This window comes from Malus sylvestris, chromosome 1 (genome assembly GCF_916048215.2).
Source record: "Malus sylvestris chromosome 1, drMalSylv7.2, whole genome shotgun sequence".
Lineage (NCBI taxonomy): Eukaryota > Viridiplantae > Streptophyta > Magnoliopsida > Rosales > Rosaceae > Malus > Malus sylvestris.
In genome coordinates, this window is record NC_062260.1 from 3303564 (window position 1) to 3375652 (window position 72089).

General features: G+C 37.7%; 1 protein-coding gene, 1 long non-coding RNA gene, 1 other non-coding gene and 1 pseudogene across 5 annotated transcripts; 1 reads left to right on the top strand and 3 right to left on the bottom strand.

The window, feature by feature from the left end:
• Window positions 1–18897: 18897 nt before the first annotated feature.
• LOC126629377 (uncharacterized) lies at window positions 18898–19732 on the bottom strand (annotated as a pseudogene).
• A 3597-nt stretch (window positions 19733–23329) lies between these two features.
• On the top strand, window positions 23330–26146 carry LOC126587405 (uncharacterized). The gene is made up of 2 exons (XM_050252493.1): window positions 23330–23833; window positions 25603–26146. The coding sequence occupies exons 1-2, from the start codon at window positions 23513–23515 to the stop codon at window positions 25609–25611; spliced, it is 330 nt and encodes a 109-aa protein (XP_050108450.1). The 5' UTR covers window positions 23330–23512; the 3' UTR covers window positions 25612–26146.
• Window positions 26147–27059: 913 nt separating this feature from the next.
• Window positions 27060–31132, bottom strand: LOC126626670 (uncharacterized). Of its 3 annotated transcripts, none has more exons than XR_007624763.1 (4): window positions 30752–31132; window positions 30549–30634; window positions 30274–30380; window positions 27060–27287 (listed from the first exon to the last, which is right to left on the bottom strand). It is a non-coding gene; the product is annotated as an uncharacterized LOC126626670 (long non-coding RNA). The 3 variants fall into 3 exon arrangements; XR_007624764.1 differs by having other exon boundaries at window positions 30274–30385; XR_007624766.1 differs by lacking the exon at window positions 30549–30634 and having other exon boundaries at window positions 30274–30385.
• Window positions 27693–27797, bottom strand: LOC126634101 (small nucleolar RNA R71). The gene has a single exon (XR_007627205.1). It is a non-coding gene; the product is annotated as a small nucleolar RNA R71 (small nucleolar RNA).
• Window positions 31133–72089: the final 40957 nt, after the last annotated feature.

Below are 72089 nucleotides of genomic sequence, written 5' to 3' on the forward strand. Positions count from 1 at the left end.
CGTTTATACTACAATAACGTTGTGATTCTTGCAAGTAAAATAGGAGATTTAAGCCTGTTCACATGAGTAGTAAAAACCCTATCAAGAAAATGGCGTCGTTGCCGGGGATTATTTAAAATAATTCCTACTAATCAGGTTCTAAATTAGTTATTGCTGTTTATACATATAAGAAAAAAAAATTTAATTTTCGTTTTTGTTTTATTTTTCTCAGATTACAACAACTCTTAGTTAATTATTTTTGTATATATCTTTTTATTTAATTGCTGATTTTGTTTGGTAAGTTACAATTCGTTTCTTTTTTAGCAGTGCAACAATGGAATTTGTAGTTCCCCCTGAATTCAATCTAACACCCGGTGGACCACCTCTTTGGGTGTCATTAGCAGAAAAGGGTTATTATGGATTTAAGCCTACAGTTTGTGCTCTTTGTAATTCAAATACTCATGATATTTTGCAATGTCCTGAGAGAGAATATTTTCCAGATTATGTCAAGGAGTGTATAAATATGAGAAACGATTCAAAATGGAACTGGAACAATCCCCATTCAGAGTTCTACACTCAAAGTTTGAAAGAGCATCTTGGGCAGTATTTTGAGCAGTTTAATGTGCCACAAGAGCTATCAGTGGAGGACAAGCTCTCTAAATTGTTGGAATTAACTGACTTATACATTGAAATAACCAATGACGGATTTCTGATTCAAGCATTAAATTATGGGAAGAGCTTTAATGATTAAGAGGAGATTGGTGCAGGAATTGAAGAGCAATCTACCACCCAGTCATGCCTAAGGGAGGAAACACCACCTGCTGATCGTGAAACAATTTCCCCACAATCTTTTCCTCCCCAAGTTTATGTGCCACCAGAACCCTTCCCAACAGGGCTGCACGAATGCACAAGAATTGATATGTTAGAAGCTGTTCATTCAAAATCAGTACATCAGACATCACATGATCAGCTTTTGACTACTCTGACCATTTTGGATTCGGAGCAACATGCTACTGATCAGAAAATTTTGGTTGCTGAATTGGACACGCAAACGTCGCAATTCATCAAATTTAAAAAAAATTAAGATCAACCCCATGTGCCCATCTAGCTCTCTCTAGAAATTCTGAAAATACTTTTACTCTCTCCATTTCACAGCAAATCCTTCTTTCTCCCATTTTTTTTTTCATTTCTCTCGGACCCCAACGGCTCTCTCCCCTCTTAAATTCACACCGTGTCCTAGGGAAACAGAAATTTTTTTATTTTTTAGTTTCTATTTATTTTCCACACCTTGAGGACAAAGTGTGAAATAAGTTTGGGGGTGGGAAAGTCGATTTTAGTTTTTTTATTATTGTGTCAGTTTCAAAATTTTCATTCTTGTTAAGTTAATATCCATATATTATTTTAAACGTTAGAACAAATGGACATGGTGAAGGTTAATCCCACAGTAGAGTTTTTTCTATTTATCGTTGCTTAGACACTAATTCATGAATTATACTTTGAACTTTGCACATCACACCAACATGGTTTGTGGGGAGTGAGATTGAAACACTTGCTTTTAGTCTAAGTTTATTTTTAATTTTTAATTTTTGTTTTAAGTAAAGTCAGTTATTAGTGTGAAAAAAAGTAATAATTGTCTCACCCGAGATTTTGCCTAGTAACCAGGCCAGTCCTGCCTAATCAGCAATGATTCTCGCGTCAAACGGTAGAGTTTTGGCATGGGGCAGGGTGGTTAGTTGGTTTCGTAGCCTTTTCAGCTCGGGTTAATAAGTCCTTAGGGGTGTTCTACACCTAGTGCCCTAAAGCCCTAGTGGTTTGGGAGTCATTGACCTAAAGCTCGCTACATGGGTTGGATTGAAAGCTTAAGTGAACCGACATTGCACGATCACTACTGTTACTAAAAAAAAAAAAAAAAAAAAAAGGGGCAAAAGAAAAAGAAAAATAGTTATATTTAAATTTAGTATGTGTGAAAGTGTGAAATAAAGAATGACAAGAGGTAAGGGTTTTAGTCGAGTCTCCTTAATTATGTTGGTTCACTTTACACCAAAGGAAGTTTGTGAATTCTTTTCTAATTGATTCTAAATGGCTTAGACTCTGTGGTGGGATTGGTTGGAACTTTTGAAAAAAATGTTCTAGTTTTTAAAATTTGCTATGGATTGCAACTTTGAAGGTGAAAATTTTTGTTAGTTAATTTTAGCTAGTTGTCTAGTTTGTTAAGTTTTTATTTTCGTTTGAGTCTTATTATGCTTGAGGACAAGCAAAAAGCTAAGTTTGGGGGTATTTGATGAGTAGATTTTATATTATATATTTTACCCTAATCTTAGTATATTTTGGTTAATATATTAGAAGAATTTTGATACTTTGAATTGTATTTTCAATATAGGACTTTCGACTTCCTCTGGAGCAAAACAGAATCAAATGGATGAATTTTGGAGTAATTACAGTTGGAGGACGTTCGTGAGTCACTTAGCTTGATCGTATCAAAATTTGGGATTTTTCCACCAAGCGGTTATTTTTTGGCGATGAAATAAAGAAGCAGTGCGCAGTGCTGAAAAATGACGTTTTTGGGCTTAAATGACGTTTTTGGAGCCCAAGATGACCTCAGATGGGTTCGTGGCCTTCTGGAAAAGTGTTCAGAATATTCCAAACATTAAATCCAGCTATATTGGGCCAGTTTTGGAGCAGCTTATGGGTCAAAACGTGGCTGTTTAGATTTTGGACGAATTTTTACTATTTTAATTTAGGGTTATGTTTGTCTTTAGGGGGATTAGGGTTTGTGTGGTGGCTTAGCAAATATATTGCTTGGCCGTCTACAGTTTTAGGGTACGCTTTATTTTATGCAATATTGGAGACAGAGAGAAGTGCTAGGGTTTTGAAGATTTTCTACTTGAAGGTGTTTTCAATCCTTTTCTTAATAGATATTTCTATGATTTCAATTATGAATATGTGGAACTAATTTCTTTTGCTAGGGCGAAGCCTTGAGCCTTAGCATGAATATGTGATTTTTATTTAATTTCTTATGATTGATTGCATGCGTACTTTGAATTGTTAATCACCGGGATAAAAACTATCTAATTGTTTTAATGCCTGATCACCATTAGGATTTTTAGAAAAGTAATTTCATGCAATTTTGGTCGGAAGGTTCCCTGAAATTGACGCTGGCTTCTTGTGATTAATAATTGTAATTTCACTTAGGATGAATATCACGTCTTAAGGATTGCATGGTTTTTCAAAGGATTTTCATAAAGCATAATGAGTCTTTCATGTTCAGATTTGATCCGAACGTCCGGACGGGTTGCATGTTAGATATACGTTCTATGTTGGAGGTTCCAAGTAGAATATGAATTAGGAAAATCTAACCTTCAAAGTAGCATGTATAGATCATAAGTAATTGGTAAAAATTCATAGGATTGCTAGGTGATGGTGGAACCCTAGTACTTTCTTAATTTGATTCTCCCAAAACTGTTTTATTTTCTCTCTAGCTCTAATATTGCAGATTGTTTATTTTAATTCATTAATTTCGTTTTTATTTAAATTAGGTTATAAAATCAATCACTTCAATTTCTACTTTACAATAATTAAATGGAATCTGATTAGTTTTGAATTATTTAATAATCTCTGTGGAGATGACCTTGCGAGATCCGTTTATACTACAATAACCTTGTGATTCTTGCAAGTAAAATAGGAGATTTAAGTCTGTTCACATGAGTAGTAAAAATCCTATCAATATGATTAAGAATCTCTGGCCAGAGTATGAATGAGATTTAGGAAGTCATTCCAAATCACATTCAAGGTAATCATATAAGTAAATGAATCACATTGGATAGTAGACATGAATAAACTATCAATCCAAACAATGTGATCAAAAGTATTGTATTAGAGAAAGACCGTATTGCATTGTAATCCTAAACTGAATAGGTTCTCCACCTCTTCTGATTAGCTTGGGTAACCATGACATACTGCTAGGTGTCCCTCATGGTTTGTGGAAGCCCTAAACGTGTATAATCACTAAAGGGAGAATTGAAAGTAAGTTTCAATTCACAATCGATTTGAAAGAGTTTTAATCGCTCACTGCCTCGCTAAAAGGAACCTCATGGATCGTACACCGTGTAAGGTGGAGATTGAAGAAACAATAGAGATGAGTAAGAAAAATTAAATGGTTTAATTATTTATGGCAAGGATTAATTAATATGTTAATTAATCAAACGAATAAGTTCGTTAAAGACCTCGGGATAGTTTTGGACCTTAAGGCCTAATGGGCTTCGAACGTCAAGCCCATTGACTTAAGTTGTATGACAACTTAATGAATAATGATTCACAAAGGCCCAATTAGCCCAAAAATACCCTAAGGCCGGCCATTTAGAGATGGAGTGAGTTTTGGACTTATTTACAAGTTTGACACTCCAATGAATTAAGGTATAAATATGACTTTATAGCCAAAATTCATTTAGGGTTTTCTTTTGGGAAAGGATGAGAACATAAGCTCTCCTTTCTCTCTAAAGTGGCTGGCCTCCTTGGAGGGTTTAGCTAGCAATCCTACTACTCCAAGGTCACTCATTTCTTCTCCAATCTAACCTTGGTGAAGAGACTTAGAGGTTCTCAATTTTGGGAACTTGGAGAACCATTTCATCCATCCAAATCCATAGATCTAAGATGCAAGGAATGAAGGCCCTCTCTTTGGGTGAATAGCCTTTGCTTATGCAAAGAGGAATCTACAAAGGTATAATTTCTCAACTAACAAATATTGTTTTAAGTTGAGTCAAGGTTCACCAATCTACTAGGCTTTGAATTTAATGGGTAATGTTTTGTTTTGAGTGCATGCAAGCATGATTCTGCCTTTAATTTGTTAATTGCATGCTATAGATGTTGCTCAAATGAACATGTTTTTCACAAAATTTCCTTCAAATGGTATCAGAGCCTAGGTCTAGTAGTTGGTGAATCCTTTTGGGTTTTGTATTATCATAGTTTATGATTTGAATGTTGTAATTGTTACAAGCTTTATTCTTGCTTCTTTGAATGTAAATTTTGTTAGAAAATTTGCCATCTCAAATGTAGTAGATGTAGTTCATATGAGCATGAATATTGGAGTTAAAATTTGGTGCCATGTTTTTGGGAATTTTCGGCCAAATCCAAATGGTGGATTTTTGGGTTCTTGTTTGACTTGTTAAATGTGTTTTCAAGTAACTTTTGGAACCCCTATGTACCCTAGTTTGGTTATATGTTATTTCCCTTAAGTTTGAATGGTTTTGGGTGAAAAATGTTCATGGAAATTTTTTGAGTTTTTCAGGAGTGTTCTTCATTGTTCTTGACATTTTTGCCAAGAACAAAAAGTTTGGTGTTTTGATTCAAAGTTTTGATTTATTTCATAAAGTTTATGTTTTATATTTTTCAAATGTTTAAATGTGTTAGATATTTATTTAGAAAGGTGTAAGAAATATTGGTGGGCGTGTAAGGATTAATTCCCTTTCACACACACCACTTGCATGACATTTATGTCATGCACCACTTGCATGACTTTATGTCTAAAACTACAAATCAACACACATATCACTCCGTTCTCTCCAAAACCGGCCACCCTACAAGTGGGGTGTTTTTTGGGCTTTTATGCAATTACATAAAGTTTTGGTACTTTTGTGTAATTTGTAGTTTGACCCAAAAGTTTACTTGTTTACGTAAAGGCCCAAAATCATTAAACGACAAATTGTTTTGTTCCTTTAATGAAGTTTTTGAATTTGTTGAAATTTTTGGGTTCTAGTTGTAATTACATTAAGTAGTGGACTTTTGTGTTTTTACAAAGTGACCCCAAAAGTTTATGTTTTTGCAACATAGCCCAAAAAGTTGAGGTTATTGCATTTTGGCCCAAATTAGGTTGAGAACAAAATGGTTTTGTCTCTTTAAATGAGAATTGGATTTTCATTTCATTTAGCTCCATTTAAATCAATTTTATGGATACAAAAACCAAATGACAATGTTGCATTCAATTTAATTAGTTAAAGTGTTAATTAATTAAAGGGTGATTATGAACCTAAGCCTACGATAATTGAGCTATGTGAAAGGCCGTTTCAAATTTGTTTGAACCATGGGAATGTGTAGATTAGATTTTGGTTGTAATTTGATTTGATCAAATGTTGTAAAAGAGCATAAGCTCTTCTTTACTTTAAAGTAATTTGTATTATTCAAATGTTGTAAAGAGCATAAGCTCATCTTTACTTTGAAGTACTCCTTTCTTGTATTATTTGATATGCATGAAAATGGAGTAGAGGGTCCAACGCCCCTAAGACAACACGCCTTAATGTGATTAAACGCGTAACTAAAATCAATCACCATCCCTAGACCGAGATTCAACACAAGGCTCGTGTTGGATCTAATTAAAAGGTTCATAGTCATCCTAAGGCCCTAAGGCAACTATATAGTCCATCAAATGAATGCAAAGTTTATGTTAGTAGTATCATATACTCTTGCTTTAAAAACCGTTTTATAAGCATAGTGGGAGTATTATATACAACTAAATTCAATCAAATGGACCAATAGTTGTAATAGGACCAAAATTGTTTTAATAAGATTAAAATGTATGTTTATATATGATGAGACCTAAAACCCTCAACCAAACCATTATTAAGTTGATAAGCGAGAGATGCTTTAAACATCTCTTCGTAGGCCTTCCACCATGGTGGGCTTCAATCGTTTGTGACTCATACACCGTATTTGTCCAGTTCTGGGGTATGTAAAGTATGTGCTTACATTCAGGAGAAGCCTATAAACATATGATGAAGTGAAGGTAGGCAACGAGTATGGTCAATATGATATTCTTCTGAGGCCATTCTTGAACCCCTACTTGAACTAGCATGGTGGGAATGACTTAACTAAGTGCAATGGTGCCAATATGATATTCTTCTGAGGCATCATTTTCTAGAGGCCAAATTAGATGGGTAATTACAAAAGTTGTAAATGGCTAAAGCGTTATCCTCTCATCATTATTGTTGCTAGCCAATATGATATTCTTCTGAGGTGGGCTTGGTAATGGTGAGTCTCCCATACCCTACTAAGAGTTTCATCCAAAACTCTCAAATTCCAATGAGGGATATGGAATTTGCCAAAAATAGTGGGTGGTGCTATTTGATTTAAAGACCCGAATCAAATGGCTTAAAATCAATCAATTTATATTCGTTATGTATTTGTTTACCAATATCTTTGCAAACGCTATCCAAAACTTGACTAAGAAAAGCCGAATGCTTTAGTTTCCGGACTTGGTACAACAATCCCAAAGATTGTCTTAAATGGATTGTATATGTACCTAAGTAGTCTAATCCTCACAATCTTCCTATTGATAATGTATCATTGGAAGAACATGTTAGATAAGTCTATCATAAAGAGGACAACACTTTTAATGTCATAGTTCTTCACTTACAAATCGTTGTATGAAGAAATAAGAGTTGCTTTGAACAACACTTAGCTAATGCAAACACTAGTGCTTGTTTCTTTGTTAAATGAACAAAGAACTTGAGAAGAAAGCACAAGGGCATGGACACTTTATGTGCCATGATTCTTCACTTACAAATTGTTGTATGAAGAAATGAGAGTTGCCTTGAACAACTCTTGAAAGTTTGTAATTATGTTTAGAACATAATGGTTGTTTGACAAAAATAGTCCATCAACATGGACTTATGATGATTTTGAATCATTGAGTGTTGAAGTGTTAAACCACTTCTAGAAACGGAAACTATGCAAGGACTTCACCTTTGTGTCCCTATCCAAATGGTTCACTACGTTTATTGTAAACTATATAGTGAACAATAACCACACACTCTCCAAATCGTTTGATGTGTATAACACAATTGAAATAAGTTTCAAGAGAGATAGTGGGAGTTTAGGGACCATGACTATTGTAGTCAAAGGAGAAGTCAAATGAAGAAAGCAAAATTAACTCCAAGGGAACAAACTTTCTTTATGAAAGGATGGACATTGGAAGGGGTATATGCAAGAAATGTCTTGCAAGTGTCAAGAACACACTTTTCGAAGGTGTTGTAAATTGTTCTTGAAAAGTTCAAAACAGTTGGTTCTTCTACTTGAATGCTTGATTCCGTATTAGTAACTATGTTTTACAATCGTTGTAAAAGTGTGGCTAATAAGAAGTAGAAGATTAATGAGAGAAGAGAAAGTACTTCACATTCGGAAAGTGAATCAAATGTAGATCTTTGCGAAAGCAGATGGTACTTACTTCCTCATATGAACTACCAAAGAAATTGGAAAAACCAAAGATTGTCTTTACATTCCAATTTTAAGGAACTTAATTCCGTCACTATAGTAGAGATGGATGAATGTTTTGTTTGACAAAACATTGTTCTCTATTAATCAATGATTGGATTATAGTAATCTAATTGATTGTCTCTATAGTAGAGATGATATGGTGGTGTTAACCGTTTAGAATATAACGATGCTTAAAACCCAAAAGGTTGCAGGGTAGTGACTAATCCCAACTGAGTTGTGATACCTCAAAAACATAAAATACGAGTTGGTCATAGATGGATGCTTTGGATCGTTAGATCCGGATCCCATACCTTCTTATTAAAATTGTATAAAGGCGAAATGTTCGAATCTTTATTCTTTTGGAAAGAAGAAAGAATCACAAAGTTGTTAAGGTTAATTCACTTAGATGTTAGTGGCACTTGTCCACAACATAATACTACTCATGTTGTATGACATTCACCGAAGATCGCTCTCGGTTGGACTATAGTTTATTTTGAATAAACACAAGTCCAAATACTTTGTAAAATGTTCCAAAGAATTCAAGAAATGTAAGTTGATGAGTAAGACATCTAAAGTATTTACCTCCTTAGATTTGATCCAAGGAAAAGTAACACTTTAGATGAGTTTCCTTGAAAGATATCAAGGAAAATAGCATCATAAGATAATGAATTTCTCCATTAGGAGAAGAACGAACTCGAATAAGATTTAGTTCGTTAGATGTTTTCTATTACCCATATATAGGATATATACTTCTAAAAACAATATGATTGTCAATTAGAAGATCTTCCAAAATTTTCATGACTCCATAAGATGTAGTTGGAAAGAAAGACAAATCTCAAGCATGTTAAGATTTGGGGTTGTGTGCTAATAAGAAATATTTGTTTGATAATAATCTTGTGGGATATCCTTAAATTAACTTTTGGATATCGCTTCTATAAACCAACTAACAAATGTTGTTTTGTTGGGTAGTTCATTGTAATCTTACAATATGATTTGCCTAAGTGCAAATGAATGAGAGATAGAACTCAAAGAATGGGTTCTTTGAGAGACAAGATAATAATCAACAAATATAACAACCTAGTTCCTATACCAAAAGCTCCAAGGTAGTTGAGAAGAATTTATAAACCGTCTCAATTGAATGGTTTGAACTTTATGACTATGTCATAGAGTTGCACCTCTTAATTCGAAAGAAATAAGAATGAAAATCCTTATGACTACATTGAGTGTATATATGATATATACTCAAGGAAATGGTAAAGTACCATTTGACCCGAAATAATGAAACCTTTATAGCTAATTGGTAGCTTAAGGTGACTACAATCAAAGAGATTGGTTGACTTTGAAGAAACCATCTTTGACGTACTCTTGGTTTCAATTAATTCGAAGATTGCTAGCTACAACTAAATGGTGATTCAATGTTTGGACATTATATGGGTTTCCAAAACCATTATTAAGATAGTCTTGATAATATATATGTCTAAAACTATGAATCACAGGACATGCAAGTTGTAGAGATCCATCCATCATGGATCTTAGCAAGCTAGTGGGAGCTATAAGCGTCTTATGAAAGAAAGATCAAATCGTTTGATTTCTCATAAAGATGTGAATGAATCTTTAGTTTACTAGGTTTACAAAAGATTAGTGGGAGTTAATCATATTCCTAAATTTAAATATATATATGATATATTAATTTTGGAAATGAAAAGAATACTTCTTCGTTAAAGTTATGACTTTAAACATTCTATAACGATAGAATGTATATGGGAGACATAGTCTATAAACATGGGAAGTAAATCTATAATGATAGATTTCAAGATATAATTTGATTATATCAATCCCTAATAATAGACAATAGATGCTAGGAAGTTTCTTATATAATGATAAACTTCAATTAGAAGGACGACTCTAGTGAGACTAGCAAGTTGCCCTTCTCAAAGGGAACGTGCCCTTTGACTCCCAAAGAAATAATGCGTAAATAGAATCCTTTATGCATACGTAGAAAGGTGATTTATGTATTTCATATTGTATGAAAACATTGATATGAGTTGTACCTAGAAAGGTACAAGACGATATCAGTGCAAGCCCAGGATCAGAACCATGGCAACTGTCAAGTGAGTCCTTGAGTATTTAAGAAATACTAAAGGATAGATTCCTCAAAGAATGAGGAAGAATTAGAGTAACAAAATGGAAGCGTAAATGTATTAGATTATGAATCTAATCCATCATTGGATGTTTCTTCATTATGAATGAAGAGATAATCAGATATCTCTTTATTATGACTAAAAGAGATATTTGGATGGAAACATTAAAAGTAATGACTTTAAGTGTGTTCCATTGTGAATGCAAAATATATTGCCATATAGAAGCTTACAACAGTGTTGTTTGGATGGGAAAGTTCATTTATGAACTCTCTATTCGGTTCCAACCAGAAAGTGTCTCTAGTGTATTGACACTACGACACTAATGGGGCGATAGCTCAAGCCAGGGAATCAAGGTCTCATCACGATCTGAACTCAAATGAGAGACCGAACCACATGATTGAGAATCATGTATAATGGTGACGTCGTTATTCTCAAGGTTGCTTCTATGGATAACATATAGATATCCATTGTCTAGGCCTACTACTCAGCCATTTTTTAAATGACTACAGAAGAGGTATCATCAGTGATGACCAAGCTGATTGGCTCTAGTGCAAGTGGGAGATTGTTGGAAATGTGCCCTAAAACCAATCATGTGATGATACTTTACGGACATTTCACATGTTAAACTAATCTAGTTTAATATCAAGGGCAAAGATTATTGTTTTAAGCCGTCTCATATAAATGTTATATGCTTAAACGATAAGTCCAAGGAATATGTAATTAGGAGAATGTAATTTAAACAAGTTAGATTTATGAGACCATTCTCTTTCGTATACATATCCTAAACGTTCCTGATCATAGGATTGCCAATTGGGCATTGGCAATCCGTTAAGATCAGTACATGTTATGTCTCCTCTTAGGGAGAGTGACTAGTCTTGAGTCAATGGTGTGATTGACACCAAGACAAGCATGTAGGTGCTCAATAGCGAATGAGTTCACTGAACACGATCAACGAAAAGTTCTCATACTCATGTCACATGAGAACTCATGGTTAGGATAATGCAAAGTAGTCCTTTGACCTGAGGCATCATAGTTGTCTTATGGTTAGGTCTTTGATCTTTGATTATGTCAAAGTCACTCCATTCGCGGGTGTCCATGACACAGTTGGGGTTAAGCCACTTAGCCATGGAGGCAAGTGAATGCGCAATAAGGGATCTCTAACCTTCAAATCGTTTGAGGGAGAATACTCTATGATATGATTAAGAATCTCTGGCCAGAGTATGAATGAGATTTAGGAAGTCATTCCAAATCACATTCAAGGTAATCATATAAGTAAATGAATCACATTGGATAGTAGACATGAATAAACTATCAATCCAAACAATGTGATCAAGAGTATTGTATTAGAATACCGTATTGCATTGTAATCCTAAACTGAATAGGTTCTCCACCTCTTCTGATTAGCTTGGGTAACCATGACATACTGCTAGGTGTCACTCATGGTTTGTGGAAGCCCTAAACGTGTATAATCACTAAAGGGAGAATTGAAAGTAAGTTTCAATTCACAATCGATTTGAAAGAGTTTTAATCGACCACTGCCTCGCTAAAGGGAACCTAATGGATCGTACACCGTGTAAGGTGGAGATTGAAGAAACAATGGAGATGAGTAAGAATAATTAAATGGTTTCATTATTTATGGCAAGGATTAATTAATATGTTAATTAATCAAACGAATAAGTTCATTAAAGACCTCGGGATAGTTTTGGACCTTAAGGCCCAATGGCCTTCGAACGTCAAGCCCATTGACTTAAGTTGTATGACAACTTAATGAATAATGATTCACAAAGGCCCAATTAGCCCAAAAATACCCTAAGGCCGGCCATTTAGAGATGGAGTGAGTTTTGGACTTATTTACAAGTTTGCCACTCCAATGAATTAAGGTATAAATATGACTATATAGCCAAAATTCATTTAGGGTTTTCTTTTGGGGAAAGGATGAGAACATAAGCTCTCCTTTCTCTCTAAAGTGGCCGGCCTCCTTAGAGGGTTTATCTAGCAATCCTACTACTCCAAGGTCACTCATTTCTTCTCCAATGTAACCTTGGTGAAGAGACTTAGAGGTTCTCAATTTTGGGAACTTGGAGAACCATTTCATCCATCCAAATCCATAGATCTAAGATGCAAGGAATGAAGGTCCTCTATTTGGGTGATTAGCCTTTGCTTATGCAAAGAGGAATCTACAAAGGTATAATTTCTCAACTAACAAATATTGTTTTAAGTTGAGTCAAGGTTCACCAATCTACTAGGCTTTGAATTTAATGGGTAATGTTTTGTTTTGAGTGCATGCAAGCATGATTCCGCCTTTAATTTGTTAATTGCATGCTATAGATGTTGCTCAAATGAACATGTATTTCACAAAATTTCCTTCACATAAGCAATCACTCTACCATGCTCCATCAACACACATCCTACGCCATTCAAGGAAGCATCACTGTAAATCTCAAAGTTACCATTATTATCTGGCAGCTCCAAAATAGGTGTATGAGTGAGACAATACTTTGACTGTTGAAACTCTAGTCACAATTAGCGTCCCACTCAAATTTAGCATCCTTTCTAGTCAACCTTCAGTGGTAATGCAATGACTGAATTTTTTTTAACAAACCGTCTATAATAACCTGCTATGCCAAGAAAACTCCGTACCTCAGTGACGGTTCGTGGCTGCTCCCAATTCTCAATGGCCGCTACCTTCTAAGGGTCCACCTGAATACCTTGAGCCGATATAACATGCCCTAAAAATGCCACTTGATCTAGCCAAAATTGGCATTTGCTAAACTTAGCATATAATTGATGCTCCCTCAGTCTCTTCAGCACCAAAGTGAGATGTCGAACATGCTCAGCTTTAGACTTAGAGTACACCAGAATATCGTCAATAAAGACAATGAAAAACTTGTCTAAATATGGCTGGAATACTCGATTCATCAAGCCCATGAAAGCTGCAGGCGCATTAGTTAACCTGAATGGCATCACTGAAATCAGAAATAATGAAGGAGACAAGGGTGGTGCATGGCAATGAAGTGTAATGAGTGTAATGGTACATGAAATGAGTGCAAGAAATCTGGTGCATGAAGGGGACAAGGGTGATTATGCATGGCATGGGTGGAAAGGTGAGTAAGTGGTGAATCAATGAGTGCAAGGTGGTGAAAGGATATTTTGCACATGGTAGACAAAGGAAAGGAAGTGGAATGATGCAATAAATGAGTCAATGAAGGGAACATGGATGATGATGCACGGCATAGGAATCCAAAGGGAGTGCAATGGTGGTGCACGGCAATGATGGAAAGGTGAATGGTGGAGTGACACCCCTTTGTGGCTGAGCTCTTTGTCCTTTTTACACTAATTCTTCTTTATCTTTAACACATTCCTAGCCTCTTTAGTCTTCAATTTCGTCCATCCACCTTGCTCCATGCATGTACTATCCATTACAAGCCCAAAACTGCTCCAAAATGCATCTTATTGCTTTAAAAGGCCTATGGACCTACAAACACACGAAAATAGCTTAAAATACATAATTAACTAAGAAGTAACAACATAAATGCATGAGAACAAGCTAACTCAGTCTCATAAATATGCTCCTATCAGTTGTGTTAAAGCTGTATTGTTGACTTGGGGATGAATTGTGCGATGAAAGTTTGTTTAACTTTATGAATGAACTTAATTTTTCTAAATTCATGAAGCTTTGTTTACGGTTGATGTATGGTTATGAAAACTTGTTGAAGTGTTGTGTTTAGGTCATATGTTGTTCAATTGGGTTGAGTTGGAGTCATATCATTGACTTTGGTTCATTTGTGTTGACGAGAAATTGCTAAAATTTATGAATGCTTGTATAGTTATGTATATAGGGGAAGGGTGAACAACCTTTTTTAACCTTCTCATGTTTTAGGGCTTCTACGGCAAAGTTTAAATGATGCCCAGAAAGCTGCTTTTAGAGCTTCTTACTACAGGTAGTTTGAAAAGGTTGATAGAATGGCTTACAGTGGTAAGTTGCTCCATGAATTGTCACTCCGCAGAGTAAAAAATCAATGGGTGAAAGAATTGGAGGGACTTAGCTATTTAATTGGCTGTGAAGTTACGCAGTTCACCAAGAAGGACTTTTGCCTCATCAATAGGCTGGGGTGCGACGAACCCTACAAGATAGAGGTTGACCCTTTTGAGATTAGTTTACTGGAGAAGTATTTTCCTTAGAAGTTTGGTATGAAGGAGAGACCAAAAACAGTAAGAACGAGAAGGGCAATACTAAAGTGAAGAAGACCTCAAAGAAGGGGGGCAAGATGATTTCAATGACTTGTGCTGACCTAGAGGGGCCAAAGATCCCGATAGGGCTGCAAAGGATTTACGTATACTTTTCAGGTAATATTTGTTGGGTTAGTAGTTAATTGGTTATTTATTATTGTTGTTGAGTACCTATTTAGTATATGTGCAGGTGTGGGCATACGAAAAAAATCCACAATTAGATAAGTCCTTACATTATTGTAAGATGACTTATCCAGAAGCGACCCCGCGAATTTTTCAGTGGAAAACAATCAAGAAGCAGCCCACTTTTGAGCTACTCAAGATGTAGATTACTGAGGGTAGACAAGTATGACTGTCTGTGACTGTATATGACTATTTATGGATGATATGAATGTTTATGAATATGTATGACTGCCTATGAATGTCTATATGACTGTGGACTACTGTGTGTTAATGTTTAAGTATGATTATGAGTATAGTTTGATGACTGATATGTTAATTGAAAGCTTGTAGGCATTCTACACATTTTTACAATTGATGTAGAGAAGAAGCAAGCTACTGGATGTGGGGAGATGACAAGGATATTCTTACACACGACAACCTAACCCCCAACAGGAATGATGTTGGTGAGTTGAAATTGAAGATAAAGCAGTTAAAGATTTCTTTAGCGCGAATGGCACATGAGAAGGATCGAGGAGTTGTGGAGAAAGATTGAGGAGTTATCCGCTGTTATGGAAGAAGTAAGAAAGATAGGTAAGACAAAAGCGGTCGAGGAGTCTAGTTAGGAAGCAAGTGAGTAAGAAGGTGAGGAAGAAAGGGGTCATATTGCAAGTAAGGAATCAACGAGGGAGAAAGTGAGGAAGAATAAGAGGCATATGTAGAAAAAGAAAAAAGAGAGGCTAAACATACTGATGGGGACGAAAGTGAGAAAGTGAAAAGGGAAGATGGTAAGGATAAAGGGAAGGGAATTAGTTGGTGATTCTGGAAGTGGAGAAAAAGTAAAGGGTTTGAAGTTGGTGCTAAAGACTGTTGATTAGGACATTCCTAAAAAATATTTGTGCAAAGCTTGTAGAAGAAAATCACTACTGGAGCGGTATGGAGAAGTTGATGCTTCATATGATGATGATAACGAAATGGCATTCATTTCTTAGGGGGACCATTTGCGCACCAAAAGAAAGGTGTGTCTGATGAGGGCAACAAAAAAAGCAACAGCAAAGGGAAAAAGTAAAAAGAAGAAATACATGATGTGCCTAGATTCTACAACGATGGTATTTGACCTTACCAAATCCAGAAAGATGGAAGCCGATAAGCGTTGGAAGAGGTGGTGCATAAAGATGACCCCACCAAAAATCTTTGTGGAGCAAAAAATAATCTGAAAATTCCTGGAGCGGACAAGTGGATTTTTACTCTAAGAAGACAAGAATGCCCTTAGTAATTTGACAAAGCCTATGAAGATTTTCATGCGCAGTTCAGCATCCCTGAAGTTTTGAGCAGTTGACTACAACCTCATTAAGTTGTCCTGCCCATGGCAAGGACAAAATTCAAAGGCATTAAAGTTAGGATTAATAACTAAATCCTATCATTAATACTTTCCTAATCAAGGAGTTCCTTATACACGCACCAGAGTATGCAACACAGGGGACGAAGAGAAGCATAAGCATAGTCCCTCTCAAGTTTAACCAGCAGCCCACTCCAAGTGCAACCACGAGCAGCTCACTAGCCAGCCAGAGACAAATCATGTGCGCAGCACAGATAAGCAAGAAAGGAAGAAGAGCAGCGCAAACCTCCAGGTCACCACGGAGCCTCTGACTGCCCTTACAAAGCCAGATCCGAAAGGAAGTAGAAAGGCTCTTAGCTGAGTGATTGTGTGACTTCCAGTGCATTGAGACCACTGACAAGGTGCTTTAGAGGGACGCTGCCGACATAAGTAGGCCACCATTCACAAACGAGATTGAGCAAATGGAACTAGCGCGCTAATTCAACCTTCCACATTTCACCATTTTCAAGGGAGACGATAATTTAGAGAGACACCTAAAGTATTACCGCGTGATGATTTTCTACAAAAGTATCCTTATATGCAAGATTTTTGCCACAACTTTACAAAGCAAGGGACAAGATTGATTTTACACCTTGCCACCTCGGCCAATTCGAAACTTCAACAAGCTTTCTTTGGTTTTAACCAAGGAATATTCGCCTTAATACATCACACTCATGTGAAGAGATTTAAGGTGGAGAATTTTAAGATTGTCAGATGTGACAACACTATAGCCAATAGAGCTTTCAAGAAGTGACTCCTGGCAAACCACTATATGTTCGGAGAATTGATCATGGGAGAAGACTTGACCCTGGAAAACTCGTATGCTTTGGTAGAAAAGCATTCACTTTGGGATGAAGCTGAATGAGCCCAGAAAGCACCAGAGCAACCTCAGAAAGGCCAGGAGGCAACTCAGAAGAGACCAGATAAGAAGCAGTTTAATAACCAAAGCAAGCTAGGAAATAAGGGTAGGGACTGTTCCCCAGTGAAGTGATGCTCAATGCCCAAGGCGTACATGAAGTTCTCAATCCAATCAACCAATCCTCTGCAACCTCAAGAACGAACCATGGTTCAAACTACCACCAATATCGAAGGGAGACACTTCTAAGCTTGACCAAAAGAAGTATTGTGCATTCCACTGAGGTCCAGGACACATGATAGACACCTATTACAAGTGGAAGAACTACCTAGAAAAGTTGGTGAAGTAAGGCAAATGTGACAAGTACATCAACAAACCGATGTGAAAAGTCAAAGACATTAAAAATAAGATTAATTACCAAATTCTGTCTTTAATACTCTCCTAATTGAATAATAACTCTATCAACAATGCATTGTTGAAAACGTGGAGTTTTTCTATGACTTCAATAAGGATAAGGAGAAGGAAAACGAGTAATTTAGTCTTTAAAATTGCCGTTCCTGTTTATGCATGAATTTTAAGTGATTGTTATGAATGCATTTATCATGTGAATGTTTTTGTTAACAATGTTAGTCTGGTGGCTTCGTTAGCCAATAGCATGAATAGGGATACTGAATCCGTTAGCCAATAACATGACTAGGGATACTAAATTTTAGAGGCGCATCGTTAAGCTTGGAGCGATTGGCGAAGCTTGCTGTAAACTTCTTGTGAATATCTAATTAAGCATGGCATTTTAGTAGCACAATGATTTACAACTTTGGCTCTTAAGGAAGCATCAACATGAGCTTGAAACTGTTCACCACTGCCAAACGCAGAACAACCTACACCAAATCCTAAAGTGTTGTGGTACTTACTACGCAACTTACGGAATTGGAGAAAGCCAAGGTTAGCAGCCAAGTGGTTACGCGGACTTGTTTGCTTCTGTAAGTACAGCATCCGGCTGCCAAGTCTATGGCTAACAACTTTACAATGTTCTACACTAACACCTATGGTTGCGTAGGCTACGTAGGCCTGTCTGCTTATAGAAAAGCAGCACACTTACCGCTGGTCTATAAAGTCTAAAGGTTAGAGCATGAAAAAATGAAGCGAAGATGGAGAAAATCGAAGGGAGCTAGTTTAGTAAATTTTCTTGCAAAATTGATAAACAACTAGCAAAGACCGAAGAAGTTCAAACAAAGCAAAAAGCAACAAGGGAGAAAATCCTAAAGACTACCTAGAAGACTACTCTTCAATAGCTTGGGAACTCCATGACTACTCGGTCACCACACCTTCAGCAGTCGCAACATTCTCAATAGCGGTACCATCTGGTGCTTCACCCCCGGTTACTTCAGCCTGGGCACCAGCATCTCCGACTACTTTACCAATAGAAGACTCAAAAGTAAAGGTGAGTAAGTATTCCGAAGAAATAGAAAAGGTCTCGAAGTCTTTACCAAAAAGCTCAAAGTCAGACGGTCGCCCAAAAAGATGATCTACATAACCCAGCTTGTAGAAGTTAGCTTGACTTTGAGTAAGTGAAGCCTCGAACCCAGCTTTCTCACCCTTCAACTGCTCATTCTCCTCGAGCAAACAAGCACGAACTCGCTCTTTTCCACTTCTTTCTTCATATTGTCGTTGATCTTAAAAACATCTTGGAGTTCCAACACTTGAGGCTCAAGCCTATCAACAACCTTCTTAAAGTGGATCATTTGGTTGCAAGCAGTGATCAGTTCTTCATCCTTTACATAACCAGTGGAGCAGAATTTAGAGATGGCACACTCAAGATCTTGAATCTGAGGTATGTAACACTCGATCTCTTTCTCTACACTTTCATACTTTACTTGGATCGCGTCAAGCCTAGTCTTCAAATCCATGATCTATTGGAGAGCGGTTTCAAGTTGCAGAAAAGTGGGGCCAGAGATATTAGACCCCTTCAAAGCAGTAAGCTCATATTCCAATTTCTTGACTTTCTCAACAGAGGAGTAAGCTTCAGCTACCACAGTTCTTGCCATCTCCTTGGCAGCCTTGGTATCATCTTGATCAAGAAGCATAGACTCGATTGCCAGAATCGCCGTTTTCTGCATCATGGCTAGCAGAGCAGTCCTCCTATACTTGGCCGTATGCATCGTAAAGGAACTTGGGCCAACAACCCCTTTGACGCCATCAACAAACTTGGCACATACATCTATGTCTTCAAGCAGATCTGGTTTCAAAAGTGCACAAATCTCAGTAATTTCCACAGAAACAGACATGGTGGATTTCTCACGACTGCCTACACAAGCAATCTCCTTCTTCTCAGCAGACGAGTCGGTCTTAGCAGCAGAGGGAACAAGATTTTGCGCCACTTTAGCATGCAAGGGCACCTTGTCACACTTCATAGTAGCAAGCCTATCCAAAGGTGAAACTAGACTTAGCCCTAGACGGACACTTTGACATAAACTTTGGCACCGAAGGAATGGAGGAACTTCTATGATGGGTGATCCTATCAGCAATGGAACTAGTAGCCTTCGTAATGGCAAGCTCCATCGACATAGATCTAGCAGCCTTCTCTTTCTCACTCTTAGAGGAAGTCAAGTCAATCACAAGCTTAGGAACAACCGGTGAACGCTCGCGAGCAGCAGAATAAGTCTTCGGCTTCTTCTCAGCAGAAGTCTCTTGAGCAGGCAGGGATGACCTCTTTTTCCCACCTTCATTTTTAGCATGCTCCACCATAGTGATAGGACGAGCCAATGTCTCAGCCTTGATTCATTTTATCTCTTCTCTAGTGGGTAGCCCACCTTTTTCCCTACGAAAAAGACTAAGTAACCAACACCACTCATGGTATTTGGAGCGGATACCTAGAGCAACATGCAATTTCTTCATATCTGTAGAAGTCTTAGGAGTGGAGTCGAATTCAGAATCTACAAAAGCAACAGGAGACAATTAGAAAATTAAAGAGCAGCTTAGCACAAATACAAAACAGCCAAGAGATTAAGAAGCCTACTTACTGGATATGAAAACCATTGGAACACGTAGCTCGAGGGAAGAATCAGACTCCCATTCTCCACTTATCTCCAAAGTCTCCTTGGCCCAATCATGATGTCCCTTGCTCGAGTTATCAAAAAGCCTATGGCGAGATCGCAGCTGCCTAACTCCCTCAATGTGACCTATGTCAAAGAACTACCAAAATTCGTTAACGGTTAGATCTAAGTTCATGAATTGGCTTAGATTGTGGAATCCCACCATCACACGGACCGCATTCGGAAAACATTGGGCGGGGGTACATCTAATGGAGCAGAGCACTTCTTGGAAGAAACGCGGCATATGTAAAGTAAACCCCAACACAAAATAGTAAGGGTGGAACTTGATAGCTGTCCGAGCCCTATCACATGGTTCACCGCTGCTACCATCCTTAACACGCTTCACACATATTCCCGACGGAATGACATGCCAATATGCTTCGAGGAAGTCTCTAAACAAGTCATCGGAGCTAATCTTGTAGTGAGCATCCTTGAAGTAACCAACCTTGCTCAAAGACCCACCTTGACAATACAATGGCGGCACACCATCATTATTCTTGTGGCTTGAGGAAGACATGCTTGAAAAAATTCTACAAAGATACAAGAGGGATTCGTTAGATGGCTGCACCAATAAAAAAAAAAAAAGAGCAGCTCTCGGCACAAACAGGCCACAAGGCCCAAAAAAAAAAAAGGGAATGCCAGCTCTCGGCCCAAACTTCAAGCAGGCCAAACCCTTGGCCCTTAGTTTTTCCTCCTATACCAAGCTCGGGCCCAAGCCCAACCTCAAAAAAAAAAAAACAAAGACAAAAGAAGGGAATCAGGCCCCGCGGTCCAAATCAGCAAAGCAGGGAGCCAGCTTACTCTGGCTCCCTATTTTCCTCTCGGCCCAAAGGCCTTGCGGCCTAATCCAATCAACAGGGGGCCGACGCCCCTATGCCGCTTTTCTCTTCACGGCCTAGGCACAGAAGCCCAGACCGCAATGCCCAGACGCCATCCCAAAGTCAACCAACGGCAGCCATTGTGCTGTGGCTTTCAACAACTTTTTTCAAGCCTCCTCGACCCCCGTCGAGCCAAATTTCAAGCCCTAAGGCTACCAAAAAGTTTAGAAGACAAGGAAAATTAATTTTTTCTTACCTTGAAGCAACAAGAAGATGAAGCAAGTAATGAAAGACGATCCTTTGCACAGGCAAGATGTAGAAGATTGCTGGAGGAGGGGGAACGAATATCCTCTAAGCTTTCTCTCTCTTGTAGGGTAGAATAAATCGCTCTCCAAAGTTGATTTAATAATCCACTTAAGGTGGACTTAAATAAGCTTTGAGAGGAATTTATTTCCCTTTCCTAGAAGGATCTAAGGGCACGTTTACTAATCCGTAATCAAATTGAGAGGAATTGAATTGAGAAAGATTTGGATTGAGGAGGAATTGGAATGAGGTGGAATCAAAATTAGATTCGTCTTGAAGTTGTTTACCAAAATTGTTTGGAATTGGAGTAGAAATGACATTGATCTATATAAACTGCTTACTAATTCATATGAATCAGAATAAAATCTAATGTAATTACTAAAGTACCCTTGTTTAACTAATATATTTTATATGCTAATTATTTTTAGTAAAACTTTTACTCTTCCATTTTTTTTAATTTTTAGAGAGAATAATTTTTTTATTTTTTAGTAAAACTTTTAGCACAAATTTAATATGAAAGAATATTTTTTATTTGCTTCTACATGTTAGAGAAGAGTCTTAATCACCCTAAACTTTATTAAAAATATCAACATAAAGTAAACTAAATAAAATTTACGTCCTTGCCTCTCTCTCCCTCTCCTCAATCCTTCTTAGCAGCTGTGTTGACCAAAACCCTCAAATATCTCACCCACACCATCATCTCCAACACCCACCACCACCACCGTCTCTCCTCCTCCCCCTCCTCCCCCATCCTCTTCTCTCTCACCCTCCATTGCCTCAACTCACATCCACAAGATTCTCCTCATCGCCAACCATGTTCTGCTCCCCCTCTTACAATGCGAAGTAGATCAGCACAACCTGCAAGGACTACAAATCCATTCTTTGCCAACGGCAACCCATTCCACCAACTCAGTCTTCGAAGCCCATCCTGGCACAAAATCATCCAGAACCGTAATTGAGCTAGTGAATGTGCAAGGGAGTCGGCAGACTGAGCATAGAGAGTCACGTATATGAAGGGGAGGTAGAAGATACGAGGGTAGTTTGGGTATAAAAGTTGGAGTCCTAGAAGAGCCTTCTTCCCGAAATCCAAATACCACCTCCATCTAGGGGATCTGATTCCAGGAGATTTACGGATCCAATTCCTGATTTTAAGTGGACCCCATCTTGTTTTTTATTCCGGAAATGTAGTAAACGACTTGAATGCCTGGAAAAGAATGCAATTCCGTTTTTTTCCATCCCGTTCCGATTTCGTAAACATGCCATAATTTCCTATTAAAGAGGGAATCTACATCAAAATAGGAAACAATCCTATGTTTCCCAAAGCAAGAAGATCTCTACACCTGCTGCCCTTTCCTGCGAGCAGCCCAACAACTGTAGGGGCATTTGTGGAGCCAAAAATAATCGAGAAAAATATGAAGGCGACACGTGAATTCTAGGGTGAAAAGGATAAATTACCCTCAAGGAACATCGAAACTCCTACGTGCGAGCAGTGGACAATCATCCCTCAATCAAGTCAAAAGTGCCCAAAATAGGTATTTATTTATAACCTATTTCATTCATCCTCATCAAATCTTCTCCACAAGGGAACCCTCAAATCATTCCTTTTTATTATATTAATTGATTTATTATTCAATTAATTTGCTAATTAAACACAAATCATGAATTTTACCCACAAAACCATCCAAGTGGCTGATCCATCTCCACCCAAAGGGGCCGACCATAAATTTCAATTCTCTTGCTAAATTCTCTAACACTTTTGCCTCAAAATTCTAAATTTGACATCATAAGTTCTTCGGCCAAACCCCCCCCCTCATTCATCATGGGCGCATGAGGCTCTTGGCTTTAACCTAAGGTGTTATTTGTTTTGTATATGCAATTTTGTCAAAAAGCAAGGAGGAAAAAATTTGCATCCACACATGCCATCATGCAAGGACTCAATTTTTTTTCAGCTCTGTTTTGTTTATTTTTAGTTATGCACTACAAATGTAAAGTAAAGTAAATTAATAAATCCACGTCGGCGAATGACAGCTTCCACCCATCTTCATAGTAGTAACCCAGCAGCTTCTTTGTATCTCTCTCTCCTTTTCCTTTCCTCATACAACACGTACCCACAACGCCAAATCCATATAATCAACAATCAAAAGAAACCCAAAACATCCCAATACCAGAAAACCTTAGTAGGAGGATATCAAAAGCAAAAGAAAACGCAACAGCCAACAGGGTTTTGATTAGCTTAGCTATATAGCTCTACACATTATCCCTCTCTCTCTCATCGATCTTTGTGTTTCTTTTTCTTTGCACCAATTTGTTCAATGGTGAAATCACAATCTTCGCGAAATACTGATCATCCTGAGAAGGCGTTGACGGAGTCAGACTTGGCCGCTGTACAGCAGCTGATGCAGCTTAGTGATGAAGATAACACCAATAGCAGAAGCAGCGGCCACAACAAGAACAAGAAATTTCAGCAGGATGGTGATGAGGTGGTTAATCAAATCGAAGTGATCACTTGGCAAAAGATTGAAGAGATTTTTGGGAAAGAAGATATCGATCGGCCTAAGAAGTGGACGTACCGGTCTCTTGCTGATATTTATTTGACCACGAAACTAGTGAATGCAAGATCATATGGGAAGAAGGTGAGGGCTACTTTCTAAAATTAAATAATAGGAAAAACCCAAACGCACAGGCGGACCAGGATTTTAGCTAGTAAGCATAATATCTTAGTTGTTTAGTAATTAGTTGAGTAGATTAAGTTTCTGTTAATTCCTTTTTGTAGAGGTAGAGGTTGGGTTTTTTCCTTCCATAACAAAGACAATAATTTCTCTATATATAAATAGTGTTTTTCTTCACCATTTTTTGCTTTTTAAACATTTATTAGTTAATCCTAATTTGTTCTTAGTTAATTAGTTATTACAATATTAATCAGTGCCATTCTGGTCATACATACGAGTAAGATGTTGCTAGAATCCCAACTGATAAAGGTTATCGATCAAAATTTAGTAATGCATGGTTGCATTTCTTGTAACATAACTTGATAAAATAATTTTGCTTTTGTAAATATTGCATGTGGTCTATTGATCCTCGATCGACTTTCTTCATAAATTGATATGGTCATACAGTAGATGAGCGTAAATTGTAAGTTGTATACAGTAGATGAGCATAAATTGTAATTTATTTATGCTTCTTCTAGATCTTAGATAGCAGCAGATGTGTAATATCTAATTAAGGAACAGTACAATGAGGAGTTGTTTGTGTATGACAAAAATAAGAATCAGTTAACTAGCATAAGACTGATTTGTATACCTAATAAGGATTGAACGAAGATGATTTCCAGACACAAGAAGTGAATCGTAATGAACATAATACTCTTTCAATACATGAAGAAAACTCAGTGCAAGCCCAGAGAGAGGTCAAGCAATCTGCACAAAGTGGTACAGTTGAAAATGACCTTCTTTTGTGTTCTTAATCATGAAATCTTACTCCGAAGAGGACTTTTTAGACCATTTCCAAGACATTTTGCAAGGAATATTAGTAACCAAGAATCGATCCCACCAATCCTGATTTGGCCTTATATTTGATCAATCGCAAGTTTCACAACTCCTGAATTGAAAAAAGAGGAATCGAGAACGATGAAGGGATGTGGTAGGAGAGAAGATAGAGAATAAAAATGATTATACACTCCTCTTTGCTTTCACTTCTTTCACTCTTCTTCATTGCTCCTTTCTCCTACATATTTTTTCTCTATTTTTACAACAAAGAAAAATGCTAATCCCAGGACAACGCTAGAGTGAAAAACTAAGAAAAAACCTTATGTCCTCTCTTCCCTCTTTTCCTCTATCAAATTCTCGTATCTTCTAACCATATTCATCTGTTCGTTGTTTTGCTCTGTCAAAGTGAGCCTTCATTGTTGTGGTCTCACTTTTCCTCTGTCAAAGAGTTCTTTGCGTTTCTATTTTGTTCGTGGAGAAAAAGAGAGAGCTTGTGTTCTCTCATCTTTCCTCAAAGAAACCCTAATGTGGTTAAGGTTATAAACTTGCCTTTATACCTCTTTCTAAGTGAGTGCCAAACTTGTAATAAGTCCACCATCACACTCCCTCTCTAAGGCTCGGTTTTGGTAGTTATATTTTGGTTAATTCCCATTTTGTTTTAGTTGTCATACAACTTAATTAAACTCAATGGGTCTTGTGGACCAAAACCTATTTGGGCCCCGAAACTAACTTAAAGCCCGATACAAACTTTTCATAAGATTAATTAACATATAAATTAATCCTTGTCATATAAATTTAAACTATTTAATTGTCCTTTGATGAGTAGATTTTATATTATATATTTTACCCTAATCTTAGTACATTATGGTTAATATTTTGGAAGAATTTTGATGTTTTGAATTGTATTTTCAATATAGGACTTTTGACTTCCTCTGGAGCAAAACAGGATCAAATTGATGAATTTTGGAGTAATTCCAGTTGGATAACGTTCGTGAGTCACTTAGCTTGATCGTTTCAAAATCTGGAATTTTTCCACCAAGCGGTTATTTTCTGGCTATAAAATAAATGAGCGATGCGCAGTGCTGGAAAATGACATTTTTGGGCTTAAATTGCGTTTTTGGAGCCCAAGATGACATTGGATTGGTTCGTGGCCTTCTAGGGAAGTGTTCAGAATATTCCAAACATTAAATCCAGCTATATTGGGCCAGTTTTAGAGCAGCTTATGGGTCCAAAACATGGCTGTTCAGATTTTAGACGAATTTTACCATTTAATTTAGGGTTATGTTTCCTATTTTATTGGATTATTAAATTTAGTTTCCTAGGGGGAATAAAGGACCTGTTTTTAGGGTTTGTGTGGGGGCTTAGCAGATATATTGCTTGGCCGTCTACCATATTTCACTACGCTTTATTTTATGCAACTTTGGAGACAGAGAGAATTGCTAGGGTTTTGGAGATTTTCTACTTGAAGGTGTTTTCAATCCTTGTCTTAATAATATTTTCTAGGATTTCAATTATGAATATGCATAACTAATTTCTTTTGCTAGGGCGAAGCCTTGAGCCTTAGCATGAATATGTGATTTTTATTTAATTGCTTATGATTGTTTGCATGCATACTTTGAATTGTTAATCACCGGGATAAAAACTATCTAATTGTCTTAATGCTTGATCACCATTAGGATCTTTAGAAAAGTAATTTGATGCAATTTTGGTCGGAAGGTTTCCTGGAATTGACGTTGGCTTCTTGTCATTAATAATTGTAATTTCACTTAGGATGAATACCACGTCTTAAGGGTTGCATGGTTTTTCAAAGTATTTTCATAAAGGATAATGAGTCTTTCATGTTCAGATTTGATCCGAACGTCCGGACGGGTTGCATGTTAGATATACGTTCTATGTTGGAGGTTCCAAGTAGAATATGAATTAGGAAAATTTAACCTTCAAAGTGGCATGTGTAGATCATAAGTAATTGGTAAAAGTTCATAGGATTGTAAGGTGATGGTGGAACCCTAGTGCTTTCTTAATTTGATTTCTCTCAAAACTTATTTCTTTTTCCCCCAGTTTTAATATTGCAGATTGTCTTATCTTTAATAGTTAATTTCGTTTTTGATTTCTCTCAATTTCTACTTTACAATAATTAATTGGAATTTGGTTAGTTTAGAATTATTTAATAATCCCTGTGGAGAACGACCTTGAGAGATCTGCTTATACTACAACAACCTTGTGATTCTTGCAAGTATAATAGGAGTTTTTAGCTCGTTCACATGAGTAGTAAAATCCCTATCAAGAAAATGGCGCCATTGCCAGGAATTATTTAAAATAATTCCTACTAATCAGATTTTCAATTAGTTATTGCTGTTTATATATATATATAAAGAAAAAAAAATTATTTAATTTTCCTTTTTATTTTATTTTTCACAGATTACAGCAATACAGTGCAGATTACAAAGATAATCTGTGCATGGTCAGCACCCGTTCAATAGTACAGAAACTGCTTCCTTTTGATCCATAACTCGAGCAGACTTTAAGGAGACGCGGGGAGAAAAATTTGCAGTGGGTTCCTTCTTTGCAGGGGACTTTTTTGCAGTCTTCAATTTCTGGGAATCTGCATAGTAAAGGAAAAATGGCATTCATTATTCCAGAGGCAGGTCAGCCTTTGGGTGATTCTTTAACAGCTCATACCACTAATATACCAAGTTGCATTACTTATCCAGCAGTGAAGGAAGGGTCTACATTTGAAATAAAGCAGCACGTGTTGAATATTCTACCTACATTTCATGGGTTATCAACTGACGATCCAAACATGCATATTGCAGAATTTTGAATGGGTTGCAAAAATATTTTGGTGAGGGGATTTTCAGCCGAATCTATTAAGCTCCATTTGTTTCCTTACACTCTAAAAGATCAAGCAAGGAGATGGCTCCTCACACTCCCATCTGGAAGCATTAGTACTTGGGCCCAACTCAGTGAAAAAATTTTAAACAAGTATTATCCGGCTTCTAAGACTCTTGATATGAGAACTCATATTTTATCTTTTGCCCAAAAACCTAATGAAGAGTTTCATGAGGCATGGGAGCAGTTCAAGAAGTTGATTATAAAATGTCCACATTCGGGTATTAACACTACGGATCAAATGCATATATTTTTCAGAGGGTTAAATATGACTACAAAAACTCTTGTCAATGCTTCATGCGGAGGTTCGTACAAAGATAAAACTGCACAAGAGGCTTGTTTGTTATTTGAAAAAATGGCAGCAGATACACAACAATGGGCAGTTGAGCAGCCACAATCTAGATCCGTTTTTGAGATGTCTAACGGTTCTCCATATATTACAGCACAAATTGAAAAAATGGAGAAAATGCTTGATGCAAAATTTGACATGTTATTACAAAGAATCCCAGGTTCACATGTTGTTGTACAGCAGCCTTTACAAGCTGCCTGCAGCGTTTCCAGCATGACAAATCATGATTTTTTGAGCTGTCCACCTAAAAATGCTTATTCGAAGTTTACAGCAGAGCAGGCTAATTCATTTAACAATTTCCAGCGTCCCAGATATGACCCGTATTCAAACTTTTACAACCCAGGTTGGAAAGATCATTCTAATTTAAAGTGGGACAAAGATCAGCACTCTAGGCCTCAATTTCAATAGCAGGTACAGCAACCTGCTGCACCTAAGGCTTATTGGGAGATAGCAATTGAAAAATTAGCTAATACTATCAGTCAAGAAATCCAAAATCTGCACGCATCAATGAAAAATATGGAAAAACAAATTGAGCAGATTGCGTTGCAAGTTTCAGAAAAAGCACCGGGTACATTTCCTAGTCAAACAGTACCTAATCCAAGAGGACGAGAAGAATGCAATGCTATACGGACTTTACAGTCTGGCAAAAATTATGACAACAGACATGAAAATTCTGCTGGAAATTCACAGGCAGCAGAACTGCCCCAAACTAAATCTGATACTTTTGCAGATTCTGGGTAGCCCCAAGACAGATCCAAAAATACTGCAAAGCTACCACAAAAACTGCAAAGTGTGTTTATGAGCCACCTATGCCTTATCCCAAAAGGTTGAAGCCTAAAGTTAAAGATCAACAGTTAACAAATTTTATGAAGACTTTGTCTAAAGTTCAGATTAATCTACCGTTAATTAATGCAATCAAGAACATTTCATATTATGCCAAGTTTTTTAAGGACGTTTGCACAAAGAAAAAGAAGCTCATCGATTTTGAAAAAGTGATTCTAACAGAACAGTGCAGTGCGGTCTTATTGCATAAATTACCTCCAAAGAAAAAAGATCCAAGGAGTTTTACTATCTCTTGCACCATTGGAAATTGTGATCTTAATAATGCTTTAATTGATTTAGGTGCTAGTGTAAACTTAATGCCTTATTCTATTTTTAAACGTTTAGGTGAAGGAGAGCTGAAGTCGACCTCCAACATTATTCAATTGGCTGACCATTCAATTACCTATCCTAGAGGAGTCATTGAAGATGTTATTGTGAAAGTTGACAATTTATATTTACTGGCTGATTTTATGGTGTTGGACATAGATGAGGATTTGACAACACCCATCATTTTGGGCCGCCCATTCTTGGCAACAGCCTGAACTCTTATTGATGTGGAAGTCGGAACATTAACATTCCGAGTTGAAGATCAAACGGTTGTTTTCAAGTTGTTTGAAGCAAGCATACATTCAGGTGACAAACAAGAATCCATGCGTGTTGATGTATTAAATGGTTTACCTCATGCCAATTTTGTGACCAGATCATCTATTGGCAAGCTGCCCATAAAGACTCAAAATGTGATTTGCCACCAGATTGACCAAAACATTTGAATGTCAAGGGCAATAAAAAATTGCAAAGCAGTCCAAGTTGTGCAAAAATACAGCCTGGTAAAAAAGTGTGGTTGTTAAGTTCCTATTTCAAATCATCTCCAGGGAAACAAGAGTCTCGATGGAAAGGTCATTTTCTAGTTACTAACGTTTTTCAGAATGGTAATGTGGACATCACGGTTGAGGGTAAAGATTTCCCATTTAAGGTTACCAAACATCAACTTAAACCATGCATAGGGAAATTTGGTGCAAGCGAGTTTTTGACTCTGAAGGAACCAGTGATCTAGCCAACGGACTTTTACAACATCTAGCTACAGACTTAAAATAAAGCGCTTGTTGGAAGGCAACCCAATTTTTCTAAACTCTTTCCTTATTTTATTTTTCATTTGATTTTTTTATTATTAGTTAAATTTCTAGATGCATTTACATACCTAAGTTTAAATAAATAAATAAAATACAAATTATAAAATAAAAAAAAAATAAAAACGTGAAAAATTCTAAAATATTTTGCTTTCTTTATTTACGCAGTTGATTTTAGCTCCGTTTTTAATATTTGCATATATTGGTTAATTGCAGGTTGCACGCATGGAAACCAAGGGAAAATAGAGACAACTTATCTTATACTGGAGTCATGCACCCAGCAGCAAGTTTGCATTAACATCAACCACATCTACACTATGCTAAAATTTAAAGCAATTAATATGAGCTCATTTAGCGATGCAAGTTTAGGGGTGGGAAATTGCAAGGATATGAAATTTTACCTCCTAGATGCTCCGATCTGGGCTCTTGGAAGCTTGTGCCGTTTTTGTCCATTGAAGCTAATGTTTGTCCATCCACTTTCCTTCCCACGGATCTATTAGTGATCCACCTTTACTACACAAAGCACACCAACATGAGACCATGTAGAGCCATAAAACATCATCTTTACAAAACAGGACCTAAATACAACCTCGGCTCAATTTTAGCTTCGTTGTGCATCACTTACAACACCCGATATTGTGAAAATCATGATTTCTACAGGGATGAGTGCTTATACCTTCCAAATCGATAGAGCATGGCCTTTATGATGCGTCCTGCCTTTCCTCCAATGGATCTCCAGTTTGAGCATTCTTTCTCTCGGATCTGTCATGGATCCGAGTGTTTTTGCACAAAGACCACACCATTATAATTACATGCAACGGTAATGCAGCCACTGTTTCACATATTGGGGATCATCACTGACAGCGAACAAGATTTTACCTTTGAAATACCCGGATCTGCACAATATTCGTTGTTTTCTCCTTTCCTTTGCCATGTTCAGCTTCTAGTTCATAGAGGAATCAGACATGCATGTTTCGCTCCACCATGGATGGGGTCGAGAGACACGGGGTATGTATGTTGTTTGGCTTTTTGTATGAAGAGGGGTGCCAAACTGAGGAGACAACAGGAGGTCTGAAATGATGAGATGGCTGCGAGGATTGAGAAAAATGAGAAAGAATGAAAGCCAATTTTCATTTTAAAAAGATATGGGGTCTGAGAGCAAAATAGAGAGTGGGTTAAGGAAAATGGGAGACTTATTTCTGATATGGATGTACGTTTGGGTTTTTAGTGAGAGAGGGCTGGAGTTTGTTGAAACGAAAAACAAAATTAGAAGGGAGAGAAATGGGTGCATCTGAGCCTTTCTTTTAGAATCCTAAGGAATTCATCATATGGATGCATGACATGTGGCCTGTCATGTCTGTTGGGATAGGGACATTTTCAAAATGGGAGACAGAGAGCCGTTTGGTGGCTCAGGGATCGAGGCTAGTGAAAAGGGAATCCTATGCGTGTTCAATAATAGGTAGGTTTTTTTTTAAATGACACATGCAGCTGCTACACCGCTTTCTATACCAGTTGTTGCGCAAGTCGACACAAGTGTTGCACTATCCGTGGTGGTCTGCGCGTCTTCACACAGCCCCAGGTCCTAAGTTCGAATCCAGGTGTTTCTTTTCCTTCTTTTCTGTTTGTTCTATTATTTGTTTATTTTAATTTCTTTGTTTCTTCTCTGTTTTCCTTTTTCTTTTAGTTTATTTAGTCTAGGCTTTTGTTTTGTCTTTTCCAGTTTTACTTTTTGTTTTTTTTAGTTTCCATTTATTTTCCACACCTTGACGACAAAGTGTGACATAAGTTTGGGGGTGGGAAAGTAAAATTTTAGGATTTTAATTTTTGATTTTTGTGTCAGTTTAAAAATTTTCATTCTTTTTAAGTTAATATCCATAGATTATTTTAAACGTTAGAACAAAGGGACATGATGAAGATTAATCCCATAGTAGAGTCTTTTCTATTTATCATTGCTTAGACACTAATTCATGAATTATACTTTGAACTTTGCACATCACACCAACATGGTTTGTGGGGAGTGAGATTGAAACACTTACTTTTAGTCTAAGTTTATTTTTAATTTTTATTTTAAGTAAAGTCAGTTATTATTGTGAATAAAGTAATAGTTGTCTCACCCGAGGTTTTGCCTAGTACTGGGCCAGTCCTGCCTAATCAGCAGTGATTCTCGCGTCAAACGGTAGAGTTTTGGCATGGGGCAGAGTGGTTAGTTGGTTTCGTAGCCTTTTTAACTCGAGTTAATAAGTCCTTAGGGGTGTTCTACACCTAGTGCCCTAAAGCCCTAGTGGTTTGGTAGTCATTGACCTAAACTCGCTACATGGGTTGGATCGAAAGCTTAAGTGAACCGACATTGCACGACCACTATTGTTACTGAAAAAAAAATGTTATAAATGAGAAAAAAAAAAGAAAAAAAAAGAAAAAAAATTGAAAAAGCAAAAGAAAAATAGTTATATTTAAAGTTATTATGTGTGAAATAAAGAAGGACGAGAGGTAAGAGTTTTAGTCGAGTCTCCTTAACTATGTTGGTTCACTTTACACCAAAGGAAGTTTGTGAATTCTTTTCTAATTGATTCTAAATGGTTTAGACTCTGTGGTGGGATTGGTTGGAACTTTTAAAAAGATGTTATAGTTTTTAAAATTTGCTATGGATTGCAACTTTGAAGGAGAAAATTTTTGTTAGTTAATTTTAGCTAGTTGTTTAGTTTGTTAGTTTTTATTTTTGTTTTCTAGTTTTTTTTTTCTTGAGGACAAGCAAAAATATAAGTTTGGGGGTATTTTGATGAGCAGATTTTATATTATATATTTTACCCTAATCTTAGTACATTTTGGTTAATATTTTGGAAGAATTTTGATGCTTTGAATTGTATTTTCAATATAGCACTTTTGATTTCCTTTGGACCAAAACTGGATAAAGTGGACGAATTTTGGAGTAATTCCAGTTGGAGAACGTTCGTGAGTCACTTAGCTTGATTGTATCAAAATCTGGGATTTTTCCACCAAGCGGTTATTTTCTGGTGATAAAATAAATGAGCGATGCGCAGTGCTGAAAAATGAAGCTTTTGGGCTTAAATTGCGTTTTTTTAGCCCAAGATCACCTCGAATGGGTTCGTGGCCTTATGGAGAAGTGTTCAGAATATTCCAAACATTAAATCCTGCTATATTGGGCCAGTTTTGGAGCAGCTTATGGATCCAAAACGTGGCTGTTCAGATTTTAGACAAATTTTACCATTTAATTTAGGGTTATGTTTCCTATTTTATTGGATTATTAATTTTAGTTTCCTAGGGGGAATAAAGGACCTGTTTTTAAGGTTTGTGTGGGGGCTTAGCAGATATATTGCTTGGCCGTCTACCATATTTCACTACGCTTTATTTATTGCAACTTTGGAGACAGAGAGAATTGCTAGGGTTTTGGAGATTTTCTACTTGAAGGTGTTTTCAATCCTTTTCTTAATAATATTTTCTATGATTTCAATTGTCTTAATGCCTGATCACCATTAGGATCTTTAGAAAGTAATTTGATGCAATTTTGGTCGGAAGGTTCCTTGAAATTGACGTTGGCTTCTTGTGATTAATAATTGTAATTTCACTTAGGATGAATACCACGTCTTAAGGGTTGCATGGTTTTTCAAAGGATTTTCATAAAGGATAATGAGTCTTTCATGTTCAGATTTGATCCGAACGTTCGGACGGGTTGCATGTTAGATATACGTTCTATGTTGGAGGTTCCAAGTAGAATATGAATTAGGAAAATCTAACCTTCAAAGTGGCATGTGTTGATCATAAGTAATTGGTAAAAGTTCATAGGATTGCTAGGTGATGGTGGAACTCTAGTGCTTTCTTAATTTGATTTCTCCCAAAACTGATTTCTTTTTCCCCCAGTTTTAATATTGCAGATTGTCTTATCTTTAATAGTTAATGTCGCTTTTAATTTAAGTAGGTTATAAAATCAATCATCTCAATTTCTACTTTACAATAATTAATTGGAATTTGGTTAGTTTAGAATTATTTAATAATCCTTGTGGAGAACGACCTTGCGAGATCCGTTTATACTACAACAACCTTGTGATTGTTGCAAGTATAATAGGAGTTTTTAGCTCGTTCACATGAGTTGTAAAATCCGTATCATCCTTACTCATCTTTGTTATATCCTTCAATCATTACATTACATTACACGGTGTGCAATCCATTAGGTTCCTTTTAGTGAGGCAGTGGGCCATTAGAACTCTTAATAATCGATTGTGAATTGAAAGTTACTTCAATTCTCCCTTTAGTGATTATTCATCTTCAGGGCTTTTACAAACCATGAGTGCCACCTAGTAGTATGTCATGGTTACCCAAGCTAATCACAAGAGGTTGGAGAACCTAATTAGTTTGGGATTGCAATGCCATACGACCCTTCTCTACATCAATACTCTTGATCACACTGTTTGGTTGATAGTTTATGCATGTCTACTATCCAATGTGATTCTCTTATCCATATGATTACCTTGAATGTGATTTAGTACAACTAATAGGAGCATATTTATGCGACTTAGTTAGCTTGTTCTTGTGCAGTTGTGTTGTTATTTCTTAGTTAATTATGTATTTTAAGCTATTTTCATGTGTTTGTAGGTCATAATAACAAAGTTGGCAAGAAAGTGCATTTTGGAGCATTTTAGAACATTTTTTAGCTAAGATTGGATAGTGCAAGCATGGAGACATGAGGATGGACGTTTTTTAAGATTTGAAGGCTAGAAATCAGCATGTGTGTGTGCAAGTGTGTTAACCTACAACTCCAAACATCCATCCACTACACTCATTACATCCACTCATTACCAAACACTCATCCACTCATTACCAAACATCCACCCACTACACCTATTACATCCACTCATTACCACAACCCACTACACCCATTACATCCACTCATTACCACAACATACACTATCCTCTCCCTAGCCTATAAATACATCCACCATTCCCCTTCCTAAAGGATTCCATCTCCATCCAAAGACACTACATTTTCACATCTCACAACTCCATACACTTACAATTTCATCCCTTGCCGTGACCTCCATTTAGCCACTCCCCTTTCTTGTGCCGCAACAAGGTGGTGAAAAAGAAGGTCCTTGGCGTTTCAAGCTTGAAGATTGGAGCGTTTTAGGTGTACTTCGTTCTTGCTTTCAATGTCTACTTTGTTATTTTCTAATTTTGTTGCAATTATGAGTGGCTAAACCCCTATTTAGTTAGGGGGAAGTTTGAAGCCATGAACATGCTTGAGATTTGAATTGATTTCTTCCAATTGTGATTTGATAAGTTGTGATTGCAATTCAATTATCTATTTTATTCATAACTGATTCTTGTATGTTATTAAGGATGCATACTTAGTTTTCATGCATGAATTAGATGCTAGAATATAAATGAGTTTCACCTAATCGTTACAAGTTTATATTCATGAGTAGTGAAGGTATCACAATCGCGTTAATTGAATCCTTGGCAATTGTATCATGCATTCATAGTTATAATTGCCTCGTCAACACTTATGATTTTCATTGAACGTAATGATCTCTGATTGTATCTCTATTGTGCATTCATATAGGGGACTTTTAGAAAATGATTTGGGTTGTCGTATGCATTCATCCAATTCAATGAGTAAAGGAAAATCTGAGGGTTAATTTGTGCATCACAGTTAATCTGGGGTGCTCAGCATCATAGTTTATTGAAAAGCAATTGGAAATCGATTCATGTACAAGTGTGTCATGTGTGAAGAACGGACCTCTAACTAATCCATCCATCATCGTATTCCTCAAATTTGTCTTACAATCTGCCTAGTTTTATAACTTGTTTGTTTGTTTGATGAAACTTGTTTGTTTGTTTCAAATTCATCAAACCCAAAATCCCCATTTTACTTTCTTGTTTCAAAGTGTTAAATTTCGGTTTTGTTTGTGTTTTTGAGTGTTTTCATTCAAACCAAAACACTAAATTCGTCCAAAATTGTGTTAGAGTCAAATCTGCCCAGTTTTGAGTGTTTTTAGGTAGTTTTGAGTCTTTAGAATCTGTTTTGAGTCCCTTGAGTCTATTCAAACGTTTTTAACTTTGTTTTTATGTTTTTGAGTAAGTTTAGAGGTTTTAGCAAGCCCTCCTAATCCCCGGTTTAGAACGATCCCTACTTGCATTTATACTACAATTTGACAACAAGAGGGTTTAATTTGAGTGCTTAAATTTCATCGCATCAAATTTTGGCGCCGTTGCCGGGGATTAGCAATTTTGCTAATCCCTTGTTATTTCTTTTTGTTTATTTTCATGTTTTTTGTTTTAGTTACTGACTTTGTTTCTATTTGTGTCTCTTATTTTTACTTATGATATTTGATTTAGTTTTGTTTCCTTGATTTCAAGTACTAGAGAAGTACAACATGGATTTTGCTACTATTCAAGCTCAATTGTCGAAACTTACTTCTCAATTGTCACAATATGCCGAAAGGACCACAATGCAAAGTGTCCCTACAGATGGTGTGTTCTATGGGCAAAGATATCCAACTCATCAATGTTCTCAATTCGCTGCGAATGAAGATGCTTGGGGTTATCAAAGCCATAGCCAATCAAGGGACAACATGTTTTCCAACGCTTACAATTCGGATTGGAGAGATTATTCAGATTACATGTGTGGAGAACCGCAACAATTCCAACAAGATGAATATTGGCAGTAAGAAGATGAGTTCTATCACTGGCCATATGAACCATCACAGCCACCACAACAATCTGCCCAATTCAATTCAGGTACATCTTTGAATAATGATATGTTTAATAAGTTACTCACCTCTTTGAACCAGGATGTAGAAAACCGAAACAAAGAGGTGCAAAATCAAGCCAAGAAGATGGGCGAATTGGAAAAGCAATTTGGGCAAATTATGGAGTTCACGGCACAAATTCAAGAGTAAAGTGAATTCTCCAACTCAACTGTTGAAAATTTGAAGGAAGATTTTGAAATCCATGATGCTATCACTTTGGGAAGCGCTATGGAGGTTGGAGGTGAACCGAAGACATCCAAACCAAGCCAAAACATGGATGAACAGCTGTTGCTCGAAGAAGAGGAGAATAACAAGGCCATGGCAAGGGAAGAACCACCTTTGCCGCAACCCCATATGCCTTCTATGCCGTCCACTACAACCAAGGTAAGCCTAAATTCAATTTGTCCTTACCGCGTTTCACAAAATGTCCTTATTCCTTGCAGGATCATGCAATCCAAGGAAGAAGAAGGTGAGAAAGGCATCTTCGAAACCTTTCCAACGAATCAAGAGCAAGAAGTGGATGGGGAATGTCTAGAATTCATCAAAGAAGATACATTTGAGACGAAAATTCCCAAAGAAGTTGGATTTTATGACACGGGACAAGTCATAACTCTCAAAACACCAAATTTGGCCAAGTCCCATATCCCTGCAACCTTCAAAGATGTGGTGTTCGTAATTGAGTTTGTGTTGGAGCAAGCAAGTAAGCTATCTTCTCCAACTTCGATTTTATTATATACTAACTTGCTGATTTTGATGATTCAGGCACCTATACTAGAATTTAAACCATTGCCAGATCACGTCAAGTATCACTTTCCATTCAAGGATCAATTCCATGATATGGGCCCTATCCAAGTTTAGAAGGAAGTTTCGTTCGACTGGAAGACATTAAAGCAAACGCTTCTTGGGAGGCAACCCATGTATTCAAATAAGGAAGATTTTTGAATTGCTCCACGATTGGTTTTGCATTCCTAAAAACCTTCCCTTTTCTGTAGTTTTATTTTGCCATGATTGTCATTTTTATTTGTTGCTGGTTTAATTGTTTTTTGTGTGGGTTTATTTTTAAAACACTGACAGTTATGCAAGGTATTTTCACATTCATTTTCATAAAAAAAAGGGGAACATTAAGCAGAAAAAAGCTACAAGAGGCAGCCTTCACAAAGGCTGCTTAGGAGAAGTCTCAGTAGTCGGCGGAGCCTCAGCAGTCGGCAGAGCCCCAAAAGGAGGAAGCATCGGAGGTTGATCATTTGGAGCTTCATTACGCGATACAGCCCCAGAAGACGAAGGCAAATGCTGTTGGAACAAATCCACAAACCTTTGATGATCAAGTAAAATCTGACCATCAGATTCCTGCATCTGGTCAATCTTCCTTTTCATGTTTGTAGCATAGTTATGTGCGAGCCTGTGCAACTGTTCATTCTCATGCTTAAGCCCTCTAATCTCCTACTTGAGACTCATCACTTCAGCCGCCAATGATTCAACTTGACGAGTTCGGGCAAATAGGCGTTGGGCATATTGGATACGGAACCTGCGCACTGCACACTGAGAGCCAGAGAATCCTTAATAGCCAACTCATTAGACCGTTTGGCAAGTAGTCTGTTATCTTTAGGAGTGACAAGGTTCTTGGCCACCACCGCAGCTGTCATATCATTCTTCATCACCGAATCCCCAACGGTAAGGGGACCAGTAGGGGATATGAAGGATGGGCGCCATATGTTGTCTGGAGAAGGCGGGACTGCCTCTTCATCAAGGTTCAAGTCAAAACGACTGTCGGAGGGGCCAGACATTTTCAAAGGTGTTAAAGAAAGAAAAGGTCGGACAAGTCAAGATCGTAAGAAGTGCAAGAAGGGAGTTTTTACAGGCAGAAATTTAAGTGTGCTTTGAACGTCTTGTGTACCTTTATAAAAATCAGCACACGATGGGATTTCAGAGATCGAAGAGGCGAGCTCAGAAATCGAAGAGGCCAACTCAAAAATCAAAGAGGCGCTAGCTTTCTCAAAAGCTGGGCTTACTCAGAAACCACGACCAATCTTCTTTTCCAGATTTGTCTGCACTTGTCACATTCAACCTCTGCACTCGATGGGATTTCAGAGATCGAAGAGGCAAACTCAGAAATCGGAGAGGCATCTGCTTTTCCAGATGTGTCAGCATTTGTGACATGCAGAGTCAGCTTTGCGAAAATCACGGGCAGTTTGTCGAAGCGTCGATTCCAGATATCGGAGAAGCATCTGTTTTTCCAGACATGTCAGCGCCTGTCACATGCAGAGTCAGCTTTGCGGAAATCACGGGCAGTTTGTCGAAGCGTCGATTCCAGATATTGAAGAGGCACTTGCTTTTCCAGATGTGTCAGCGCCTGTCACATGCACACTCAGCCTTGTGAAAATCACGGGCAATCTGTCGAAGATCTCTTGTGAAGTAGAAAGCACGTGAAGTTCACTATTAAATCATTTAACGGTTGCTGACAAGAGTGAAAGAATAGCACCGGTTATTAATTCCTATAAATGTCACCCTTCACCCTCCATTGCAAGGCAAACATACATAACCCTTCTTCTTCTCCGAGAATGCCTTTCCAACAAACCCTCTCGAGTCACTCAGTGTTCTTTATTCCTTGCGGTACCTCTGCAAACAACTCATCCAAAGCAAAAGTATTTCATATCATGAAGGTTGAAAGCAAGAGTATCTCATATCATGCTTTCTCCCTGTCCTTCTCCTTGTCGTTGTTTTGGGACAAGGAGAAAGAGAGCAATCAGCCATCACTTGGTATCAATCTTCCGACCTATAACCGACTGCCTGGAACCCCTTCCTGATTGCTTACCTAGTCTTGCTCTCGAGTACTCATCTTCATCATCTTATGCTTCCTCTTCGTCTACAACATCTGCCTGGGGAACAGGTAAGGGAAGTGAAAATGATACCTCGAAGCATGTGGAGACAATTTGCCAATTCATCCTCAGCTAGGGACAAGGAGAAAGAAAGCAAGAGGTGGGCACTTGGAAAGATTGAAGAAAGAAAAAGACCAACACCTCTACCTCGTGCCTACCTGCCGTGCAGGAGAAACAAGCAGAGAAGAATGCAGACTGCACAATCAAATCAACCCAGTAGAAGGAGTCTAATTTGAAACATAGGAACTCTGATATTCCTCGCTCAGAATTCCAAACCAGTTTGAGATCGAAGCTGTGGAAAGTCAACAAGATCATCTATCTCCAAAACCAGATTTGCGTTCTTAAACTCTACTCTATCTGTTTTTTTTTTACTTTGCTACACTTGTCATTTTTATTCGTTGTTTGTTTATTTGCTTGTTTTTGTGTGAGTTTATGCTTGAAACATTGAGGACAATGTTTGATTTAAGTGTGGGGGGGGGTAACCATTGTTTTGCATGAAATTCGTAGGAGTTTATCACCATTACTTCTAGTGTTGTTCTTTGCTGTTTTAAGTGTTTTTAAGCTGTTTTGGAGTGTTTCAGTGTGTTTTGACATAAAAATCCGAAAATCTCATAAAAAATTTGAAAAATTATTTTGAAAAACCCAAAAAGAGTTGTTTTTGTATGTTTATTTGTGTCTTAGGGTACTTTCCAACACAATGATGAGGATTTGGTTTTTAATTACATGACTGTTAAAGAGAGTTATAAACATGGATGAAAATTTGATTTACTCTTTGGTGTATGCTTGGTTGTGGTTATAATTTATGAATTCACATGCAATCATGAAGGAAAAATCAGTTTTGTAACATGTTTGAAAGAAGGAACTCAAATGTATGCTACAACCTTGTGAGACTTGAGCCTAAACGTTTATTTGGAGAGTTAATAATCTGTGCATCATTGTTTTCTAAAGTCGTTGCATGATCTCATTATTCTTTGCTTGGTTGCAACTTACAAGGCGTTTCATCATTTAGTTCCAAATGCTAGAACTCATGCCTATTTCATTCAAAGCATGTTATTGATTTGCATAACACATATTCAAGATGACGTTGTTTAGTGAGCCAAGAGCCAAAAAGCCTATCCCGTTCATTATGTGTTTAAGTTTAACCCCGTTGAGCCTTATGTTGCCTATGTTCTTTGTTACCCACACTATCCTCACCTAGCCTAGATTAGGACCATCCATACCCTTGTTCTTGAAGCATAGTAAAGCATAATTTAGAAGGAATTCCTTTTGTTGAACTCTTGCAGAAAAACAAGTGTGGGGGAAATGATTCTTGTGTGTGTGTGTGTGACAAAGTCCTTCATAAGGCACGGGTAGAAAAGGAAAAGAAAAAGAAAAATTCGTGGAAAATAGAATGAAAAGAAGAAAAGTTGTGGAAAGAGTTGAAAAATTTATGAGAAAGAGCTCTAAAGTGTTGTTTGTTGAAGAAAGGGTCCAAAGCATTGAATTCGACCCTAAGTGTTGCATGAATCTTCCCTTTGTGTTTAAAAGTTGATTTTTGCATTCTAAAGTAAATTCCAAGTGTCGATTCCATTACTTTGCTTGCTATCGCTTTAAGAACGTTTGTTATTCCTATCATTTCTTTATTAGCCATTACCCCCAAGCCCTGTTACGACCCTTGACCCCAAGCCCTGTTACGACCCTTGACTTCAATCTTGACTTCAATCTTTAGTTAGGGGGAAGTTTGAAGCCATGAACATGCTTGAGATTTGAATTGATTTCTTCCAATTGTGATTTGATAAGTTGTGATTGCAATTCAATTATCTATTTTATTCATAACTGATTCTTGTATGTTTATTAAAGATGCATACTTAGTTTTCATGCATGAATTAGATGCTAGAATATAAATGAGTTTCACCTAATCGTTACAAGTTTATATTCATGAGTAATGAATGTTGTTTATCACAATTGCGTTAATTGAATTCTTGGCAATTGTATCATGCATTCATAGTTATAATTGCCTCGTCAACACTTATGATTTTCATTGAACGTAATGATGTCTGATTGTATCTCTATTGTGCATTCATATAGGGGACTTTTAGAAAATGATTTGGGTTGTCGCATGCATTCATCCAATTCAATGAGTAAAGGAAAATCTGAGGGTTAATTTGTGCATCACGGTTAATCTGGGGTGTTGAGCATCATAGTTTATTGGAAAGCAATTGGAAATCGATTCATGTACAAGTGTGTCATGTGTGAAGAACGGACCCCTAACTAATCCATCCATCATCGTATTCCTCAAATTTGTCATACAATCTGCCTAGTTTTATAACTTGTTTGTTTGTTTCAAATTCATCAAAACCAAAATCCCCATTTTACTTTCTTATTTCAAAGTGTTAAATTTCGGTTTTGTTTGTGTTTTTGAGTGTTTTGATTCAAACCAAAACACTAAATTCGTCCAAAATTGTGTTAGAGTTAAATCTGCCCAGTTTTGAGTGTTTTTAGGTAGTTTTGAGTCTTTAGAATCGGTTTTGAGTCCCTTGAGTCTATTCAAACGTTTTTAACTTTGTTTTTATGTTTTTGAGTAAGTTTAGAGGTTTTAGCAAGCCCTCCTAATCCCCGGTTTAGAACGATTCCTACTTGCATTTACACTACAATTTGACAACAAGAGGGTATAATTTGAGTGTTTAACTTTCATCGCATCAACAACTGCCTAGATTTCATTCAATTCATACTCTTGCCAAAGATTCTTAATCATATCATAGAGTATTCTCTCTCAATAGGGTGAAGGTCAGAAATTCACGTGCCCATTGTAGACATGTAAATTTCTTTGCATACAAATGATGCATCATAAAGGTCCACGTGGCATATGACTCATCACAAATGGACAAGTCATCAAAGACATGTGGCACAAATCAAGCAAAGGAAGTACAAAACCTTCCCAAAAGTTGGCAAAAGGGAGAAAATCCCTCTTAAAATCGGTAAGGGGTCCAAATTGCTCCCAAAAGTGGAAAGAAAGCTAAAGCATCTTCACAAAACAAGCAAGAATTGAAGATTGCTCACAAAATAGGTAACAAGCCCTATAATTCGGCCAAGGTGAGGGAAAGTGGCTGAAATTAAGACACAAAACATACCTAAATTCTCCCCTGTATGAAGACTAAGAATCTTTGGCAATGTGATTCGTGTATCACCTTTACTCTTTCTCGATAGAACTTTAAGCATTGATGAAGGGTGGACGGCACTACTCCATTCTCGTAGATCCAAGGCCTTCCTAAAAGTAAGTTGTAGGAAGTTTTTGTATCAATCACATAGAATAACGTGCTTGATTTGACTTCACCAATGGTCATCTCCACTCGGATCATGCCCATTGTTCTTTTTCCTCCTTGGTTAAAACCTTAGATTAGGTGGCGGCTTCAGGACAGTTCATCCACCTTGATGGTGATTGTGGTCATTGTTGACTTTGGCATGATGTTTATGTTGGAAATGTGCCCTAAAACCAATCATATGATGATACTTTACGGACATTTCACAAAGTTAAACTAATGTAGTTTAAATATAAAGGGCAAAGATTATTGTTTGAGCCGTCTCATATAAATGTTATATACTTAAACGATAAGTCCAAGGAATATGTGATTGGGAGAATGCAATCTAAAGAAGTTAGATTCATGAGACCATTCTTTCGTAAACACATCCTAAACGTTCCTGATCATAGGATTGCCAATTGGGCATTGACAGTCCGTTAAGATCAGTACGTGCTGTGTCTTCTCTCAGGGAGAGTGACTAGTCTCGAGTCATTGGTGTGTGTGACATCAAGACAAGTATGTAGGTGCTCAATAGAGAATGAGTTCACTGAAAACGATCAACGAAGACTCTGTGATATGATTAAGAATCTTTAGGTATGTTTTATGTCTTAATCATATCATAGAGTATTCTCTCAGGGAGAGTGACTAGTCTCGAGTCATTGATAGTTTATTCATGTCTATTATCCAATGTGATTCGTGTGCTTATATGATTACCTTGAATGCGATTTGGAACGACTTCCTAAATCTCATTCATACTCTGATCAGAGATTCTTAATCATATCATAGAGTATTCTCCTTCAAACGGTTTGAAGGTTAGAGATCCCTTGTTGCGCATTCACTTGCCTCCATAGCTAAGTGGCTTAACCCCAACTATGCCGTGGACACCCTCCTGATGGAGTGACTTTGACATAATCAAAGATCAATGACTTAACCATAAGACAACTATGATGCCTCAGGTCAAAGGACTACTTTGCATTATCCTAACCATGAGTTCTCATGTGACATGAATATGAGAACTCTTCGTTGATCGTGTTCAGTGAACTCATTCTCTATTAAGCACCTACGTACTTGTCTTGATGTCACACACACCAATGACTCGAGACTAGTCACTCTCCCTGAGAGAAGACACAGCACGTACTGATCTTAACGGACTGTTAATGCCCAATTGGCAATCTTATGATCAGGAACGTTTAGGATGTGTTTACGATAGAATGGTCTCATGAATCTAACTTCTTTAGATTGCATTCTCCCAATCACATATTCCTTGGACTTATCGTTTAAGCATATAACATTTATATGAAACAGCTCAAACAATAATCTTTGCCCTTTATATTTAAACTACATTAGTTTAACTTTGTGAAATGTCCGTAAAGTATCATCATATGATTGGTTTTAGGGCACATTTCCAACATAAACATCATGCCAAAGTCAACAATGACCACAATCACCATCAAGGTGGATGAACTGTCCTGAAGCCGCCACCTAATCCAAGGTTTTAACCAAGGAGGAAAAAGAACAATGGGCATGATCCGAGTGGAGATGACCATTGGTGAAGTCAAATCAAGCACGTTATTCTATGTGATTGATACAAAAACTTCCTACAACTTACTTTTAGGAAGGCCTTGGATCTACGAGAATGGAGTAGTGCGGTCCACCCTTCATCAATGCTTAAAGTTCTATCGAAAAAGAGTAAAGGTGATACAAGGCGACACCAAACCATTCACCGAAGCCAAATCACACTTTGCGAATGCCAAGTTCTACGTGGATTAAGACATGGTGCCCAAAGCTTTTCCAAAATAAATCAAATTCACAAGCAAAACAGTACCTAAGAAACAAAAGTGGCAAGTTGTGCCCAAGGAACAAGAAGGGGAATCCGTGCCATCTTCAAGCAAAAATGACGATAAGTCGGTTAAACCTACAATAACCAAAGGGAGAGTGGGACGCCTTTAAAAGGACCAAACACACCCATCTTCCGATACATCCTAATGTCGAGAAGAAAGAATGGGCAATCCCCAATTGGAACAAGCAAAGCTGATACACAGCTTCACAAGGACGATGTAAAGCTGCTCAAGACAAACGTTGTTTTACCTTTGACACAGCTAGGTGACGCTCTGCCAAAGGCAGTGGAACTGAGCACTCTTCCAACCAAGAGGACCGAAGAAGGTTTCGACCCAAACGCCTACAAACTCATGTCAAAGTCTGGGTATGATTTCGCCTCCTCTTCAAATCTTGGAAAGAAGAATGCAAACACTGTCAACAACAAAGAATGTAACCTCATTGAGACTCAAAAGAAGTTAAAGGAGCATGGTTACCGAGTTGACAACAATAAAGCTGGACTTGGCTTCACACCAAATACACCTGTGAAGATTTCAAGAAAAGAGAAAAATGCTAGTGCTTAACATATCAGCATAAGTGTTGAACAAGATCAAAAGGAGCCTAAACCTGCCCCTCGAATGTCAATCTTCGACAACCTGAATCAATCAAAACCCAGAGTTTCGGCGCTTGATTGGTAACTAAACTTCCATCTTCAAATGGCTTAACTCCCAACACCCCAAAGCTCTGTTTTCAAAATGTTGTCAAAACCTAAGAAACAAAGAAACACGTCTAGCTCTCCTCCACGATGGTCGGCCTTGGAAAGACTTGAAGAAACGTTCGAAGCTCGATTCCTTCAAGGATGAAGCGCCAAGCAACCTTAGAAGTTGACACAAAAGGACAACTGAAGGTAAAGAGGCGAACCATCATCCACACTGGCCAATCTTCACGCCAACAAGCCCAAGAGGATGACACTGAAAAGGAAGTCCAAGAAGTCTTCCACATCACAATCCAAGAAGACAAAAAAGATGAAATCCCCGAGGAAGACGTCACTGTTGCACCACCATAGCTCAAGGATAAGGGGCAAGCCATGATTGATGATCTCAAAGAGCTCAACTTAGGCACAACTAAGTGTGAATGAGATTGAGGAGTACTAAGTGCGGATGAGATCAAGGAGTACTACTAACTTTTAATAGAGTACAAAGATGTCTTTGCTTGGACCTACAAAGAAATGTTTGACCTTGACCCTACCATCACCGTCCATCGTCTTACAGTCAAGCCTGGAACACAACCGATAAAGCAAACCCAAAGACGCTATCGATCCGAACTCTTCCCATAAATTGAGGTCGAGATTGACAAGCTAATCGAAGAAGGCTTCATTCGAGAGGTGCAAAACCCTAAAATGATCTCCAACATCATCATTGTCCTTAAGAAACTTGGACAAATACGTGTTTGTGTAGATTTCTGCGACCTCAACGATGCTTGCCCGAAGGTTGACTCTCCCTTACCAATCATCCAAATTGTGTTGGACGCGACCACTGGCCACGAGGCACTATCATTCATGGATGACTCCTTTGGGTACAATCAAAATCAAATCCACATGGCTCCCGAAGACTAGGAACCAACAGTGTTTTGCACTCCAACAGGTATCTACTGCTACAAGGTAATGCCCTTTGGCTTGAAAAATGCTACGGCTACATATCAATGTTCAATACAGAAGATCTACAATGACATTTTACATAAAAATGTAGAATGTTACGTAGACGACTGTAAACACAAAAATTCTGTATCGAATGAAACAAGAACACGTGTACAAAGCAAATTTGTATTGATTTGAATTTGTAGGTTACAATCTCTATTTACGACTTTTCCTCTGATTCAGTCTTCAAATATGATGTAGATGAGTGATTATTCATCCAAGGGTCGTGATGACTTGACCTTCGACGAGCGGTTGAACTATTGCTTCAAGTTTTGAACTTGAAAAATAACGTGTGGACGATTTTCACGTCAAAGGTGCGGCAAAGGTGGTGTTTGAAGCGGGATTTCATTGCGTTGAAGGTCTTGGCGACTTGATCTTGAAACGAATGTTGTTAAAAGTTTAGAAGCTTGCAACAAAGTCTTGAAGGAATCGGCACTAGCACTTGGTTATTCTTCAAGGAAGTGCTTCGGCTTTGGTCGAGAGGAAGCTTCAGCTTTGGTTGAATGTTCTTCGAAGAGAGCTTTGGCAGCATATTAGTCTTCAAAGGTTTGGTAGAGGTTCTTCTGTGTAGAGATTTTTAGACCCCTATGCTTGTGGGAAGACCTTGTATTTATAGGCTTCTCAAGGCTTGCCTTTGGGTGGATTTGGCCTTTATTTGTGTCTTGATTCATTCATGGTAGAATTTAGGAATGTTTTGTGTCTTAATTTCAGCCACTTCACTCCTTTAGCTCAAATTTTGAGGCCTTGTTGCCTATTTTGTGACCAATCTTCAATTTTTGCTTATTTTATGAAGATACATTTTCTTTCTAATTTTGAGAGCAATTTGGGACCTTCTGCCGAATTTAAGGGAGTTTTCTCCCTTTAGCCAAATTTTGGGAATATTTATACTTCCCTTGCTTGATTTGAGCCACCTGTCTTTGATGACTTGTCCATTTATGATGAGTCATATGCCACGTGGAGCTTTGCGATGCATCCTTTGTATGCAACAAAATTTACATGTCTACAAATGCCCCTACTTCAAGGCACGTTGTAGGCATGTGCTTGTCGCATGTAGGAAACGTGTTTTGAAGTCCTGCAATGTGAATGTTCTAACTCAAGGGTCATTGAGACTTGATTTTGAATTAGTTTGCTTCTTGAAGGGCCGTTGAGGCGTGTTTCTTGAACGAATCTTTTCTTCAAGGGCCGTTGAGGCTTGATCTTGAAAGAAATGACATTTTTCTTCAAGGGCCATTTGAGGCTTGATCTTGAAAGAAATAATATTTTTTCTTCAATGGCCATAGAGGCTTGATCTTGAAATAAATGACATTGTTTCTTGAAGGCCGTAGAGGCTTGATCTTGAAAGAAATTTTTGAAAATGGACAAATTGGCACACACTTCTTGTGCGTGTTGATTTTCCATAATTGTGACAAAATACATGTAGTGCATTTTGATTTTATTTTCCTGTGGTTGTAGGAAAAAATGTTTTCCTCCCTTCGATAGGAATCCCCTTCAATTTTGGTAACGAAGGTGACTTCCTTCAAAGTGTTGGAAAGCTTTTGTGATTTCATTCAAGGTTTTGGAAATATGTAATGCTTATCCTTGGGTGAGTAGGATGTGCATTTTTCACTTTCTCCATTTTCTTTTCTTCCCTATGCAAGGAGGACAATTTTTCTTCCTTTCCCTTTTGATCCCCAAGGCAAGGGGAAAATTTTTCTTTCCTCTTTTCTTTCCCCACGGCAAGGAAGGGGATTTTGTTTCTTGATTTGAATTTCCCACGGCAAGGAGTACTTTGTGCTTCGTCTTGTGATTTCCCACGGCAAGGGAGGGAATGATTTTATTTCTTTTTGTTTCTTATTTTGATTTCCATAGCAAAAAAGGATTTTTCTTTCCCTTTTTTGATTTCTTACAGCAAGGAGGAGTATTTTTCTTACCCCTTTTGACTCTCCACGACAAAGAGGTATTTCTCCTTTCCTTTTTTTGTTTTGGGAAACATGTCATCTGAATTGCACGCCCAGTTTGAGGTTGATTTCTCTTCTGGAAATTTCTGTAAAAATATGGGAAACATAGCTTTATCCCTTATCTTTCCAGGCATATATCGTATGTGACTAGGAAAAATCGGGAACGCCTTCAACTTTGCATTTTCCTACAGCTGCGCAATCCTGATGGGAAAGCAACTTCTGCGGGAATGATTTTGAAAACTGGAACATTTGGCTTTAGGGAAAATTATGACATTTGGATACAATGATCTCCGCCACTTAGCTTCCTTCTCCAATTGGCCTTGCATCAAAACTCTTCCGGAAAGTTAAATTATTACCAAAAATGTCCTGCCTGCACAGATTGGCTGAAACTTGCCATTATTTTTTTTTTCTTGGAATTTGCTTCCTTCTTTTGGTGGGAATGTGCTTCATTGTTTTGACTTTCCTTTTTCTATTTGGGTATTTCCCTCATAGCGTTAAGAACAATTGACCCCTATTTCTAGGACAATTGGGTGTGCATTTTTTTTCACACACACAATTGCTTGCCGTGGACTACCTTGAAGCCTTTGCCGTGGGTTTGCTGCTGTTGGTGTGCCCTATAGCTGCTGCTGCCGTGCCCTTCTTGCCGGTTGGAGCTTGTTGCAGTGCGTCACTTTTACCGTGTGGGGTTGTGCAAAAGACTGCAGCATTTTTACTTTGTGTAGTGCCTTTTGGTCACAACTTTCCTCGGTGGTGACGTTGTTGTTGGATGTATGCCCACAAAGCCACTCATTTGATGTAATAGCTTTTGGAATACTTATTGTGTTAAACTATTATATGTTTAACGAAGGGAAAAGCTTATTGTTAATCACTATTTATTGTAATATGTGTTTAAGCAATAAGGGAATCCAAGGAATGTATTTAATCTAAGAGAGAAGTGATCTAAGTAACTTAGATTAATGAGACCTGTCTCTTATGTTCATTCCTAAAACGTTCCTAGCCATAGGATTGCCATATGGTCATTGACAATCCGCTAAGGTTAGTATGTGTTATGTTAACTCAAGCGCGAGTATGACTAGTCTCAAGTCATTTAGTGTTGGACACTAAGACAAACACATAGGTGCTCAAAATGGTAATCGAGTACACTGAACTACAATAAAAAAACAGTTCGAACATACATGTCATGTAAGAACTCTTAAATTGCAATATACAAAGTAGTCATTTGACTTGAGGCTTCATAGATGTCTAATGGTTAGGTCCTTGATCGTTGATCATGTCAAAGGCATTCCATCGAGAGTGTCCACGACATTGTTGGGGTCAAGCTATCTAGTCATGTAGGCATATGAATGCACAACAAGGGATCTCTAACCTTCCATGGTGGAGGGAGAATACTCTGAGATATGATTTGGGAGTCTTTGGCCAAAGTATACGAGTATGACTTAGGACATTTGCTTTATCAGTCGCGTTCCAGGCTTTAAGTTTGCTTTGAGTCTACAAGATGATGCACGACGATGGTAAGGTCAGGGCCAGACATTTCTTTGTAGGTCCAAGCAAAGATGTCTTTGTATTCCAAAAGTAGTTTGATTACTCCTCGATTTGGTCTGCACTTAGTGATGCACTTACGAAGTTAAGCTTTAGTTCCTCGCTTGTGCCTAAGTTGAGCTCATTACGATCATCAACCATAGCTTGCCCCTATCCTCGAGCTGTGGTGGTGCAGCAGTGATGTCCTCCTTGGGATTTTCGTCTTCATTGTCTTCTTGGATTGTGATGTGGAAGATGTCTTTGAGGTATTGGTGTATTAAGCCTTTTGAAGGTGGAGGTTCGGTCTTGATCACCAATGTTATTAAGTGCCAAAATTCTAGGTTTTAAACGGTTCATCCTGTACAAGATGATGTTTGAGGGGAGGGTTTAGGCTCCTTTTCACTTTGCTCAACGCTTACGCTGATGCGTTGAGCGCTAGCGTTTTTCAATTTTTTGGAAATCTTCACGGGCATATTTGGTGTGAAGCCAAGTCTAGCTTTGTTGTTGTCAACTCCGTAACCATGCTCATTCAACTTCTTCTGAGTCTCGGTGAGGTCACATTCTTTGTCATTAATGATGTTTGAAACCTCTCTTCCAAGATTTGAAGGGGAGGCGAAACCGTACCTAGCCTTTGACATGAGTTTGTAGGCATTTGGGTCAAAACCTTATTTGGTCTTCTTGGTTGGAACATCACTCAGTTCTACCCCCTTTGGTAGGGGTATTACAAAGCCTAGCAGTGGTTTTGAAATTTTAGCATCACCTAGTTGCGTCAGAGGTAAAGCAGTGTTTGTCTTGAGTAGCTTTACATCATCTTTGTGCAGTTGTGTGTTAGCTTTGCTTGTTCCAGTTTCGAACAGGGATTGCCCATTCTTTCTTTTCGACATTGGGATGTATCGAAAGATGGGTGTGTTTGATCCTTTTAAGGGCATCATACTCATTTTGATTTTTATGGGTTTAAGAGGCTCATCGTCATCTTTGCTTGAAGATGGCACGACTTCCTCTTCTCATTTCTTGGGCACGGCTTGCCACTCTTGTTTCTTAGGTGCAGCTTTGCCTATGGATTTGATTTCTTTTGGAAGAGCTCTGGGCACAATTTCTTCATTCATGTAGAACTTGGCATCCACAAAGTGTGATTCAGCTTCGGTGAACGGCTTGGTGTCACCTTGTATCACCTTTACTCCTTCTCAGTAGAACTTTAGGCATTGGTGGAGGGTGGACGACACTACCCTATTCTCGTGGATCCAAGGCCTTCCTAAGAGCAAGTTGTAGGAAGTTCTCGCATCAATCACGTGGAATAATGTGCTTGATTTGAGTTCGCCAATGGTCATCTCCACACAGACCATGCTCATCACTCTTTGTCCTCCTTGGTTAAAACCTTGGATTAGGAGGTAGCTCTAGAATAGCTCATCCACCTTGGTGCGGATTGTAGTCATTGTTCACTTTGGCATGATGTTTATGATTGATCTTCCATCCATAAGCATGCGGTTGATTTTGTGCTCCCTTACGTACACAGAGACAAAGAGAAGACAATTGTGAGGCTTTGATCCCAACAAGAAGTTTTCATCAGTGAAACAGATTGCGTCATAAGCGGCACAGCATGTGGCATATTCATGTGGCCGAAGCTTCGAGCTTTCATCCTTGCTTTCTTGCACTTCGTGGACATCGGGACTTGCCAAGACCGTTATTAGTGCTCTTCGCACGCCTTTGGGCAATTGCAACGCCACCTGGATGCTAAAGTATGACACCAGGCTTTATTCAGGCATAGGAGTTTTCTCTTCCTCAACGGTGATAACTTTGCCTTTTAAAGGCTCTTCTATTTCTATTTCAAGCATGTGACAGGCAGCAGTAGTGCATTGTTGGAAGAAATCCTTTGGGAAGTACTTATGCAAGGAGACGAGAATGCGAGGCTCTTGCTCCATAGGTTCCCCAGCGTATGTCGACTTAGCAACTCTTACATTTCTTTTAGGCTTCCAATTGTTACTGTGGCATTGCTTTCTCTCCTGTTCCACCATTAGTTTTAAGGCTTGGGGTATTGGCTTCCTTGTCTTTTTGTAGGTCACTAATGTCCATACTTATTCATCGTTGGTAAGTACATTTTGGTCACTTGCCCCCAGTTATGGCTGTGTAGAAGGTGCCATGACGCTTGAGCAAGGATGGGAGTGGGCATGCATCACTTGGAGAGGCAAGGGATCGAATGATCCAAACAAAATCGCAGTAGTGTGTGTTACGGCCATGTCTTCAAGGTTAAGTTCAATTTTCCCTTGTTGTGTGAGCTTCACGATGAGCTCCTTAAGGACGAAGCATTTGCCAACAGAATGGCTCACGATACAATGGTATTCGCAGTAACTAGGATCGTTAATGCGATTCATCTCTTCCGGGCGCTTGCATTCAGGCAGCTCAATCACTTTCTTCTCTAGCAGGTCGTCTAGCATTACAGCCACTTCAGAGTTTGGAAAATGGTAGGTCTTTTACTCCAGCTCCCTTAAGGTGTTTTTGTACCTATATTGGGTACGAGAAGGCTCACTTCTTTTTATCTCCTTCACTTGTTCTTGGAGGAGATCTTGACAGGCACAAGGGAGGTCTTGATGGGGGTAGCGTTGACAGAAAAAGCTTCCTTGGCGAGCTTTTTCCCAGTCTTATCTACTTTGGGAGCGAACACATTGTCCTTCTTGAAGTCGGTGATTGGCTCCTTTTTCCTATGGTTGGCGATACTCAGCTTTATGTCGTGGGAATGAGTCACCAGTTCCTCAAATGTCCTTGGCTTTATGCCTTAGAGGATGTAGTGTAGCCCCCAATGCATGCCTTGAATGCACATCTCAATGGTGAAGGTTTCAGAAAGCCGATCCTTGCAATCTAGACTTAATGAAAACCATCTGTTGATGTAGTTGACAACAAGTTCATTCTTCCATTGCTTCATACTCGTTAACTTCAGCATGCTTATGGTGCGGTGAATGTTGTAGAAGTGGTTAAGGAATTCCCTTTCAAGTTGGTCCTAGCTATTGATGGATTCGGGCTTGAGGTTGGTGTACCAGTTAAAAGCATTACCTTTCAGCGAGCGCACAAACTGCTTAACAAGGTAGTATCCCTTTATCCAAACGTTGTTGCCAGTTTCGATGAAATGGGCAATATGTTGTTTAGGACTGCCTTTTCCATCGATTTGCATGAACTTTGTGAAGGAAAAATTTTGTCCTAGCTAAGAACAAGTATGAACATTTGAATACATATGCATACTATTAACTCATTAATATAGGCATGCATCCAAAAACAATTCAATAAAACCCATGACTTTCAAAGCCTAGTATATGGTGAACCAAAATAAACTCTTTAACAATCATTAAAGAGAAAGAAGAATTTAGTGATTCTTTACCCTTGAAGCTCATCCTTGTTTACACAAGGGATTCACCCAAGTGGAGGGCCTTCAAGTCACCTCCAAGCTCCTTGAATCCTTCTTGTGTTTTCCTCCCTTTAGTGCTCCTTTGATGATTTGAGGAAAAAGGATTTGTTCTCCAAAACACCAAAAGCTTGATGTCTCTAAGTCTCTTCACCAAGGTTGTATCTTGTGAAGATGATATGGATGATTAAAAGAAGAAGAGATTGCTAGATGTTTCTTCCTTTAATGGCCGGCCTCTTGGAAGAAAATGGAGAACATGTTTTCACCCAATTTCAACTCAAAAAAACCCTTGAAGCTATAAAGTTGAATTTATACTTCATTTCTTTGGTGAGTGGCAAACTTGCAATTAAGCAAACTTTGCCCATCCAACCCTAATGGCCGGCCTCCTTGGTGTTATTGGGCTATTTGCCCATTTTGTTTTAGTTGTCATACAACTTAAACATAATGGGCCTTTTGGACCAAAACGCTTTTGGGCCCCGAAACCCAAAACCAACATATAAGCCCAATACGAACCTTTCGTATAATTAATTAACTAATTAATTAATCTTGACCATTCTTCAATTAAACCATTTAATTGCTTATCCATTTCATTTGATTTCTTCACATACATCCTTACTCGGTGTACGATCCATTAGGTTCTAATTAGCGAGGCAGTGGGCGATGTTACTCTTAACTATCGATTGTGAATTGAAACCACATTTCAATTCTCCCTTTTATTGATTAGTATTTGCTAACCATTAGGGCTTCCACAAACCATGGTTGACGCCTAGCAGCATGTCATGGTTACCCAAGCTAAGTAGAATTGGTTGGAGAACCTATCCAGTTACAACTACAATGCAATACGGTCATTCTCTAATACAATACTCTTAATCACATTGTTTAAGTGATAGTTTGTTTCATGTCTACTATCCAATGTGATACTTTCTTATATGATTCCCTTGAATATGATTTGGAACATCCTTCCTTTAGTCATATTCATTTGCTTTGGCCAAAGACTTTAGAATCATATCTTAGAGTATTCTCCCTCCACCATGGAAGGTTAGAGATCCCTTGTTGTACATTCATATGCCTACATGACTAGATAGCTTGACCCCAACAATGCTGTGGACACTCCGAGGGAATGCCATTGACAGGATCAAAGATCAAGGACCTAACCATTAGACATCTATGATGCCTCAGGTCAAATGACTACTTTGCATATTGCAACCTTAGAGTTCTTACATGACATGTATGTTCGAACTCTGATTTGATCGTAGTTCAGTGTACTCGATTACTCTTTCGAGCCCCTATGTGTCTGTCTTAGTGTCCAACACCAAATCACTTGAGACTAGTCATACTCACGCTTGAGTCAACATAACACATACTAACCTTAGCGGATTGTCAATGCCCAATTGGCAATCCTATGGCTAGGAACGTTTTAGGAATGAACATAAGAGAAATGTCTCGATAATCTAACTCACTTAGATCACTTATCTCTTAGAACAAATACATTCCTTGGATTCACTTATTGCTTAAACACATGATACAATAAACAGTGATTAACAATAAGATTTGCCCTCCATTAAACATATAAAAGTTTAACATAATAAGTATTCCAAAAAGCTATTACATCAAATGAGTGGCTTTGTGGGCATACTTCCAACACTTTGGTAGCTGATAACCCTTTGGCATCCTTAAGCGTCAATCATCTTAGAGTAAGGCTTTGAGTATAGCACGGAGTCATGCGAGCTTCCTTGGTACTACGTCTTGATGGTGCTAGTGATAATCTCCTACAACTACTAGATAAAGAAAGATCCCATGAGTGATGTTGCTTGGTCCAGCTTCTCCTCCGCTTTCTCCACTAGAGGTTCTTCCATTTCATTGGTTTCCACCTTTAGTGGATAAACCTTTGGGTCAGTTTTGTCGCGTGCCAAATTTGTAAACATGAAAATTCTATATCGAATGAAACATGAAAATCCGTTTACAACTTTTCGTCTAATTCAGTGTTCAAATTTGATGTAGATGCGTGATTGTTGATCCAAGGGTCGTGATGACTTGATCTTGGATGAACGGTTGAACGATTGCTTCAAGTTTTGAGCTTTAAAACAACGTGTGGATGATCTTCACCTCAAGGGTGTGGCAAAGGTGGTGTTTGATGCGGGATTTCGTTGCTTCAAGGGTTTTAACAACTTGATCTTGAAATGAACGTTTCTACAAGTTTATAAGCTTGCAACAAAGTCTTAAAGGAATTGGCATGAGCACTTGTTGATTCTTCAAGAAAATGCTTCAACTTTAGTCAAGAGGAAGCTTCAGCTTTGGTTGAATGTTCTTCGAAGAGAGCTTTAGTAGCGTATTAGTCTTCAAAGGTTTGGTAGAGGTTCTTCTGTGTAGAGATTTTTCGACCCCTATGTTTGTGGGAGGACCTTGTATTTATAGGCTTCTCAAAGCTTGCCTTTGGGTGGATTTGGCCTTTATTTGTGTCTTGATTCATTCATGGGAGAATTTAGGCATGTTTTGTGTCTTAATTTCATCCACTTTACTCCTTTGGTTGAAATTATTAGGCCTTGTTGCCTATTTTGTGAGCAATGTTCAATTCTTGCTTGTTTAAAGTGTGCATTTGGCGTCACCTCTAGGAAGTTCCTCGGCTTTATTATCAAGCATCGTGGCATTGAAGTGGACTAATCAAATATTAAGGCCATTCAAAGCATGCCTGAGCCAAGGAATCTACACGAGCTGAAAAGTCTACAAAGATGGCTAGCCTTTATTAGGCACTTCATGTCTAACCTTGCTAGACGTTGTCAACCCTTCAGTCGACTCATGAAGAACGACGTTCCATTCATATGTGATGACGCATGTCGCAATGCCTTTAAGAGCATAAAAAGGTACCTGGCAAGCCCACCTGTCTAAGGAGCTCCTGTGCTTGGAAAGTCACTCATCCTATACATTGCTGCACAAGAAGGTTCCAATGGCGCACTCTTGGCATAAGAAAATGAAGACCAAAAGGAAAGAGCACTCTACTACTGTTGGAAATGTGCCCTAAAAGCCAATCATGTGATGATACTTTATGGACATTTAACATGTTAAACTAATCTAGTTTAATATAAAGGGCAAAGATTATTGTTTAAAGTCGTCTCATATAAATGTTATATGCTTAAACGATAAGTCCAAGGAATATGTAATTGGGAGAATGTGATCTAAAGAAGTTAGATTCATAAGACAATTCTCTTTGGTATACATACCCTCAACGTTCCTAATCATAGGATTGCCAATTGGGCATTGACAGTCCGTTAATATCAATAGGTGCTATGTCTTCTCTTAGAGAGAGTGACTAGTCTCGAGTCATTGGTGTGACTGACACCAAGGCAAGCATGTAGGTGCTCAATAGAGAATGAGTCCACTGAACGCCATCAACAAGGAGTTCTCATACTCATGTCACATGAGAAGTCATGGTTGGGATAATGCAAAGTAGTCCTTTGACCTGAGGCATCATAGTTGTCTTGTGGTTAGGTCCTTGATCTTTGACTATGTCAAAGTCACTCCGTCAAAGGGTGTCCGCGACATAGTTAGGGTTAAGCCACTTAGCCATGGAGGCAAGTGAATGCACAATAAGGGATCTCTAACCTTCATACCGTTTGAGGGGGAATACTCTATGATATGATTAAGAATCTCTGGCTAGAGCATGAATGAGATTTAGGATATCGTTCCAAATCACATTCAAGTAAATCATATTAGTAAAAGAATCACAGTGGATAGTAGACGTGAATAAACTATAAAACCAAACAATGTGGTCAAGAGTATTGATAGGAGCATATTTATGCGACTTAGTTAGCTTGTTTTCTTGCATTTTCATAGTTTGTTTGTGTTTATTATAGTGTTTTAAGCTATTTTCGTGTGTTTGTAGGTCCATATGACAAAGTTGGCAAGAAAGTGCAATTTGGAGCATTTTGAGGCAGTTTTGGGCACCAAATGGATAGCTTATGAATGGAGCAAGATGGATGGACGAATTTGAAGTTTAAGAGGCTAGGAATGTGCTGAAAAGAGTGAAGAAATAAATCCAAGTCAAGGAAGATAAGAAATCAGCTCAAAAGAAGGAACATTATCCAAAATCTTATCCAACCTTATCTTATCTTATCTTATCCTAATCCTATCCTAACTTAATTCCAGTTGCAAAGGGGATTTATTTTCAGATTAAAACACATTAAAATAGGTTTCTAGAAGCCCTTATCCACTCCTACAAAGGTGTTGCACCTTATCCCTTGTTTTTCTAGAAATCAGCCACAAAACAACCTTTCTAGAAGGCCTTATCCCTTGTCCCACAAAAGTGACGCCCCAAACCTTTCTAGAACTTCTAGAAACCTGATTATTCCTTTCCCCCTTGGTTTCTAAAAGCCTTAGCCTTTTCCTTCAAGGATTGTGTGTTATTATCCTATACAAATTAGGCCTTTAAATCCTTTTCCTTTGCTACATAGGGGCTGCGAATTTCAGCCTATAAATACCATCCTTTGCTGCACCATTTAGTCACCACCCTCTACCATATTTTCACTACACCATTCACCCAACACATCCCTCTTGTGCCGTGAGTTTACAAAGGAGAAGGAAGGAGACTCTTAGAGCCGTGCATGCCATTCAAGGAGCTTGGATTGTTGGAGCGTTTCTAGGTGTTTTCTATCTTTATGTCAATGTTTAAATTTAATTATCTTTGTTTATTTGCGAACATGAGGAACTAATTTCTTTGTAGTTAGAGGGGAATTCAAAGCCATGATCATATGTTTTATATGACTTGATTTCCTCCAGTTATGATTTCATAAATCGTGAATGTGGTTTACTTATCTATTTGATTGATAACATGTTTATGTATGTTGATTGAGGGTCGACACTTAGTTTGCATGCATGAATTTGATGCTAGAGTATAAGGGAATTTCACCTAATCGTTATTAACTTATATTCATAAGTAGTAAAAGTCGCTAGTCACGATTGTGTTAAGTAAATCATTGGCAAGAGTAACATGCGTATTCCATAGTTATGAATGCCTCGTCAATGCTTATGATTTCCATTGAACTTAATGATCTTTGATATGTGTCTCTATCATGCGTATTCCATAGTTAGGGTCCTTGATAAGAATAATTTGGTTGTAATGCGTATTCCATTCAATTCAATGAATTTAGGGAAATCTGAGAATTAATTGGTGCAATCTAGTTAATTTGGGGCATTGTCATTCATGGTTTGTTGAAAGAGTAACTGGAAATCGAGTCGTATGCATATGTTTCATGTGTGGAGAAGGAACCCTCTAACAAGCCTTTCACCATTCTATTTCATCAATTTCGTGAGTCTTTAAGTTTGTTTACAAAGTTTATGTTTTAAAAGTTCAAATTCGTCAAAACCAAACACCTTGCTTTTAAGTCTTGTTTTTAGAGTCAAAACCTGTTTTCTTTTGATCTTTTGAGTCTTTTAAGTTCTATTTTCGTCCAAATCACTTATTAGGTCTAGAATTGAGTATTTTTTATTGTTTCTTGCTGTTTTGAGTATTTTGAGTTAGTTTTGAGTCTATAGAGTCTAGTTTAGTGTTTTTGAGTCTTATTTGTGTTGATTAGCATCCCTAGTTAATCCCCGGTCTAGAACGATCCCTACTTGCATCATTACTACAATTGTCATCAATAGGGTTTAATTTGTGTGTCAACTTAATTTTCACATCAAGTATTGTTTTAGAGAAATACCGTATTGAATTTTAATCCTAAACCAAATAGGTTCTCCACCTCTTCTGATTAGCTTGGGTAGCCAATTGAGAAGATGTGCCTTGCCCTGGTCTTCACCGTCCAAATGCTAAGACACTACATGCATGCTTACACCATCCACTTGGTTGCTAAAGCCGACCTGCTTAAGTAAATTATGTCCAAGCCGATTCTAACAGGGTGACTAGCTAAATGGGCATTGCTTCTCAACCAACACGAGATCATTTATGTCTCAACTAAAGTCGTTAAGGGACAAGCGCTAGCAGACTTCCTTGCTAATCATCTAATCCTAGCCGATTGGAAAATCTCAAACGACTTGCCTGATAAGGAGGTGTTCTACGTCGACCTCTTCCCAACATGGACATTATTCTTCGACGAATCTGCATAAGCAGACAGAGCAGGGGCAGAAGTAGTGTTCATGTCACCACAAAGACAAGTACTACCCTATTCCTTCCAACTAATCGAGCCATGCTCCAACAATGTCGCTGAGTACCAAGCATTAATTATTAAACACCAAATGGTGATTGACATGGAAATCACAACGCTTAAAGTGTATGTCGACTCCAAGCTCATAATCAATAAACTCTTGATTGAATATGAAGTGAGGAAATATGATCTTGTCCCATACTTTCGGCTAGCAATCCAACTGCTACAAAAGTTCGAGGCCATGACGCTAGAACATGGGCCAGGAAAAAAAAATCAAATGGCGGACACTCTTGTAAACCTAGCCTCAAGTACGGCGCTAGGAAAAGATGAAGCTGTAGACATGCCAGTTTCCCAAAGATGGGTGATCCCGCTCCTCACTGAAATGCTACTGGATGATACAAACGTCATCTAACTACTTCTAGTTGACACTGAAGAGTAGAGACAGCCATTGATTAACTACTTGGAGCATGGACAGCTTCCAAACGATCCTAGACACCGCTCTGAAATACATCGACGAGCACCTCGCTTCCTCTACTACAAAGAGACACTTTACCGACGCTCTTTTGAAGGAGTACTTTCTAAGATGCCTAGGTGAGGAAGAAGCCAATCAAGTCATGGAAGAAGCATACTCAGGCATATGTAGACCGCATCAGTCTAGCCAAAACTACATTTCCAGCTCAAAAGAATGGGTTACTACTGGCCAAGCATGGTGAAAGATTTCCTATAATACAACAAAAGGTGACAAGCTTGCCAATTCCACACCAACTTAATACATCAATTGCTTGAACCATTACACCCTACAATTGCTTTATGGCAATTTGATGCATAGGGATTGGACGTCGTAGGACCAATCACACCAAAGTGATCTGCATGAGAAGCCTACATCCTAGCTGAAGGGTGATTTTGTGAAAACATGTTCATTTAAGCAACATCAATAAGCATGGAATTAACAATTAAAGGCGGAACCATGCTAGCATGCACTTAAAAACAAAACATTAACCAAGAAATTCAAAGCCTAGTAGATTGGTGAACCAAAACTCAACTCAAAACAAAGTGAGTTGAAATTGTACCTTTGTAGATTCCTCTTTGCATAAGCAAAGGCTAATCACCCAAAGAGAGGGCCTTCATTCCTTGCATCTAAAATCTATGGATTTGGATGGATGAAAAAGGTTTCTCCAAGTTCCCAAAATTGAGAACCTCTAAGTATCTTCACCAAGGTTAGATTGGAGAAGAAATGAGTGACCTTGGAGTAGTTAGTATGGCTAGATACACCCTCCAAGGGGCCGGCCTCTTTAGAGAGAAATGGAGAGACATGTTCTCTCCAATTTTCTCCAAAACAAACCCTAAATGAATTTTTTGGCTATAAAGTCATATTTATACCTTAATTCATTGGAGCGGCAAACTTGTAAATAAGTCCAAAACCCACTCCAAAACCAAATGGCCGGCCATGGGATATTATTGGCCTAATTGGGCCTTTGTGAATCATTATTCATTAAGTTGTCATACAACTTAAGTCAATGGACTTGACGTTCGAAGCCCATTGGGCCTTGAGGTCCAAAACTATCCCGAGGTCTTTAACGAACTTTATTCGTTTGATTAATTAACATATTAATTAATCCTTGCCATAAATAATTAAACCATTTAATTATTCTTACTCATCTCCATTGTTTCTTCAATCTCCACCTTACACGGTGTACGATCCATTAGGTTCCTTTTAGCGAGGCAGTGGGCGATTAAAACCATTTTACATCGATTGTGAATTGAAACTTACTTTCAATTCTCCCTTTAGTGATTACACACGTTTAGGGCTTCCACAAACCATGAGTGACACCTAGCAGCATATCATGGTTACCCAAGCTAATCAGAAGAGGTGGAGAACCTATTCAGTTTAGGATTACAAATGCAATACGATCTTTCTCTAATACAATACTCTTGACCACATTGTTTGGTTTGATAGTTTATTTATTCATGTCTACTATCCAATGTGATTCGTGTGCTTATATGATTACCTTGAATGTGATTTAGAACGACTTTTCTAAATCTCATTCATACTCTGGCCAGAGGTTCTAAATCATATCATAGAGTATTCTCCCTCAAACGGTTTGAAGGTTAGAGATCCCTTGTTGCGCATTCACTTGTCTCCATGGCTAAGTGGCTTAACCCCAACGATGCCGTGGACACCCCGATGGGGTGACTTTGACATAATCAAAGATCAAGAACTTAACCACAAGACAACTGTGATGCCTCAGGTCAAAGGACTACTTTGCATTATCCCAACCATGAGTTCTCATGTGACATGAATATGAGAACTCTTCGTTGATCGTGTTCAGTGAACTCATTCTCTATTGAGCACCTACGTACTTGTCTTGATGTCACACACACCAATGACTCGAGACTAGTCACTCTCCCTGAGAGAAGATACAGCACGTACTGATCTTAACGGACTGTCAATGCCCAATTGGCAATCCTATGATCAGGAACGTTTAGGATGTGTCTACGAAAGAATGGTCTCATGAATCTAACTTCTTTAGATCGCATTCTCCCAATCACATATTCCTTGGACTTTATCGTTTAAGCATATAACATTTATATGAGACGGCTCAAACAATAATCTTTGCCCTTTATAGTTAAACTAGATTAGTTTAACATGTGAAATGTCCGTAAAGTATCATCATTTGATTGGTTTTAGGGCACATTTCCAACACTAGCTATGACGGATTACTTTTCTGAGTAGGCTGAACCTGTACCCCTAAGGGAAGTCAAGAAGGAAACTGTTGTTCATTTCATCAAGAAGCATATCATTCATTAATATGGTGTGCCTTGCTATATCATCACTGACAATGAAAAACAGTTTTCCAACTGACTCATGGACGAGCTTTACGAGAAATACAAATTCAAGTAACACAAGTCTTCCATGTATCATGCTTCGGCCAACGGTCTTGCAGAAGCATTCAACAAAATGTTGTACAACCTCCTAAATAAGGTAATTGGTTGAACAAAAAGAGACTGGCACGAAAGAATAAGCGAAGCACTTTGGGCATATAGGACGACACATAGGACTACTACCCAAGCTACGCCTTATTCTCTCGTATATGGCGTGGAAGCTGTTCTGCCACTCGAAAGTCAAATCCCTTCACTAAGGATGGCTATACAAGAAGGCTTGACTGAATAGGAAAACGCAAAGCTATAACTTCAAGAGTTGGAAGCACTCGATGAAAGGAGGCTTAAAGCTCAACAACACTTGGAAAGCTACCAAGCATGGCTATCCAAGGCATTCAACAAGAAGTCCACCCAAGGTCTTTCCAAACTGGAGATCTTGTCTTGGCATTATGAAGGCCCATCATTACAACTCACAAGATAAAAAGAAAGTTCACATCAAGTGGGATGGACCTTACGTAATACAAGAAGTCTACACCAACAACGTCTACTTAATCATGGAGGAAGACGACATAAAGATCAGCCCCATCAATGACAAATTCTTGAAGCACTACTATCCCTAAGCCAAACAAGCAATGTTCATCTACACATGACACAAAGCTCCTCGCCTGCATGAGCCTAAACTACATGGCACAATGCTTCTTGTTTGCACGAGCTTAAAAGGCGACACTCAATGCTCTTTGTTCACATGAGCTTAAAAGGTGACACTCAACGCTCCTAGCCCGCAAGAGCATAAACTGTGTACAGAAAAATCACCATCAAAACCATCAAAACCATAAAAAAACAATCCATCATTTCCTTTAAACTACGTCATGACTTGATCCCTCCTCAACCGAGGGTATGTAGGCAACTTGAAACTTCAAAACTTCGAGGTACAGTCACATCACCAACAAAACGAAAACACTTTGAAGAATAAAGAGCAAATTCAAAATGTGAATACTTTATTTCTTTAAAGGAAGAATTCGACTACAAAGCCTTTATTTCTTTAAAGGAAGAATTTGGCTACAAAGCCTTATTACAAAGTAAGAAAAAACAAAGAAGACTTAAAGCACAAGAATGGAAGACACTACTTGAAAGCTATGTTCTTAAAACTACGGCGACGACCTTCAAGCAAGCCTTCCAAAGTCTTAGTCTCCACATCGGTGGGAGACAAGGTGGGCACTTCCATGGCCACACCTTTCTCTTGCTCTAAGCGTAAAATCTCCTCTTGATGCTGGGAAAGTGTAGCTTCCTGCTCCAAGAGAACACCTTGAATTCATGATGCTTTGATTTCCAACTGCTCTCACTCTCACACCAACGTTTCTAGACACGCCTGGATGGAAGCTAAAGAAGTCCCTGTGGCTTGATAATCTTCTAAAGCAGCTTGTTGAGAAAACCAAACTTGGTCAATTGATAAGTATATTGCTGCAATTGATAAGTCTTCATTGAGCAACGCAAGTTCCTCTAATGGGCACTTTGAAATCCTCTTCCAATATAGCTCTTAATATCCATGGCCACGCGAAGGTTGATGCGATGGATAAGCTGCTCAGTGCCACTAAGGTTCAGCCCTCTAAGTGAGATCTCGAAGCTAGCTGGCAAAGGTGTTGGATGCATGATGGGCTCTTGCATACCTTCACCTAAACACAAAAAACTTGGGCAACTTGTCGGATTTGGAACAATCTCTACACCGGGCGAATCCCCAATCTTCTCATCTACAGGTAGATTGCCTCTAAATAACATCTCTGTAAAGGAATGAATGCCCGCATTTTCCAAATCAAAAGAACAAGATGGCCCAGCCTAAAGAAGACAAAGAAAGGTGTTAGAAACAAAATCTAAACCAATGAAAGCAGAAGAAACCACAAGAAAGAAGGAAATACATACATCTTGTAAAGGAGCTACACTCGCACAATCAAAATGTGCTAGCTACGTAGGAACCACAGAATAACCCTTTCTCGGCTCATCATTCCGTGAATGAGAAGAATTGGTGTCACTTGCCGTCCCCAGGTCTTCACGATGTACCTTTTGAAGGGAAATCTATGAGATTCATGTATGGGATTTCATAATGACTATCATGCATATACAAATCAAATTTAATATACGAAAGCAGCGGAAGCATTTATAACATATTATCAAAGCTATAGTCATGCAAATCCCCTTCAAGGTTCATAGGTTTATATATAATGCATCAAATAAAAAATTAGAGAAAAGAACAAAGTGAAGGTTTAGTCTTATACCTCTTGATCTAGACTTGAGACCAAGGATGGACCACCTCCAAGCCCTTTGTTCCTTGAACTCCTTGAGCCTAGCTTCCCTCCTTGCCTCCTCCACTTTGATAGAATGAGTGCTCCTAGGTTCTCTTCAAGTTTCCAAAGTAGGAAACCTCTAAAGATCCTCACCCACTAGTGTAGTGAGAAGGATGAAGGAATAACCAAATGGTGAAAGATATGTTAGTAAAATCACCCCAAGGTGGCCGGCCTTTGTGTAGTTCTTAGAGAGATATTCTTTTGCCTCTTTGTTGTTTTTAACCACACAAAAACCCTTATGAACAATATCTTATAAAGTTCTTTATATAGACAAAAGAAACCTAGCCAACAACTTGACTAAATATCTCATCCTTTCCACACCTAAAATGGCCGGCCCTTTAGTGTTTGGTTTGGGCTTTGGGCTTTTATTATTTCAAGTCATCCAATGCTTGAATAAAAGCCCAATGGGTTTAGGCCCAATGGGCCGAATTAAACCCTAACGTTTCTTTAAGCCCAAAACAATCTTTATCGCTTTTCTGATTTCTTTAGACTTTCTAAATTAATCACAACACTTAATTAATCCAATTAATTATTTCCATCATCCATTAGTTACTCACTACAATAGTGTATTGGTGAACAATCTTTTAGGTTCTAATTAGCAAGGCAGTGAGGTGATTGGTATCAATCCAATTGATTATATTTAATTCAATCACTTAGTGAATTAAAACTTCATTTTAATTCATCTTTCTTCTTTGACGACTACATTTAATCATCTAGAAGAACTCACAAGCTATGAGTGACATCTAACCATATGTCATAGCTACCCAAGCTAATGTAGAAGTTTATTCGGAGAACCTATTCAGTTGGAATTATAATGTAATTCGATCCTTCTCTAAAACAATACTCTCAATCACATCATTAGGGTATGGATATATTATGTCAAACCCCTAATGTGATTATTCCTTCTTATATGATTCAATTGAGTCGTATAGGAACGCTTTCCTTTATTACGCTCGATACTTCGGCCGAAGATTCCCGAATCATATCTTAGAGTATTCTTCCTCTCTTATTGAGGAATAGAGATTCCTTGTTGCGCATACACTTGCCTTCATGACTAAGTGGCTTAACCCCAACTATGCCGTTGACATTCTGATAGAGTGACTTTTGACATAATCAAAGATCAAGTACTTAACCACAAGACAACGACGATGCCTTAGGTCAAAGGACTACTTACATTATTCCAACCATTAGAGTTACTTGCTTGACATGTGAGTAGACCTTCATGCAAGTACTCTCGTTCGATTGTGTTCAGTGAACTCATTCCCTTAATGAGCACCTACATACTTGTCTTAGTGTCACAACACGAATGGGATGAGACTTTCCATCCTTCTAATTGAAGAGGACACAGTATGTACCGGTCTACGCATTGTCAGTATCCCTCCGACAATCCAATGACCAGGAACCTTTTTGGACATTTGGTTATGTGAAGAAGGTCTCTGTAGTCTAACATCATTAGATTACTTCTTCAATCGATCCATTGTCCATGGATACACTATTTAGAACATATATCGTTTATTGAGATAGTCCTAATTAGTATCTTTGCCATTTGATGTATAAGAGTCATCCATACATCGATTCAATTGTCCTGAAAGGTTTCTTCCAAAGATTGACTTTCAGGGCATATTTCCAACAATCTCCCACTTGCACTAAAGTCAATCACTAGTGTATCTTATACATCTTGTTGAGAGAGTTTATGCTCGTAGGTTAACTTGGTTATGTATTAATCCCTTTTATTATTCAAAAGGGATTTACTTATCAAATGTTTCCAAAACATTTGATGATGTCTCTTTATTGTGTTCGAATACTTTGATGAGACCTTGATTCCATGGCTTGAGCTATCGCCCCATTACGTCGTAGTATCCTACTAACGACCTTATGGTTTGGATTCAATCATTGGTTCTATAAGAACCCCTTCCATTCAAAACACCTTTTGAAGCAGTTTCTAAAACTATATATCGTCATATATTTCGTTTGTATACTTTATACAAACTGCTCCAACATTGAGACCATTGTAGTACAATACTAACAATTCATTTATATGATTAGTTCTTCATTCAATATGAAGTTCCATTTGTTAAAATGGGTTATTTTTCACTTTGGTTAACAACCTAAGTGAATGCACGCTTCCAGAGTCCCACTCTGATGTTTCTTTCTTAAAGGCAATAATACTCTTTCAGTTGCTTTGGTTCTGATCTTGGGATTTAGTAATATCTTAAAGTGACAACCCCTTTGGTTCTTCACCTTTGGATATCTACTTCACAAGTCAATACATGTGTCCCATTTGTGATTTTATGACACATTCATTATAAGGGTTATGAAAGTGACTTCCTATCACATAGGAAAATGCTTTCTTAAATCAACAACATTTGAGATTTAATTCCCATATAACATTATTGAGATAGCCATGCTATATCAATAAGTCCAATTTCAAGTCTATACTTCAAAATTGACCGTGTCATGTTTTGTCATTTTTCGAGTAACATCTATGTTTTATCAAGTCTATCAAATAGACTTTATTCACATCTTGTTGCTCAAATTATGACATCACTCCCACTGGCCTTGTTGTAACTTAGCATTCATTCAAAAATAACAATTATATTTTTCTTGATTTGAAAGCATATTGCTCCCATTTGCTTTAAAGGAATCATACACAAAAGAATTCCTTCTCAAGTAATTCCATGAAATGTGTGACTTGCTTTATCAAGTCTATTCATTTAAATTATATGGTGTCATACACCATACTTCAAGTTTTAGTCATACTAAGACCTTTAATGTAGTCATACAAGAATTATCCAAGTCTTTAGTGAAGCATGGCTCCTTCTAAGGATATAGAAACTCAACCATTCCTTCTAGGTGGTTGATATAATTCTTTATCAAAACTACATAGAGCAATATCGTTACATGAGATGTTGAATTTGGTTTGTCTTGTTGTTAAACCATATGTTGTGACTCATTTTGAAACTTATTCCCTTTTGTTTCATCAACTTGTCCATATGCTTGGTTATTTAGCTTGTTCTCATAAAAGAGAATTATGGACAACTCCCAACATATAACCATTTAATGCTAGGTTGACGAAACCAACATTCAAAGACTATTCTTTAGAATGTCACACAACATAGAATTTTAACGTTTGAAGAGCTTGAGTCCTTTAACAATTAAAATTACAAACTCTTAATAATAGTCAAGTACTATTATCCTTTAGACAACTATAAACCAATCATATTCAAGTTTATATCCATTTTCACACCTCCCACTATTTCTCATGACTTTAATGAGAAATCATTTCATACATTCAAAATGTATAAAAGTGGATTATATTGGTAGAAGACATTGTGTAGTAGCTTTAAAACCCTTTCAAGCTCATTTGTTTCAATCTTCACTAAGTTAATGTCTTGTCATTAAGTGACTAAAGTCTTTAAACATTTTATAGATTTAGACACTTCTTTCTTGGTTTAATCACTAACACAATTGACATTTTAAAACCTTTTAAAGAATGCCCAATTAGTTGTTCAAAACTACTAATTGAATCAAGAGTGATCTTGATCATTGTGTTTCAAGTGATAACCATATAAGAAACGTTTTTCTTATTACTTATATCATTATAATGTGATCTTCCTTTTCATCAAGAAAGGATTCTCTAGACTTTTGTCAATTCATATAGAACTCATAGGTAGACAAATGGAACCAAATCTAAAGATTCATTGTATCCTTTTATGTCCTACATGTGAGATCTATCCATAATTGATAAATCTAAAGTTTGGTTATCACATTACAATAAGTGATATAACTCTTGTATCTCATCTAGGATACAACAAGACAATTTTCAATTCATAACACTACTTTAAGGAAATAGTATATTAAAAAGGCATTTTTCACATTACATTAATATGATAGTTTAAAACATTCATAATGTTTAATACAAAAAGTATTAGCTCTATACATTTAGAGACAAATATAAATACCTTTATACATTTAGACATTAATAGTGGCCTTCCATCATATGAAGCCACATAACAAGTTCTTATCAAAATAAGAAAGTTTTAAAGACAATCTTTAATGCCTAACAAACTTCCTAAGTAGTTAGCAAAAACATAGTGGCCGAACCCTTCTCCACCTTTTCCTTGCTTGTTCCTCTTCTACTTGGCTCCTCCACCTATATACAATTATACAAGTGATTAGCCCTTTATATCAAATATAAATATTTAGAAGATCTAACATTTAGAATTGAAGATAAGAACATAAACCATACCTTGTGGCTTGTCCTTAAGAGTTGCAAGGTATAACCTGCAATTCCTCTTCCAATGCCCTTCCTTTCCACAGTGGTGGCAAGTCCCCTTGGGCTCCATTGCCTTCTTTTTCTTCACTCCTCCTTTCGGCTTAGGAGTGGGTGACTTCTTCTCCTTCCCTTTGCCTTTGCCTTGCGGCTTAGACTTGGAAGAGGATGGCTTGTTGTAGACTACTGCAGAAGTCCCTACAACGTTCTCTTTCTTCATAGTCTTCTCAGCAGTTACTAACATATTTAGTAACTCAGAAAGAGTACTATCCATTTTATTCATATTGTAGTTCATTACAAACTGCGCGAATGAATCAGAAAGAGAAGCCAATATAAAGTCCTGGGCCAATTCCCCGTCAAGTGGAGTACCAAGGTTCTCCAATTGTTCAATGAATCCTATCATCTTCAGTACATGTTGGTGTACTGGAGCCCTCTTGACCATCTTGGTCTTCACAAGTTCACAAACAGTGCTAAAGCGACGGTTGCGCGTCCCTTCACCATATAACTCCGTAAGATGGAGTATTATGGAAGATGCACTGTCCATGCCCTCGTGCTGTCTCTGTAGCTCCTCATTCATGGAAGCCAACAGATAGCATTTGGCTTGTGTGTCATCCTCAACGTGCTTGTCAAACTTAGCACGTTCATCCTCAGTAGCCTCAGGGCCGAGAGGTATGTGAGGTGGAGCCTTGTCTAGTACGTAAACAATCTTCTCCAATGTTAGGAGAATCTTGACATTACGATACCACGATGGGAAATTGTGCCCCTTTAGGCAATGTTTGTTGAGTATTTTCGCGAGTGTGCTTCCAACCATATCTATACATAAACAATAAAATAATTAGATTGATTGTTGATTAAGTCAAACGATTCGGGTCTTCAAACCGAATGACACCACCCACCATTTTTGGCAAATTCCATATCCCTCATGATGGAATCCGGGAGCTTTCAAAGAAAGCTCCTAGCGGGTTATGGGAGACTCACTATTACCAAGCCCACCTCACGATGATACGATGTCGGCTAGCAAAAATAATAATGAGAGGGTACAATTACCCATTCACAACAACCTCTTGTGATTACCCATCTTTTTGGCCTCTACAAAACAATGCCTCACGATGATACGATGTTGGCATCATTTCTCTTAGTTAAGTTCTTTCCCACCATGCCGGTTTAGCTAGGGGTTCAAGCATGACCTCACGATGATACGATGTTGGCCACACTCGTTGCCTACCTTAACCTCATCAAATGTTTTAAATAAACTCCTCCTGAGTATAAGCATGCACTTTGCACTCCCCCATGATAAGGTGAAGGCGATGTACAAGTCATAAACGATTGGAGCCTACCATGGTGGAAGGCCACGAAAAAGTGTTCTAAGCACTCTTACGCTTACAACTTAATATTGATAGTTTGAGGGATTTTAAGGTCTCATCATTTTATTTATTTAATCACATTCAAATAAATAATGTCCTATTACAACTACTAGTCCAAAGTTAATGAAATTAGTAGCATATGATATCCCCACTATTCGTTTTCATAAAACAAATCAATATCAAAACATTTTTCAAAATATTGGAGATATATATAACTACTAATTGTATTCATTATGGTTTAGTAGCGTATGATACTCCCACTATTTGTTTTGAGAAAAAACAAATCAATATCAAAAACGAATTTTTCAAATATTGGAAGTAACTACTACTACTAAGGTTTTTGCATTCCTTTGAAATTGGACTTTATAGTTATCTTAGGCTCTTGGATGACTATGGACTTATTAGGTTATTGCAACAACGAGCCAACATTGTTGAATATAAACTCGGGGAGGTTGTGTCAATTTAATTACGTGCTTATCAATCCAATTAAAACATTTTCATTGAGCCATTAGAAATGAAAGACAATCATTCATTGCTAATTAGGGCATTGGACCCATTTAATCTTTAATCTCATGTCAAAACCCTCTTTTAGTTATGTCTCCTTACCAATAGTTAAAGAAACTCTAGTCTAGCACTAGAGGGAATCAACTAACGAATAGAGATTAAGAAGTAATAAGAATTACAAACCGATTTGTACAAATTCCTATAAATTACATATACTAAAAGGGGAGAGATAGATTAATGTCAAACGTGACAAGGTCCAATTAAACAGTAATTAAAACACATTCCCAAGGTTCAAACAATTTGATTTTAGCGCCTTATCTCATAGCTCAATTATTGTTTAAGGCATAAGTCCATAGTCACCCATTTTATAACTACTTAAACACATTTAAATAATCATAATGGAATGCAACATAAACATTTAGATTTAGTGTATATGGGCATAATAGTATTATGAGTTTAAACAACTAACAAAATTAAAATCAAATATTTTAACTTTCTAGTTAGTAGGGGCCTAAATGCAAATATGAAAAGTTAGGGGTAAAACCGTAAATATTTCAAAGTAAATATCAACTTTTCAAAGATTACAAAATAGCCCCACAAGTGGATAAATCCACTAGGGAGGCCGGCCACATTAAGGGGATGGGAGGTTTCTTACATACTCTTACACAACATGCATCAAAAGCCATATTATGTAGAAAAAATTAAATTTTGCTTGTCACTTGGTTTTGCCATTAAAACTTAGGTGAGATGGGTGATGGAAATCCTCCTAGTCAAGTCTAGGGTTTTATAAGTTTTAATATGGTTATGGATGGTAAGAACATTATCCAAAACCATAAAACTATGCATGAAAACCAATTAAAACCATTTTCACCCAAAACCAAACTATGAACACCAAGAACAAAACCATGAACACATATTTTCAAGATTTGTATATTCTTGGTGATTTTTCAAACCCAAAAACAAAAGTGACAAGAATACTTTTTTCTAGCTTTAAAAGGATGTGAGAGTGGTTTACAATAAAACACAAACACAACCCAAAACCACCCCCAAAACCGTGCCAACCATAAAGAACAAAAAACCCCAAATTTTGTTCATGACTTATTCTTCATTCATGCATACAAAACAACTTTTACATGCATATCTTTTCAACTCTTGATTTACATTTTTAACCATTGAAAAACAAAAGATAAACATACTTTTAAATGAAGAAATAATATGTCAAACTAGTTCTAAACTCATTTTTCATTCATGCATATAAAACACTTTTGCATACATATCTTTCTCAACTTTTGACTAACATTTTTCAACTATTGAAAAACAAAAGATAAACATACTTTGAATGAAACAATAATATGTCATACATAACATTAATACCCATATGCATAAAATCCAAAAGGACACATTATACATAAACATTTGGCTCTGATACCACTTGAAGGGAAATCTAT

What these genes read in the sequence shown, in the direction of transcription:
- LOC126587405 (XM_050252493.1), top strand. Translation starts at nt 23,513, where the DNA reads ATGGTGAAATCACAATCTTCGCGAAATACTGATCATCCTGAGAAGGCG.